The sequence below is a fragment of the Lithobates pipiens genome, unplaced genomic scaffold (assembly GCF_037356315.1).
Source record: "Lithobates pipiens isolate NorthernLeopardFrog02 unplaced genomic scaffold, aLitPip1_a1.2 Scaffold_8, whole genome shotgun sequence".
NCBI classification, from domain to species: Eukaryota; Metazoa; Chordata; class Amphibia; order Anura; family Ranidae; genus Lithobates; species Lithobates pipiens.
In genome coordinates, this window is record NW_027507903.1 from 645,593,607 (window position 1) to 645,665,695 (window position 72,089).

Below are 72,089 nucleotides of genomic sequence, written 5' to 3' on the forward strand. Positions count from 1 at the left end.
GCCTTAACTATGCCTATCAGTGCCCACCAGTGCAGCCTATCAGTGCCCACCAATGCAGCCTATCAGTGCCCACCAATGCAGCCCATCAGTGCCCACCAATGCAGCCTATCAGTGCCCACCAATGCAGCCTATCAGTGCCGCCTAATCAGCGCACTTCAATGTAGGAGAAAAATGACCCGTTTGCAAAATTTTATAACAAACTATTAAAACATGATTTATTTTTTTTATTTTTTTGCATCTTTTTTTGTATGTTTAGCAAAAAATAAAACTCCGAGCTGTAACTAAATACCACCAAAAGAAAGCTCTATTTGTGGGAAAAAAATGATAAAAATTTCATTTGGGTACAGTGTTGTATGCCCGCGCAACTGTCATTCAAAGTGCATCAGCGCTGAAAGCTGAAAATTGGTCTGGGACTGAGGGGGGTTTAAGTGCCCAGTAAGCAAGTGGTTAAAAGGTAATAAGTTACCAGCAGTCAAGATAATGGCCAATGCTAAGACTTGATGCAACATATATGGACTAGGGATGAGCCGAACACCCCCCGGTTCGGTTCGCACCAGAACTTTCGAACGGACCCCAAATTCGAACGAACTTTAGAACCCCATTGAAGTCTATGGGACTCGAACGTTCGAAATTAAAAGTGCTAATTTTAACGGCTAATATGCAAGATACTGTCCTAAAAAGGGTTTGGGGACCTGGCTCCTGCCCCAGGGGACATGGGTCAATGCATAAAATGTTTTTAAAAATGGCCGTTTTGGCGGGAGCACTGATTTTAATGACGATTAAAGTGAAAAAAAAGTGAAATATTCCTTTAAATATGGTGCCTGGGGGGTGTCTGTAGTATGCCTGTGAAGTGCCACGTGTTTCCCGTGTTTAGAACAGTCCCTGCACAAAATGACATTAAACGGAAATAACACCATTTAAAGCTGCTTGCGGTTTTAATGTTATATCTGGTTCCTGCAATATGGTTGAAAATCATTGAGAAAAATGGCATGGGTAGCCCTCCCTGCCCATTACCAGCCTATTTGGGTCTTGTACGCATATTAAGGGGAACCCTGTACCCATATTAAAAAAAGGAAATGCGTGTGGCCCCCAGGCCCTATATACTCAGAACAGCAGTATACAGGCGGTGCAAACAAGACAGGGACTGTGTAGGTTTGTTGTGTTAAGTTGAATCTGTTTGTAATTTTCAACTGGTACATTTTTAAAGTGTAGCTCCAGTCAAAAAAACTATTTTAAAGCTTTTTGGAAAACATAGGGAAGGGTTATCACCCCTGTATAATTTGTTTTGTCGTCCATCTTTTTTCATCTCACTTGCTGTTGTCTCCTTCCATTTGCAAGTAGGAGATGTTTGTAAGTTGGATGTTTGAAAGTAGGGGCCTGCCCTATATGCTCTGCAGAAATGGCGGAACAAGGTGTTGGTTTTGCCACAATACTGTAAGCCCTCAAAGTAACTCTTGGTGGGCGCTGGAGCGCCCTGCTGTGAACGGTTATATCAAGAATTGTAATTACATGCCATTGTTGAACAGTGGTAGAAAAATTGACCTTTGGTGGTTGTGGTGCTGGTGCCACAACACTATAAGACCTCACCGTTACTCTGGGTGGGCACAGGAAGGGGCCCTCCTGTGAAATATTATATCAAGAATTGTAATTACATGTCCATGTTAAATAGGGGTAGAAAAATTGGGCCTTAGGCACTGCTGCTGGTGCCACCACACTGCAACCTCTCCCATATACCCTAGTTTTATTGCAGGAATTAGCCCTGCTGCAAAGCATTGCATCAAAAATTGTACTTAAATGCCCCTGTTAAACAGGGGAAGAAAAATTGGGCCTTAGGCATCACCCAGAACCAGAAATGTTCTTCCAACATATCAGCTGAGGAGGAAGAGGATAGACAATCAACATAACAGGACAGTCACTCAGCATCAGCATAGGCAGTCTTGAAGGGATGTGATATTTCAAAAAAAATTATTCGGTTACATCAGCTTCAGGTGCTTGGTAGCTGTGGGTGATCCAAGACTGATTCATCTTGATGAAGGTCAGTCGATCAACTGATTCGGTGGACAGGCGCACCCTGTGAACGGTAACAAAGCCACCAGCAGCACTGAAGGTGCGTTCCGAAAGAACGCTGGATGCAGGACAGGCCAGTAGCTCAATTGCATACTGTGCAAGCTCTGGCCAGTGATCCATCCTCAAGACCCAGTAAGCCAGAGGATTTTCGGTGGGAAAGGTGTCCAAGTCTGACCTTGCCCCTAGGTATTCCTGCACCATGTAAATCAGACGCTGGCGATGGGTGCTGGAACCGATCATACCTTGGGGCTGCGGACTAAAAAATTGTCTGAAAGCATCAGTCAGACGGCCACCTTCTCCACCGCTCCTTCTGACCGATGCCTCAGCAACACGTTGTCCAGGACCAGGAGTTTGTAACCTCCCAGTCTCTGGGAAAGCGTTGCACAGACCTTTCTGCAAGGCCTCCCGGAGATGTCTCATCCTCTGCTCCCTCTGCGATGGCAAGATAAGGTCGGCAACCTTACCCTTGTACCGTGGATCAAGGAGAGTGGCCAGCCAGTAATGGTCCCTCTCCTTGATCCGAAGAATACGAGGATCCTTCCGCAGGCTTTGCAGGATCAGGGAGGCCATGCAGCGTAGGTTAGCTGAGGCATTCGGTCCAGAGTCCTCTGGGTCACTAAGGACAACATGATCCGCAGCTACCTCCTCCCAGCCACGTACAAGTCCACGTGTTTCTTGGGACTGTAAATCATCCCTACAAGACTGCTGCTGCTGCTGCTGCTGATGCTGAGTGCCAGCCTCCACCTCCATGCTGACACAATCATCCTCCTCCTCCTCTTCCTCCTCCTCATCCTCTTCCTGTGTGATGGGTGGCACAGCAGGAACACTGTCTGGATAAAGGGGGCCTTGAGAGGCAAGGAAGTCCTCCTCTTCCTGCCTCTGTTCTGCCTCAAGTGCCCTGTCCATTATTCCAAGCAGCGTATGCTCCAAGAGGTGGACAAGAGGTACAGTGTCACTGATGCATGCACTGTCACTGCTCACCATCCTTGTGGCCTCCTCAAACGGTGACAGGACAGTGCATGCATCCCTGATCATGCCCCACTGGCGTGGTGAGAAAAAAACGAGCTCCCCTGACCCTGTCCTGGTGCCGTAGTCGCACAGGTACTCATTGATGGCCCTCTGCTGCATGTGCAGCCGCTGCAGCATGGCCAACGTTGAGTTCCACCTGGTGGGCATGTCACATATAAGGCGGTTCTTGGGCAGGTTCAACTCCTTTTGGAGCTCAGCCAGCCGAGCACAGGCATTAAATGATCGGCGGAAATGCACACAGACTTTCCTGGCCTGCTTCAGGACATCCTGTAAGCCGGGGTACCTGCCCAAGAACCGCTGCACCACCAGGTTAAGGACGTGAGCTACACAGGGCACATGGGTCAGTTGTCCCTGTCGGAGGGCGGAGAGGAGGTTGGTGCCATTGTCACAAACCACCATTCCTGGCTTAAGCTGGCGTTGCATCAACCACCTCTCGGCCTGCCCCTGCAGAGCTGACAAAACATCCGCCCCAGTGTGGCTCCTGTCCCCCAAACAAACCAGCGCAAGCACGGCATGGCATCGTTTTGCCTGCGTACTTGCGTAGCCCCTGGAACGCCTACGAAGCACCGCTGGTTCTGAGGACAGAGCACTGGAAGAGGCCACGGAGGAAGAAGAAGAGGAGGGGGTGGAGGAGAGAGGTGTGTCACAACCAATAGTAGCATTTTGGAGGCGTGGTGGTGGAACAACCTCCAACACTACTGCACCTTGTCCTGCATCCTTCCCAGCTGCCAGAAGAGTGACCCAATGGGCTGTGAAAGACAGGTAACGTCCCTGTCCATGCCTGCTGGACCACGAGTCAGCGGTAATATGCAACTTACCGCTGACCGCCCTGTCCAGCGAGGCAAGGACATTGCCTTCCACATGCCGGTAGAGAGCCGGAATCGCCTTCCGTGAGAAAAAGTGGCGTTTGGGGACCTGCCACTGAGGAACCGCACATTGTACAAACTCACGGAAGGGGGCCGAGTCTACCAACTGAACAGGCAGCAGTTGAAGTGCTAGCAATTTAGCCAAGCTAGCATTCAACCGCTGGGCATGTGGATGGCTGGGAGTGAACTTCTTTCGCCGGTCCAGCAGCTGGGGCAGGGACATTTGCCTGCTATAATCGGACGTAGGTGTACCGCTAGCAGAGTTCCCGGAAGCACTTGGCTGTGACACACCTAATTCTACACCTTCATTCCTCTCAGAGCAGGTTTCAGAGAGGACTGAAGGTCTAGTGGGGTTGGAAATGCCAGCTGATGAGGAGCAAGGACAGGTCCGCTTTGTTCTTTGGTGTGGGTCTTTGAGGTACGCTTGCCAACGAGCTGCATGGCAGGTCAACATATGTCTGGTCAAGCATGTGGTGCCCAAGCGGCTGATGTTTTTGCCACGCGAGATATGCTTGAGACATATGTTGCAAATAGCAGCGGTGCGATCTGATGCACTCGTCTCAAAAAAGGCCCACACCAAAGAACTTTTAGAATAACGCGCAGAGGCAGCGCCCGGCACAGGCGGAGCTCTGCGGTGTGATTCAGTCGGTGTGCTGCCCCTAAGCTGGCCCCCGGAGGGCATCCTGCCTCGTTGGACATGTGCCTCCTCCTCCTCCTCCTCCTCCTCCTCTCTCCTTCCAGGCACCCACGTGGAGTCAGTGCCCTCATCATCCCCTCCCTCTTCATCGCTGTAGCAAACCTGGCAGTATGCTGCAGCTTGTGGAACAAGACTGCCAGATTGCTGTCCTTCTTGAGCATCCCCTCTCTCTGCGCTCACGCTACTGCCTTCCTCTAGCTGAGTGTCATCATCAGAGCCCACAAAACACTGGGCATCCTCCTGGAGCATGTACCCAACACTGTGCTCAAAGAGTTCAGGAGACTCCTCAGGAGGACGTGGTGAGTCTAGGGAAGGAGTCACTGATGATGACATTGAGAGGAGGGAAGACGATGCGTTGGCAGCTGCTTTGCTAGTACCCTGAGACTGGGTGAGAGAGGATGAGGAGGATGAAGAGGGCTTGGTCATCCACCCTACCAAGTCGTTGGCATGTTGCGGTTCAACATGTCCAGCTGCCGAAAAGAAGGACAAGCGTGTCCCATGGCCACGTGCTGATGACAATGCACCGCGTCCACGACCAGCACTGTTGTCTCTAGACACAGAGCCTGCTTGCCCTCTTTTATCGGCTCGCGCCTGTCTGCCTCTCCTTGCTGGCCTTCCAGACATGGTAATGGCCTGAAGGGAGTTGGGTAAAACAGCAGTGTAATGGAGTCACACAACACCCACTAAGCCCTGCAGATGGCTCTATTAGAGAACAGCAATAAACGGTAGATACAGGTGTATATTGTGCTGGAGTCACACAACACCCACTAACTCCTGCAGATGCCTTTATTATAGAACACCAGAGATAAAGGGGTATACTGTAATTGAGTCACACAACACCCACTAAGCCCTGCAGATGGCTCTATTAGAGAACAGCAATAAAGGGTAGATACAGGTGTATATTGTGCTGGAGGCACAAAAAACCCCCTAACTCCTGCAGATGCCTTTTTTATAGAACACCAGAGATAAAGGGGTATATACAGATGTATACTGTGCTGTGCTGGAGGCACACACAACTTCCAATAACTCCTGCAGATGGCAAGTGGGCTCAAATAGAGAAGAGCTATGTAGGTGGATATAGCGGTGTGTACTGGGTACAGAGCACGCAGACAGCACGCACAAGCTCCTAACACTACTGACTGCAAACTCTATTATAAAAGATAGATCACTAGCTATATAGGTGAGGTGAATATAGCGGTGTATACTACGGTCAGGGCACACAGACTACACAACAGCAAGATCGAAAATCGGCCGAAAACGGTGTGTACTGTGTTGAAGGTACACAGAACACCCACTAACTGCTTCAGACGCCAACACACTACACTAGGCCGCCGCGCTGGCGGCCTTATATAGTGTGGGGCGTGTACTACACAGCCTGAGCTATGATTGGCCACAGGCATGAAGGTGTAGAATTAGGTGTGTCACAGCCAAGTGCTTCCGGGCACTCTGCTAGCAGTACACCCACGTCCGATTATAGCAGGCAAATGTCCCTGCCCCAGCTGCTGGACCGGCGAAAGAAGTTCACTCCCAGCCATCCACATGCCCAGCGGTTGAATGCTAGCTTGGCTAAATTGCTAGCACTTCAACTGCTGTCTTTTCAGTTGGTAGACTCGGCCCCCTTCTGTGAGTTTGTACAATGTGCGGTTCCTCAGTGGCAGGTCCCCAAACGCCACTTTTTCTCACGGAAGGCGATTCCGGCTCTCTACCGGCATGTGGAAGGCAATGTCCTTGCCTCGCTGGACAGGGCGGTCAGCGGTAAGGTGCATATTACCGCTGACTCATGGTCCAGCAGGCATGGACAGGGACGTTACCTGTCTTTCACAGGCCATTGGGTCACTCTTCTGGCAGCTGGGAAGGATGCAGGACAAGGTGCAGTAGTGTTGGAGGTTGTTCCGCCACCACGCCTCCAAAATGCTACTATTGGTTGTGACACATCTCTCTCCTCCACCCCCTCCTCTTCTTCTTCCTCCGTGGCCTCTTCCAGTGCTCTGTCCTCAGAACCAGCGGTGCTTCGTAGGCGTTCCAGGGGCTACGCAAGTACGCAGGCAAAACGATGCCATGCCGTGCTTGCGCTGGTTTGTTTGGGGGACAGGAGCCACACTGGGGCGGATGTTTTGTCAGCTCTGCAGGAGCAGGCCGAGAGGTGGTTGACGCCACGCCAGCTTAAGCCAGGAATGGTGGTTTGCGACAATGGCACCAACCTCCTCTCCGCCCTCCGACAGGGACAACTGACCCATGTGCCCTGTGTAGCTCACGTCCTTAACCTGGTGGTGCAGCGGTTCTTGGGCAGGTACCTGGGCTTACAGGATGTCCTGAAGCAGGCCAGGAAAGTCTGTGTGCATTTCCGCCGATCATTTAATGCCTGTGCTCGGCTGGCTGAGCTCCAAAAGGAGTTGAACCTGCCCAAGAACCGCCTTATATGTGACATGCCCACCAGGTGGAACTCAACGTTGGCCATGCTGCAGTGGCTGCACACACAGCAGAGGGCCATCAATGAGTATCTGTGCGACTACGGCACCAGGACAGGGTCAGGGGAGCTTGGTTTTTTCTCACCACACCAGTGGGGCATGATCAGGGATGCATGCACTGTCCTGTCACCGTTTGAGAAGGCCACAAGGATGGTGAGCAGTGACAGTGCATGCATTAGTGACACTGTACCTCTTGTCCACCTCTTGGAGCATACGCTGCGTGGAATAATGGACAGGGCACTTGAGGCAGAACAGAGGCAGGAAGAGGAGGACTTCCTTGCCTCTCAAGGCCCCCTTTATCCAGACAGTGTTCCTGCTGTGCCACCCATCACACAGGAAGAGGATGAGGAGGAGGAAGAGGAGGAGGAGGATGATTGTGTCAGCATGGAGGTGGAGGCTGGCACTCAGCATCAGCAGCAGCAGCAGTCTTGTAGGGATGATTTACAGTCCCAAGAAACCCGTGGACTTGTACGCGGCTTGGAGGAGGTAGCTGCGGATCATGTTGTCCTTAGTGACCCAGAGGACTCCGGACCGAATGCCTCAGCTAACCTACGCTGCATGGCCTCCCTGATCCTGCAAAGCCTGCGGAAGGATTCTCGTATTCTTCGGATCAAGGAGAGGGACCATTACTGGCTGGCCACTCTCCTTAATCCACGGTACAAGGGTAAGGTTGCCGACCTTATCTTGCCATCGCAGAGGGAGCAGAGGATGAGACATCTCCGGGAGGCCTTGCAGAAAATCTGTGCAACGCTTTCCCAGAGACTGGGAGGTTACAAACTCCTGGTCCTGGACAACGTGTTGCTGAGGCATCGTTCAAAAGGAGTGGTGGAGAAGGTGGCCCTCTGACTGATGCTTTCAGACAATTTTTTAGTCCGCAGCCCCAAGGTATGATCGGTTCCAGCAACCATCGCCAGCGTCTGATTTACATGGTGCAGGAATACCTAGGGGCAAGGTCAGACTTGGACACCTTTCCCACCGAAAATCCTCTGGCTTACTGGGTCTTGAGGATGGATCACTGGCCAGAGCTTGCACAGTATGCAATTGAGCTACTGGCCTGTCCTGCATCCAGCGTTCTTTCGGAACGCACCTTCAGTGCTGCTGGTGGCTTTGTTACCGATCACAGGGTGCGCCGGTCCACCAAATCAGTTGATCGACTGACCTTCATCAAGATGAATCAGTCTTGGATCACCCACAGCTACCAAGCACCTGAAGCTGATGTAACCGAATAATTTTTTTTGAAATATCACATCCCTTCAGGGCTGCCTATGCTGATGCTGAGTGATTGTCCTGTTATGTTGATTGTCTATCCTCTTCCTCCTCCGCTGATATGTTGGAAGAACATTTCTGGTTCTGGGTGATGCCATCAGCCCAATTTTTCTGCCCCTGTTTAACAGGGGCGTTTAATTACAATTTTTGATGCAATGCTTTGCAGCAGGGCTAATTCCTGCAATAAAACTAGAGTATATGGGAGAGGTTGCAGTGTCGTGGCACCAGCACCAGTGCCTAAGGCCCAATTTTTCTGCCCCTGTTTAACAGGGGCATTTAATTACAATTTTTGATGCAATGCTTTGCAGCAGGGCTAATTCCTGCAATAAAACTAGAGTATATGGGAGAGGTTGCATTGTCCTGGCACCAGCACCAGTGCCTAAGGCCCAATTTTTCTGCCCCTGTTTAACAGGGGCGTTTAATTAAAATTTTTGATGCAATGCTTTGCAGCAGGGCTAATTCCTGCAATAAAACTAGAGTATATGGGAGAGGTTGCAGTGTCGTGGCACCAGCACCAGTGCCTAAGGCCCAATTTTTCTGCCCCTATTTAACAGGGACATGTAATTACAATTCTTGATATAATATTTCACAGGAGGGCCCGTTCCTGTGCCCACCCAGAGTAACTGTGAGGACTTATAGTGTTGTGGCACCAGCACCACAACCACCAAAGGTCAATTTTTCTACCACTGTTCAACAATGGCATGTATTACAATTCTTGATATAATCGTTCACAGCAGGGCGCTCCAGCGCCCACCAAGAGTTACTTTGAGGGCTTACAATGTTGTGGCAAAACCAACACCTTGTTCCACCATTTCTGCAGAGCATATAGGGCAGGCCCCTACTTTCAAACATCCAACTTACAAACATCTCCTACTTGCAAACGAAAGGAGACAACAGCAAGTGAGATGAAAAAAGATGTACGACAAAACAAATTATACAGGAGTGATAGCCCTTCCCTATGTTTTCCAAAAAGCTTAAAAATTGTTTTTTTGACTGGAGCTACACTTTAAAAATGTACCAGTTGAAAATTACAAACAGATTCAACTTAACACAACAAACCTACACAGTCCCTGTCTTGTTTGCACCGCCTGTATACTCCTGTTTTATATAGGGCCTGGGGGCCACACGCATTTCCTTTTTTTAATATGGGTACGGGGTTCCCCTTAATATGCGTACAAGACCCAAAGGGGCTGGTAATGGACAGGGAGGGCTACCCATGCCATTTTTCTCAATGATTTTCAATCATATTGCAGGAACCAGATATAACATTAAAACCGCAAGCAGTTTTAAATGATGTTATTTCCGTTTAATGTCATTTTGTGCAGGGACTGTTCTAAACACGGGAAACACGTGGCACTTCACAGGCATACTACAGACACCCCCCAGGCACGATATTTAAAGGAATATTTCACTTTTTTTTTCACTTTAATCGTCATTAAAATCAGTGCTCCCGCCAAAACGGCCATTTTTAAAAACATTTTAGGCATTGACCCATGTCCCCTGGGGCAGGACAGTATCTTGCATATGGACAGTATCTTGCATATTAGCCGTTAAAATTAGCACTTTTAATTTCGAACGTTCGAGTCCCATAGACTTCAATGGGGTTCTAAAGTTCGTACGAATTTGGGGTCCGTTCGAAAGTTCTGGTGCGAACCGAACCGGGGGGTGTTCAGCTCATCCCTACTCCTGAAGGGGACAGTGTGATTCTGTAACCACAGAAATAGTCCACACTATTCCACTTCTGAAATAATACACGATGACCAATCATTGAGATACACGGCATTCCCACAGTAGGTCAATCAGTCAGTCAGGGAAAGAGGCCACATTAAAAAAAGATTTTTATAAACCAAAAAAGGAAAAAAAAGAGGGCGAGAAAAAAGGTTCTCCTCATGATGATATGATATGTCCTCAGATATACAAACAATCCTGCTGTATTATCTTGATAGCGGCATGTGAATAATTAAACAGTAGCAGACACTGAATTGAGCTGGATGGATGACTAGACACTCCAATCCCAAACCAGTCAGGTATATTACACTAATACGGCTCCCCATATTGCTTTTATGACTATAACGTTTTTGTGATCACTTTTTTTATCTCTTTCATGGCTTTTTGTATGACATTTTATACTTATTAAATCTTTTTGGTTGACCTGCGCCATGTGGAGCTCCCTTCTTTCTTTTTCTCCCTCCATATTCATGTATTGATGGTCCTCCTTCCACTGCTATCCATTGTGTGGATCGATCTTCTTGCCGCCTACCTGGAACCACCCGTTTTGGACGGTCATCCAACCGTGAGTGGATTGGAATTACAGCCGTGACACCGGTGTCACTCCTGGCAACGTTCCATCACTGGGGATAAACGCATTAGACGCACTGCCGTACGGTATGTGCGTCCCTCTGGTGCGGTAAGAGTAACCATCTTCACATTTTGAATATTTTCAAGATATATACTGTTGATCCATCTATATCTTTGATTTATCCACCATTTCTGTATGTCCCTCACTTCAGTTTGAGATCCAAGAGAAAGTTCTCCATTTTAGGACATTTCACTTGTGGACATTTTCTGTTTATTTGGACTATTGTGGTTCACTAGTATTTATTCAATGTACTGTTTTTTGTTATGTTTTTCACATACCTTTTCACTCAACCAGTTAAAGTGATTTGATCGATATTGTAATTTATTATCACAGTTTAGCGCTACATTTATATTCTCTATTACACTAATAAGAACAGTCTCACAGATCCTGTCAGTATAGCCATATGCCAGGGTTCCCACAACATGCAGGTATATCCTGTAGGCAATTTGTAGTGATAGATTTATATAGGGCGCTGTTGCGGTTACTTACTGATAGCTGGTCACATAGAGATCTCTCCAATGCGGGATGAGATTCAATTTGTCCGTCTGTATGCAATAGCCACAGATCTCCAGCTGATGATTTCCAATCTGTGATTCCACATCCAAAGTGGGGTGTCAATGTATATCAAGGTGTTGGTGATCCATGAAATAGTATAGTCCATAGCCGCAGTGTCTGTACTCAGTAGTTAGTTATCCATATAAGTCCATATTGAGGTCCCCTGTGCTGTTAATCTCAAGATTTACATATCGTCAAGTTCATCAGGTTCCAGTTTGGTTTCTGAAGCCCACCGAAAAAAAGTGTTGGCTAAGGTAGGTGAACAAAAACGGGGGTGCCTATCCCAGCAGAAAAAGCTAATAGTTTACATGTTTCATTCCTTGAATAACATCACACTTGTGTTTTCACAAACACTCCTAACACTTCCACTAACCTTCTGCGCATTTCAAGACAATTCTTATTGTGCAGGTCCCCCTTTTCCCCTAGGTTCATACCTGGGGTACATTTGTATCTCTAGCGCTGCACTTTTCCCATTACACATACACAATACATAGAGTTGCCACCTTTTCTTCGAGTCAAACCCGAACACTTTAGCGGCGCACAGCAATTTTTTTTTATTGTATAGACTTTATTAGTTCAGTCCCAGCATAACATAGATTTGTGGCATACGCTGAATAGTGACATACATGTTATTGTTTCATTGGTAATAAAAGGTAAGGACAACAAATAGAAATAGGGGTAGACATAGCTACAACATGAAAAGTGTCATTCCTGTATAGGGGACATATATCTTGTGCTTTTATCGGCCTGATAACTGTAGTAGGCTTAGGGTTCCAGTCCCCCAACTGCATAGTGGCCAACTGGTTATGATGTCTCCCAGCCGGCCTGTTTCTTGCCTTGTGTCTGCCTCAGCTGGTAAGGGGTGTCCGGCCTGACCCCGACACTACCCAACCTGGGCTCCATGGATGGAAGAAGGGGGGAGGTGGTAGGGGGATGTAGAAGGGAGATGGGGAAACAGTAAAAGTAGGGGAAGGGGGGTAAAGAGAGGAAAGACATGATCTCACCTTAAGCACATTAATGTCTTCAGTGTTCGCACTGGACCCCCTAGCCGTCAGGTAGTCGTATCCATCATCAAAACCTAGGCATACAATGTTCGTTTTCAACGTCCCTGTCTAGGGGGGAGTGTACACAGAGACGATCACGGAGACCCAGGGCTGTTTCTGCTGGGCTTCAACAGATCCACGTCTAAACTAGAAGGGACCTGGTTGGGGTCAGAAAAGTGATCTGTCCATTGGGTCCACCTGGCATCACGTTTATCCCTGTTGCCTTTACACGTGGCAACCCATTCCTCCGCCTTCTCTGATCTCATTCACTTTGCGTATCCATTCCTCCTTGCCCGGTACCTGTGCCTTTCTCCAGTAGATAGGAAGTAATCTTTTGGCTGCATTGAGCAGGTGAGGTAGTACTTTTTTTTGTATAGTGGCTTATTGGCATAGGAAGAATGTGCAGGAGGAAATGGACTGGGGAGAGAGGAACTTCTATTCCCAGAACTGTCTTAATCTGTTCCCTAACCTCCTTCCAGAAGGGTTTGATCAGTGGGCAGTCCCACCACAAGTGTAGTAGGGATCCTCGACCTCCACAGCCCAGCAGTATTCAGGGTCAGCAGGGTATATTCGTACCAGGTCAGCAGGAACCCTATACCAGCATGACAGTATTTTATAATTTGTCTCTTGCATTTTAGAATTTGCAGAGCTGGAGTGGGTAAGCTGATATAGATGTGACAGCTAAGGTTCGGTAAATGTCCGACCTAAGTCCCTCTCCCAGGCACGGATAAAGGTGGGCTTGGAGGTCGGGGCCGATGACCCTAGCAGTTGGTAAAGGTCTGAGACCATGTGTGTGGTAGGCTCGTCTGCTATGAATAGGTCCTCAAAGTGTGTAAGTAATGTTATGTCTCTCATGGAGCTGCCGTGTACCTCAAAAAAGTGGTGTAATTGTCTGTACCTCCAGAAATTCATCTGGGGCCCTCCCGGTCAAGCCGCCAGGGATTCAAAAGGTATCATTTTGCCATTCTTCAACAGTTTCCCACAGCTGGCATTCTCATCATCTATGCCAGTTCCAAAGAAATTCTTATGTTCTCCAGGGGGAAGCAATTTTTTTATAGTATAAACCAGGACTCGACAAAACCCGGGCGCCAGGTCGCATTGGCGACTAGAATTAGCGACTGGCGCCTGGGGCAGCACAGCTGGGGGTATCCTGTCTCCGTGGACCCCCCCAGCATGATTGCGTCGGGCCGCGCTGCCGGCGGCCGGTAATTGAGCCCCCGGCTTTGAGGCCTTCTGTGATCCTATTCCTTCTGGAATCTGGCGCCCTCTTGTGGTGGCCGTTGGAATTACAACCATTAATGCATCTCCTTCCATTTACTTAGAACACCTAAACATTATATTACTATATATATTATATATATATATATATATACAGTACATATATACATATATACATACACACACACTTTTTTTTTCTTTTTTATTCTAACACCCTAGAGAGTAAAATGGTGGTCGTTGCAATAATGTCTGTCACACCATATTTGCACAGCGTACTTACAAGCGCACTTTTTTGGGGGAAAAAATAATTTATTTAATAAAAAAAAAATAAGACAACAGTAAAGTTAGCTCAATTTTTTTTTATATTGTGAAAGATAATGTTATGCCGAGTAAATTGATACCCAACATGTCATGCTTCAAAATTGCGTTCGCTCATGGAATGGCGACAAACTTTTACCCTTTAAAATCTCCATAGGCGACGTTTAAAAAATTCTACAGGTTGCACGTTTTGAGTTACAGAGAAGGTCTGGGGCTAGAATTATTGCTCTTACTCTACCGATCCCAGCGATACCTCACATGTGTGGTTTGAACATTGCTTTCATATATGCGTTCGCTTCTGCACGCAAGCTTGGCGGGCAGGGCGCATTAAAAATTTTTTATTTTTTTCTTATTTTAACTTTTATTTTTTATTTTTTTCACTGTTCTTTTAAAAAAAAAAATGTGTGTCACTTTTATTCCTATTACAAGGAATGTAAAAATCCCTTGTAATAGAAAAAAGCATGACAGGTCCTCTTATATATGAGATCTGGGGTCAGAGAGACCTCACATCTCATATTTACACTAAAATGCAATTTAACCACTTGCCGCCCGCCCTATTACAAATTGACGGCGGCAAAGTGGTTTCATAATCCTAACCGGACGTCATATGACATGATTAGGATTATGAGCCGCTGCGCGCCCCCGGGGGCGCGCATCGCGGCGATCGTTGTTGCGGGGTGTCAGTCTGACACCCGGCAACTACGATCTCGGTAAAGAGTCTCCGACGGAGACTCTTTACCATGTGATCAGCCGTGTCCGAAAAAGGCTGATCACAGTGTAAATGGGAAGAGCCGGTGATCGGCTTTCCCTCACTCGCGTCTGTCAGACGCGAGTAGAGGAGAGCCGATCGGCTGCTCCTCTGACAGGGGGGGTTTGTGCTGATCGATTATCAGCACAGCCCCCCCGAGGATGCCCACACTGGACCACCAGGGACACCACCAGGGAAAAGGTAATAAAAATACATAATCCTCCCTAGACCACCAGGGTGCCAGTCAGCACAATGGGTGCCAATCAGTGCCCATAATGGATGCCAATCAGTGGCCACAATGGGCATCACTGATTGGCATGCATTATTGTTTGGCACTGATTGGCATCCATTACTATAACACCGATGCCGCCTATGAGTGCCCACCTGTGCCACCTATGAGTGCCCACCTGTGCCGCCTGAGTGCCCACCTGTGCCGCCTGAGTGCCCACCTGTGCCGCCTATCCGTGCCCACCTGTGCCGCCTATCCATGCCCACCTGTGCTGCCTATCTATGCCCACCTGTGCCGCCTATCCATGCCCACCTGTGCCGCCTATCCATGCCCACCTGTGCCGCCTGAGTGCCCACCTGTGCCGCCTATCCGTGCCCACCTGTGCCGCCTATCCATGCCCACCTGTGCTGCCTATCTATGCCCACCTGTGCCGCCTATCCATGCCCATCCGTGCCGCCCATCCGTGCCAGCTATCTGTGCCAATTTGTGCCACCTATCAGTGTCCGTCCGTGTCGCCCATCCGTGTCGCCCATCCGTGTCGCCCATCCGTGTCGCCCATCCGTGCCGCCTATCAGTGCCACTTCATTGGTGCCACATTGGTGCCCATCAGTGCCACCTTATCAGTGCCCATCAGTGTAGCCCCATCAGTGCCCATCAGTGAAGGAGAAAACATACTTATTTACAAAGTTTTGAAACTGAAACAAAAAAAAACATTTTTTTTTTCAAAATGTTCGGTATTTTTTTATTTGTAGCGCAAAAAATAAAAACCGTAGAGGTGATCAAATACCACCAAAAGAAAGCTCTATTTGTGGGAAAAAATGATAAAAATTTCATTTGGGTACAGTGTAGCATGACCGCGCAATTGTCATTCAAAGTGCGACAGCGCTGAAAGCTCAAAATTGGTCTGGGCAGGAAGGTGTTTAAGTGCCCGGTATTGAAGTGGTTAAAAAAAAATTGTCATTTGAAAAAAATAAAACAAATAAAATGTCCCTCTAAGAGCTATGGGCAATGACTTGGAGACAGGTGAGGGGCTGCGCTATCTTCCCCTCACTCGTCTCCATGTCAGGCCAGGGACAGGTTCAGATCGCCGTCACGGACCTGGCTCCTAACTTTTTTAGCTGGCTCCTAGATTCCAAGCAAATTTGTCAACCCCTGGTATAAACTATACATTTATTTTGCAATTAACCAGTTCCGGACCAGCCTCCGCAGTTATACTGTGGCAGGTTGGCCCGACTGCATTAGATCCCGTAGCTATACGTTCCGCACGTGGATGGCTGGGGGACGTGCACACGCCCCCCCCGGCCGCGACGATCAGATTCGATCAGGAAACGCTCAATCCCTGGGCCCAGGCCAGTGATTTCTGGCCTGGACCTGGTGAACACTCCTGACAAATTATATCTTTCCCCTGTCCGTGTAACTGTAAACACTGACAGGGGAAGTGATGTCATCTCTCCTCATGTCAGACTTTTCATTCCAGACCGAGAGGTGAGAGCATCTAAAAGTGAGTTACACAACACTACACTGACACCAGGTCACATAGGCACATCATTTTACCCCCCATCACCCCCCAGTTAACCCCTTCACCACCTGTCACTGTGTCACCCAGTACAGCAATCAGATTTTTTTTGATCACTGTAGTGGTGTCATTAGTGACACTTAGCAATGTTAGAGTAATTAGTCTTAGGCCCAGATAGGTCTAGGGACCCCCCTAACCCCCCCAGTAAATGTCTAACCCCTTGATTACCCTGTCACTTGTGATCACAGTATAAGTGTCATGGGTGATGCAGTTTAGCTAGTTATGTTTTTATAGCGTCAGGGCACCCGCCGTATTTTACTCAATAAAGGTTTATTCCCCTGATCACCCGGTGGTTGATCAAAGTCAGGTTTTAGCATCATATAGGGTCTGCGTCACGCCAGGCAGCATCAGATTAGTGCCAGTACCACTAACACCCACATACGTACTATACAGGCCTCCCTTAGTAGTATAGTGTCTGAACGGATCGATATCTGATCTGATCAGATCTATACTAGCATTCCCAGCAGTTTAGGGTTCCCAAAAATGCAGTGTTAGCGGGATCAGCCCAGATACCTGCTAGCACCTGTGTTTAGTCCCCCCACCCAGCCTAGCCCAGCCCACCCAAGTGCAGTATCAGTCGATCACTGTCACTTACAAAACACATAACTGCAGCGTTTGCATAGTCAGGCCTGATCCCTGCGAATGCTAACAGGTTTTTTGGTAGCGTTTGAATCAGTCGCTAACAGTCAGGAGCTTTTTTACCTGTGAGTCTCACTACTGTACCAGTAAATTTAGAGACCAAACTGACAAATCGAAGGTACACTATTGAAGAGGCCTACACGTTTCTGAGCATGACAGATAGTGAAGAGGAAGTCCCTCATCTGTCAGATTCAGGCTAAGAATACGAACCTGTAGACAGCAGCGGCACCCTGACAGATAGCTCTGATGATGGAGTTGTGGTCCCTGCCAAGGTCAGGCATACCAGTCCCCGATCTTCTTCTGCTGTCTTTGAGCTGCAAGAACTGCAGGGCTCTCGTATGGAGTAGAGACCCAGTACTAGTGCCGCTTATCCTTCTGGTGAACTGGAAAGCACCAATGGCCTAGTACATCCTGGTCATACATCCAGCACTGCAGTATCACGTGGTGAGTCCCATAAGTGCAGTTCAAGCTGGTGAGGTGGCAAGCATGAGTAGTGCCCCGCTGCCACCAAGAAGACAAACACAGGCCCATAGTGCCCTTCCTGCTGCAATCGCCAATCCTAATTGGCCACTTCTGCAGCACCCGTACTTCCTCCATTTACTGGCCAACCCGGAATTCAGGTGGAAACAGTTGATTTTATGTCACTTGATTTTTATTCGCTGTTTTTCACAGAAGATCTCTGTAGATCTATCGTGGACCAAAGCAATTTGTATGCTGGTCAATTCATCACCGCTAATCCCCAACTGACCCTTGGCAGACAATGGAAACCAATTAAAGTTTCCAAATTGAAGACCTTTCTGGGCCTATCCCTCGACATGACCAGGACATGGTACATGCAGATCTTGTGGTTCATGCACTTCAATGATAATGAACTCTGTCGTCCTCGGGGTGACCCTGGATTTGATCGGCTCTACAAAATTGTCTGCATTGATGAGTATCTTCCCAGCAAGCATGCCAGATACGGGGTCAAGATTTATAAGCTCTGTGACAGGGCCACAGGCTATACATGTAGTTTTATGGTTTACGAGAGAAGAGATAGTCACGTATAGCCGTGACTACTTAGGAAGTGCTGGCAAGATTGTGTGGGACTTGGTGTCACCCTTATTCAGAAAGGAGTATCACTTGTACATGCACAATTATTATACGAGCGTGCCACTTTTTAGTCACTTGTTTGATCATGGCATTAGTGCATGTGGCATCGTGCGATCTAATTGCCGGGGCTTACCCAGCGGCTTGTAGATTCCAGTCTTAGGCTGGGGGAGAGAGCCTGCTAGAAGTGTAATAATTTGCTGGCTGTGAAGTGGAGGGATAATAAGAATGTTTTTGTTCTTTTCTCCCTTCATGCAGACACGACGGTACAAATTCCTACGGCGACTGGTATTGTGGAGAAACCCCATTGTATCCATGAATATAACCTTAACATGGGAGGGGTGGACCTCAACAACCAGTTGTTGTCGCCATACCTAATTGCCCGTAAGGCCAGAGGCTGGTACAAAAAAGTGTCTGTATACTTATTTCAATTGGCTCTGCTGAATGCTTATGTGCTATATAAAGCTTCAGGATGAATTGGATCCTTCCTTAAATTCCAGGAAGAGATCATCACAGCCCTTCTGTTTCCAGATGGTGCTGTGGCCCAATTTGTCTATCCAAATGCAGTGAGCCGGTTGCATGAGAGGCATTCTCCGCATTTCCTCTCTGGTACACCTACCCAAAGAAACCCCCAAAGAAGATGTCATGTCTGTAGAAAGTGCAGATTTAGGCATGACATCCGATTTTATTGTCCCTCCTGTCCTGACCAACCTGGTCTTTGCATTGGTGACTGTTTTGAATGCTACTACACACTAGTGGAGTATTAGCGTAGGGTACAGCATTGCACAGTCCTAGGCATACTAACACAGGGTCACAAAAGATGAGATGGCCATCACATTTTGAGAGACTCTAATCTGGAACGTTTACAGTTTATATAAAAGTGCAAAAAATAAACAAAAAACACTAAAATAATTAAATAAATAAAAAAGCCAAAAATAGTTGTGGTTTTATTGTTCTTCTCTCTATTGTTCTCTCTCTTACATTCACTCTCTATTGTCTGCTCTATTGTTCTCTCTCTTTTGTTACTGTATTTTAGAACTGTAATGTTTTAGTTTTACTATGTTTTATTGTATTTTCTTTGCAGGTATGGTAAGTCTTACTATTACCGTATTTTTCGGACTATAAGGCGCACCGGATTATAAGGCGCACTAGCAACGACCGGCTGATAAAATGGATATTTCCATATATAAGGCGCATCGGACTATAAGGCGCACCGGATTATAAGGCGCACTAGCAACGACCGGATATTTCCATATATATATAAGGCGCACCGGACTATAAGGCGCACGGTCGATTTTGTGAGAAAATTTAGGCTTTTACGTGCGCCTTATAGTCCGAAGGTTTACGTCAAGATGACAGATACTGTTAACAAAGAACTCCAGCGATGTCAACAGGTCATATATAAGGCGCACCGGACTATAAGGCGCACGGTCGTTTTTGGGAGAAAATTTAGGCTTTTACGTGCGCCTTATAGTCCGAAAAATACGGTATACTTTTATTGTTAACCATCATTTGCTTAGGATGTTCGCCATTCAGCTGCAGCACGGGTTTATTGATTCTGACAGCAACAGCGTTTGCCCCGATACATAAAGTCGTGACTCCAGCGCTGTAGGAGGTGATTTCACCACCACAGTTAAAAAAAAAAGAGCATATATGCTGAAGCATGGGGGCAGGGGTGGAGGAGCAATTTGCTCCTAACATTAGGGGTGGATTGCCCCATGATTCGGCGTATTTTTTTTAGGCACAGATTGCGTTAAAAAAAGGTTTATTAAGAGGAGTGAAACAAAAATTTACGCCCTTAGAAAGCCTGAAGGCGGTGATTGGTTTTCGGGGTCCCATACGCGGGTAGGCTCCCAAAAAGTCTATAAACGTGGTGTCCCCGTACTCAGGAGAAGCAGCAGAATGTATTTTGGGGTGTAATTCCACATATAACCATGCCATGTGTGAACTATATGTTATTTAGTGACAACTTTGTGTAATTTATTTTTTTTGTCATTTTTCAATCACTTGTGACAAAAAAATAAAATAATCAACAGGCTCAACATGCCTCTCATCAATTTCCTTGGGGTGTCTACTTTCAAAAATGGGGTAATTTGGGGGGGGTTGTACTGTTCTGCCATTTTAGCACCTCAAGAAATGAGATAGGCAGTCATACACTAAAAGCTGCGTATATTCCAGAAAATGTACTCTAGTTTGTAGACGCTATAACTTTTGCGCAAACCAATAAGTATACACTTATTGAGATTATTTTTTACCAAAGGCATGTGGCTGAATACATTTTGGCCTAAATGTATGACTAAAATTTAGTTTTTTGGATTTTTTTAATAACAAAATTTAGAAAATATTTTTTTTTCGAAATTTTCGGTCTTTTTCCATTTATATTGCAAAAATTAAAAATCGCAGAGGCAATTAAATACCATCAAAAGAAGGCTCTATTTGTGGGGAAAAAAAGGACTCAAATTTCATTTGGGTACAACATTGCATGACCGCGTAATTACCAGTTAAAGCAACGCAGTGCCAAATTGTAAAAAGTGCTCTGGTCATGGAGTAGCCAAATCCTCCGGGGCTGAAGTGGTTAAGGTAACTGCTGAGGAACAGGAAGTATAGATGTGCAACCAAGGAAAGTGTCCCAGCAGAACAGTGATTGCGAGAAAACAGTACCCTTGGATCTTGTAAACAAAAGGACCCTGTAATTCCCTTAAAGGCCACTAGAGGCCGCCATCAGCCATATTAAGAGGCGTAACGGAGCTTGTCAAGCTGCAACTATATGTTTTGAAGGTAGAGAAAATTCCTCATCCCTTTTCCATTGTAAAAGAAGACATCAGCATATTTTCCCATAGGAGGTTGCCAACGGCAACAGGTGGCAACACAGCATATGGAATACAGCAGGATTTTCCACAGTTCAGTGACAGATAAAAGGTTAACTAGAAAAAACACCTGGGTTTACCAGGGGCACAGTTCTTCAGTGGGTTACTTGAGAGGATTTGAGGAACACAGTTGGCACAAAAGGGGCAAAATAACAACTTGGTGGTGCACATAGGCAACGGTTTTAGCCGGTAATGACCCTGCACAGGAAATCAACAGTCCAGAGCAGTCATCCGACCCTCAAAGCCTACAGACTCCTGCAGGGCATTGGGAAAAGGATGTAGAGCTCACCTCTCCATGGTGCGGTGGCCAAGATTCCAGCCAGGAGGATGGATCTCTGGGTGATGTAAAGAACCTGATAGTTTCACCACCTTGGACCCGCAGCCGGGCCAGGAAGCGGACACTGTAGCGAATACCCCGGGTATGCATGGCAGCTTTAACCTGGTCAAAGGATCGCCTCAGCTTCTGTGTCTCCACCAAATAATCTGGGAAGATTCAAAGTTTAGTGTTCTGGTAGTCGAGATCATTCTGTAACCTGGCAGCTCTGAGCACTTCATCCCTGTCTCTAAAGTTGAGGAGTTTCAAGATTAGGGTGCGTGGCGTGTCCCCAGGGGCCCAGGTTTGGGGGGAATACGATGGGCTCTCTCCACAGCATAGAAAGGTGAGAACTGGGCCGCAGGCAGGAGGGTACGCAGCAGCTTCTCCACAAACTCCGTTGGGTGGGGACAATCCACCCCTTCTGCAAGGCCCACTACACGGAGATTGTTCCTCTGGTTGCAATTTTCTGCATCTTCAGCCTTGTATTCCAGGGCATGGATCTTGGTTTGCAGGGAGCAGAAATCATTGGAATGGTCTACAACAGTGTCCTCCACATGCCCCAGCCTTTGCTCAGCAGAGGACAGCCTGGATCTCACTTTGTCCATGTCCTGCCTGAGTAGTCCCACATCCAGCTGCACAACATCCACTTTGGATGTTAGAGTAGAGGTAGAAGCCTGACAGGTGGCTATGGCCTCCAGGACTTCAGCCAGGCCCGGCTGTGTAGAAGAGGTTTGTTCCCCCTGCTCAGTCTGGGACGCCAGGTTGGAAAAGGAGCGTGCAGATCTCTCCACATGGTCACCGCAGGCCGAGAATGATTCCTCCAGTATAGGGGGAAATGGAGGCTCTTACCCTGTCCTTTAGTTGCCCCAGAGGATCGGTGTCACATGTGGGTGTCAGCAGGCGATATTGGAGCCGGATGGCAGGAGATTGGCCCTGCTTAACAGCAGAGCTCCAGCACAGACATCCACTCAGTGTGCCATCTTGGCCATGCCCCCATGGTTGTTGTTTTTGTAATTATTATATTTTTTTGTATTCGAATGGCTGAGATTGTTATGTGTTGTATTGTAACCAGAGATATGTGGGCCCCGTGCACTGTGTTGTTTTAACTCTTGGCCAATGAGGTGCTGACTGGCCCAACTGGTTCTCCTTTCCTGTCGATGTGGGGATGGTGCCTGGACTGGTTTTTACTCCAGCGAGTGTGTGGTCCCTTATGCAGGACACTGTGGACACCTTGCAGTCTATCTGCCGTCCACTAGCTGCCACTGGGTTGACATCATGTGACGACAATATCCTGTATTGCCCAGGGTGGCCAATGGATTGGATGTTGTCAGCTCTCCATGGCAACCCTCATGAAACACTATGCATGTGCTGTTTTCGGCACATGTGCAGTACGGGATCGGGCCCGGTTATGTCACCGGCGGGTGTGCAAGAGACATGGCTATATATAAGGGGATGGGCTCCCCTAAAATTGTCACAGACCCTCTGGCAGTGATATGCGATCTTTTGGACCTGTTGGTAAGATAGAAACTTTGTAATTTTGTTTTAAGGGACTTACCTGAATCGGTTGATCATCTGAATTCACTTATATGTATCTTACCATGGTTGTCCTGTTTTTCAATTATAGCTTTCCCTCAACTTACCCTTATCTCTCAGTCTGTGAAACTATCAGCACATAAATTATAGCCTTACATGTTTTAATGGAATTACACTTATTTGGTGCATGGATGGCTGGAACATTATATGCTTGGGATTATGACATCATTACAAGTGGTATATACATCTAACCTCGGGGCTGCTGTCATGATGTGCCGATTCAGGCTAATTTTTCAGGTGAGCTATGAAGTCCATCTATAGAGCCCGAGATACCCACAATTTTCGATAAGGGTTAATGATTACTAGTGTTGGGTGAACCTTTCAGGCCGAACATGAGTGCGGGCCAAACATTGGCTTTTGCCCCATTCAGGGAATACCTGAATTTGCAGGGTGTTCGTGGGTATTTGCACAATCAGGGTGCAGTAAAAGCTGGTTGTTATGGAGCAGGGCTGGGTAGCCAACTGTGGCGTCCTTAACAACTGATGAGTCATGAGCTGTCAATGAGCTTCCCCGCTGACAGCTGAATAATAAAAAAAAAATTGCTGGTAAAAAAATAAAAAAAAACCCCCAAAGGGCCTGATATTGAGTGGGGGGGGGGGGGGGGGGGCTCCACGCCATTTTTTACATTTTTTTCCCCCATAACCAGGGACCTAGCAATTGCAACCGTGAGTCAATTTAAATGAGATTTGACTCTTTTTGTTTTCTTTAGAAATTTCATTTTTGCTGCAGCAGGTTCTATACATGCTGCAGTTGCACCACTTTAGAGGCAGACTAAGGGGACCCTCCCCAGGAATATATATTTAAAGGAATTTTTCATTTTTTCTGTTGCACTTTAAAAAATGTTTTTGAATTGATACATATCCCCCAGGGCAGGACCCGGCCCCCATATCACTTTTATGGCCAATTACTAGAATATAAGCCTTCAAAATGGGGACTTTTGATTTTTTCCTGTTTGGCTCCCATAGACTTCAATGGAGTTTCACCATTTGGGTTTAATACTTTTCCCCCTTTTTAGGAGTTCTGCTGCGAACTGAACCCAGGAGTGTTTGGCCCATCTCTAATGATTTCTCTCTACTTATCTATATAGGTTTGGTTTTCACCAGCTAGTACTTTTGAAGGATTCCTGTTTCTTTGATCACGCACCGCCAGTGTACAATATTCTAGGATCCTTACATATCCTTGGTGTGTACTTTGTACACTATGTACAACGTCTGGTTGTCTACCCTTACAATGCTATAATATTAAAAAATACGTACAGCAAACAGAGCTTATCAGCCCTCACCTTACCTGGCTTCCACACTGACCGGGGAGACCACCATATGTGATGTTCCCTTCCTGGATGGGTCTGTGTGAATTTTCGGGTGAGTGTTGCTCCCTTTCTCTTGTTTTCATTGGCCATATGAGTTTCTTGTACAGTACATGTGATGATGCATTGCATATAGTGAATGTATTATGTGTGTGTATCTTGTGTGGACATGTGTATGTGTGTTTTATCATAAGTGTATACATACTGTATGTCTATACATGTTTTCTTGGTGTGCTATGATTTATGTCTTGTGCTCTGCAGATTATTACTCTTTTCTAAAACTCCTGAGGAAGCGGTTACCCCACGAAACATGTTGGCAGGAAGGCTGGACTAACTATTCTAGGTTCCTTACATTTGTGGGGGGACTATATGAAGACATCCAGTCTATGAATGGGTTTAGTTCCCTTTACTTTTTTTTTATATTATTACATTTTGTCGCTGGTGTGTGATGTATTTATTAATGATTTTGTATAACTTTTGTAATAAACATAATGATTTTACACTGTATTTAGTGTTGTGAGTTCAATGGTACCATGAAAGTCCTCAGTGCCTCAAAACATCTCTATTTCTAACCTTCAACATATACCAGAAGTGACCCCCAGACTCTGGTGAGTAGAAAAATGGCCAATTACAGCTATTAATTCAAAAAGTGAACCCCCCAATCCCCCAGCCCCCGCTGCTATCACCATTCCTATTTTCTATTGGCTGCAGTTAGTGTCCTCTCCCCTCTGCAGATCTCTGACATCTCTTCTGATCCTCCATGGGCTTTCATCACCCCGTTTCCTCTGATCCCCCCCCCATTTTCACTGATCCCCCTCCCCCCATGTGCGTCAAGGGACATGTATATGTACAGCTGCAGGGTGAGGAATGTCTCCTCCGCTTATGATTGGCTGTCTGTGGTGCACCAACACACATGAGAATCCTTCACACTAGCAGTCGGGGGGTGGTATAAGCCCCTGGTTGAGCCCAAAACTGCTCCCCCTTTAGCTGCAGAGTCAGCAGTCAGGGGTGAACACATGTTGTGGCCACAAAGCAAAGCAGGTACCCCTTTATTGCATTCGGCAGATACCACCACCCACCAAACATGACCCATTCATAGATTTCATAGGATCTGGTTCCCATCACATGATTCTGATTGTAGCTTCCAGGTCGGTCGTGCCCAGAGGAACCATTCCCCCGGACTCTACAGTAGATAGGGACACTCTGCCACCACCCCATATCCATGTGTAATGCACACAGTTGCAGGGTGGTGGCGTTGCTTTAAGGGGTTAAAACGGGTGGTGAGGAGGTGAGATATTGTCAAACACCTCTGAAAAGTGATCTGAGTATGGACCACTTTTCCAAGGAGTGTCAGTCCCTGCCCCTAGTGTGAATGAGCCCTAAAGCTGCCCATACATGGATGGAAATTCAGCCGGTTCAGCGGGGATCGGCTCGATGTCGATCGGTGTGCGGCCGTCCCTGCTCAGCAGAAGTCAATCATTAGAACGATTTCTATAGAAGGGGCGTGTTGTAAAAATTTTCTCAATCCCAAATGGCTGCCGCCATTGGTCAGTGTAAGTCGCCTATTTACAGTTCTGTGTTCCTTCAATTCTCACTGGTTTACAGATAAAAAAAAAAAAAACACAATTTAAAATGTACACATTTGTTATTTATTAGCTCAATACAGGTCCATGTTCTAGAATTAGAAGGAATTTTGTAAGTTATGTTGTATTTGTATCCGCTAATAATGATTTTCCCGTATTTTCAGCAAAAATATTCTTTTGATAAACATTTGCGCAATTATCATGTGACTTAAATCTAAAAATCGAATAAATCGAATAAATCAAAAACCTAAATCTAAAAATCTGTATAAGTGATATAATATAAAATCAGTAGTTATAAAAGTGATCCCATAGAATTCTATTGGTGATCCATTCTATGGGGACACATTATATTAGGATCCATTATAAAAGTGATATAATATATGATATAATAATGTAGATACACTTATCAATCACACATGATGACAGCGATATATGATGGAAAAGAATGACACAATCTTCAAACTTATTATTTTCTTATTTCTACTACATATTGTAATCTTATATTATAGATAGATAGATAGATAGATAGATCTGGTCTTAAAGGGCCAGTACACCTCCATCTGTGCCTCCCATAAGTCATGTTACACTCTGCGCTCTGTCTCAGGTCCAGCACTCTATACAATGTCCCATCTCTCTATACATAATGATCATGTACTGGGAGGAGCCATAGGAAATAATGCCCCGCCCCTTCTGTAAGTAATGCAGCAGCCGTACACCCCCTATAGCAGGGGTCTCAAACTGGCGGCCCTCCAGCTGTTGCGAAACTACAAGTCCCATGAGGCATTGCAAGGCTGACAGTTACAAGCATGACTCTGTCAAGCAGAGGCATCATGGGACTTGTAGTTCTGCAACAGCTGGAGGGCCGTCAGTTTGAGACCCCTATAGACCCCTTTATGCCCTATAGAGTCTCCATGTACATCCACACTCAGAGCCAGAGAAGTGTACACTGTTATATTGCAGTCTATAGAGAGCAGTAAGTACATCTCTCCAGGTAAGTACTGCACACCTAGATCAGTGCACCCCATCACCTCTTACCACTGAACATAGTCATACTGACTGAGGAACCTTTGGTCAGCCCAGAGGCGGGATACAGAGACTCCGCCCACTTTGTCCTTTCAGGGTAAAGTGGGAGGTTCTCTTGAAAATCCTCCAAGCCCCCCTATATATTCTCCTTTGCTGTTCCCCAATATGTTGTTGCTCCATCAAACCCCTTGATAGGTTCCCAATTTCCTGGGTATGAGGGATCATGTGATCTTTTCCCAGCATACAATGTTCAAGGCTAAGAAGCCAATCACCAGGCTTGAATACTGTCACGTGAGGGAGGGGGAGGGGTGACATCATCAATCCTGTGTAAGCTCTGATATATTCCAACATGGAACCTACATGGGGGGAGATGGAGCAGCAGAGGAGAGCAATATTGGGGAATATAAAGAGGTCAGGATGGGCCCTGAGTGGACAAGTGTCAGAGTCCATTTGGGGTCCCAAAACAATGTGATATATTTGGGTCTCCAAAAAAATAAGTAAAGCCTCATATAGGATCCCTAGGTATTGAGACACACTTGGGGCCCCAGACAGACTCCTTTCACACCCAAGGCAAAAAATCAAACTGTCCTCCCCCCCCATGAGCTGTGAACTATAGCATTATAGGTAGCAGATTCTGCCATTTTTGTGCCCCCGTCCCACTGAAGTACCCAAGTTGGCCACCTCTCCTGTAAATCTTTGGCTCGGCCCTGCCACCAGACCCTTGGAAATGTTTGGGGGCCCCAGGCAAAGTTATATTTTTTAGGCTTCTAGAGAATGGGACATATTTGGGCCCCCAGGGACTGGGGCATATTTGGGGAACCCTAGAGAATGTCACATACTTGTGTTCCCAAGCCATATGATATATTTGGAGCCCCTAGGCAATGTGATATTTTTGTGGCCTCCAGACAATGTCATATACAGTATTTGGGCCCCCGGCTTCCCTCGTAGGCTTTCAGAAAGATAAAGTAACAGATCAACCCCGTGTTCTCCTTTTTCCCATAATACATCTCTTCTTATTCAGCACAGTAGTGCAGAGTGTGAGACCCGGAGCAACCAATCAGATGGTGTGACTGTTAGCAGCACTGTGATGTATATTGGTGTTCAGCGTGTTCAGGGCCACAGAGGGGGTAGAACCGGCCCTCCTGTATGGGGTCTGGGCAGCTTTATGGTGCAGGCAGTTCAAAAAGCTGCTGATCACAGGCAAGAGCCCCCACCATCTCCCCCACAGTGCAGATGACTTCTCCTTCTCTCCTTCTCACCAGCTGCTGCAGGGGGAGCCACAGGGGGATCGGTTTCAGAGACCGGCCCCCCACTGCTCTGATCAACCCCCTCCTGTCCCCAATCTCCATTCCCTACAGCCATGATCCCCCTGTGTCCCCCCCCTCCCCCCACAACACTGTCAGCTTCTCCTCCTCAACCTGGCACTGGCTGTAAGCTGCTGCGGACACACAGGGGGACCAGTAAATATGTCATATTTATCAGCCCCTTCTTTTTCTCAGTGAACACAGTGAGTGATTGATAATGATCACTCCTGTGTTTATTTATAACTGAAGCATGATAAACTGTGCTTACTATGCTTCAGTTTGTGAATGAACAGTAAGCCTCTGTACAGAACACCTCCTGTTCATTCATTTCCTACAGCTTCAGCTCCAGAGAAAGAAGTGGGGATTTCTGTCCTCAATCTCTTCTTCTATCTCAAGAGTGTATCATCAGAGGTCTGTATGGACCCCTGATATTTCACAAAAGCCCCCCACACACAGGGCTGTTAAAAAAATGTAAATAAAACAAAAATAAATTGTAAAAAAAAAAAAACATAATTAAGGGTTCATTCCCACAGGTAGTCTGGCTGCATGAATTTGTTCATGCATCTGAAGCCGTGTTCAGGGCCATACACCTGACCCCACACACCCATCCAGGCTGGGGGGTCCCTGTCAGGTAATGTACGGGGCCCCATGATCTCTAACAGCAGCCCTGAGCGTGTTCTCTGGTCTCACCCTCTTTGGCTTCCCGTATATTCTACATATTACCAGCCTGATGTGTGCCGTGTCTCTGTAAGGTATTGTGCTCTCTGGTGGGGAAGATGAGGGTGAGACCGGAGAACATGCTGCACAGCAATATACATCTCAGTGCTGATAACAGTGACACCGACACTATTATATTACTGATATATTCTATTAAAGTCTATGCCAAGCTAAGAACTTTTCTTTATAGTATTGGATGGAGTGAGGGAGGATTAGAACCCCTGTTGTGTTTTTACTGCTATCTGGGGATTCCCCTCACTTCCTGTCCTACTGACAACATTGTACTGGGCAGGAAGTGAGAGGAAAGCAGCAAAGGGGACCCAGACATACATTTTTAGTTGAATAGGGGAAGGCCTAGAGCCCCAGTCAGATTTTATTATAATTGTGGAGAGCTCCCCTCACTTCCTGCTTGGTAAAATCTTGTCACCGGGACAGGAAGTGAAGGGAAAACTCTTTAATGGAGATCTGGATAGCAGTAAAATCCTGACAGGGGTTCTAATTCTCCCCCACTCCATCCAGAACTAAGAAAAGAAAACATTATGGGTGGACATACACTTTAATGATACATCACATTTTATTGTCTTAGCAGTAAATCTCTAGATCCCTTCTTCATATATTTCCTCTGAGATTGTTACATTTCTTTTCATCTCTATTTAGTATAGATTGTATGGAATAGGAGGAGGAAAGGGGACCCCATCCTATCCAATCACAGTGACCGCACTGCACCCCGCACAGAGTGACTGCGCGTGGGGGAGGGGCAACGAGTAGGGGGAGGAGCAGGAGGGGGAGTTTGCTGATGTCACACATTGTGATAACTTTCTGTTTAATGATTACAATGAAAGTAATTGTCATGAGATAGATAGATAGATAGATAGATAGATAGATAGATAGATAGATAGATAGATAGATAGATAGATAGATAGATAGATAGGCCACACCCCTCTTTATTGACAAATAGGAACATGTCATTCACTGTTACTCCAGTAACTGGAGAGATCTCCTACCCAATCACAGGGAGTGACAGAGGGTAAAATCACAAATATAAGAAAAAACTGCAGGGCACTGACTGATAGACATGTGCAGAGTAAAATATTTCGTTTCCGAATTTCGTTTTCGTCCGAAAACTTAATTTATTTAGTTACTCCCGAAATTCGTTTTTATTTATTTAGTTTTTCGTTCAAAAATTGCATTCGTCCGAAAATCCACATGAATTACGGTCGAATCTGTCTTTGAAGGCTTATGGTGTCTGTCGAATGTATAAAGAAGATTCGACTGAGCTAGTATATAGCATACTTTAGAACCCCTGTTAAAGTCTATGGGACTCCAACATTCAAAATCTAAAATGCTAATTTTAAAGACTAATTTGCAAGTTACTGTCCTAAAAAGTGTTTGGGGACCCGGGTCCTGCCCCAGGGGACATGTATCAATGCAAAAAAAAGTTTTAAAAACGGCTGTTTTTTCAGGAGCAGTGATTTTAATAATGATTAAAGTGAAACAATAAAAGTGTAATATTCCTTTAAATTTCGTAGGGGGGGGGGGTTGTCTATAGTATGCCTGTGAAGGGGCTCATGTTTCTGGTGCTTAGAACTGTCCCTGCACAAAGTGTCATTTATGCAGGAAAAAAAGTCCTTTAAAATCACTCGCAGCTATTATGAATTGTCGGCTCCATAATACAGAAAACACTCATTGAAAGTCATTGATAAAAAAAATAAAAATAAAAATAAAAGCGTGGGGGTCCCCCAAATTCAATTACCAGGCCCTTCAGGTCTGGTATGGATATTAAGGGGAACCCCGCGTCAAATTAAAAAAAAAATTGACGTGGGGGTCCCCCTAAAAATCCATACCAGACCCTTTATCCGAGCACGCAACCTGGCAGGCCGCAGGAAAAGAGGGGGGGACGAGAGAGCGGCCCCCCTCCCTCCTGAACCGTACCAGGCCACATGCCCTCAACATTGGGAGGATGCTTTGGGGGTCTGTGACCCCTCAAAGCACCTTGTCCCCATGTTGATGAGGACAAGGGCCTCATCCCCACAACCCTGGCCAGTGGTTGTGAGGGTCTGCGGGCGGGGGGCTTATCAGAATCTGGAAGCCCCCTTTAACCAGGGGACCCCCAGATCCCGGCCCCCCCCTGTTTGAAATGGTAAGGGGGTACAAAAGTATCCCTACCATTTCACAAAGAAAGTGTAAAAAATAGTTAAATAAGACAAACACACTTTTGAAAAATTCCTTTATTAAAAATAAAAAAAATAAAAAAAAAGATTCCAGCGGCCGTAATCCACTCTTGCTATCCAGCGACGGACGGTCATCTCTCCAGCGATGGCTCATCTCATCCAGCGCAGCGAATACATCCTTCTTCTGTCTCCGCAGAGGAGACACTGCAAGGATTCCGGCGGCCTGACGTTTCTTATATACGGAGGGCGGGGCCACCCGTCACCTGACCCCGCCCCCCTCTGACGCAAGGGGAAACCCGGGGTTCCCTGTGACATATGGGTGACCCCGCCCCCCTCTGATGTAATGGAAACCTGCCTGTGTTACATCAGAGGGGTGCGTGGTCACCCATACGTCACAGGGAACCCCGGGTTTCCCCTTGCGTCAGAGGGGGGCGGGGTCAGGTGACGGGTGGCCCCGCCCTCCGTATATAAGAAACGTCAGGCCGCCGGAATCCTTGCAGTGTCTCCTCCGCGGAGACAGAAGAAGGATGGATACGCTGCGCTGGATGAGATGAGCCATCGCTGGAGAGATGACCGTCCATCGCTGGATAGCAAGAGTGGATTACCACCGCTGGAATCTTTTTTTTAATAAAGGAATTTTTAAAAAGTGTGTTTGTGTTATTTAACTATTTTTTACACTTTCTTTGTGAAATGGTAGGGGTAAAAGTACCCCTTTACCATTTCAAACAGGGGGGGGCCGGGATCTGGGGATCCCCTTGTTAAAGGGGGCTTCCAGATTCTGATAAGCCCCCCGCCCGCAGACCTCCACAACCACCGGCCACGGTTGTGGGGATGAGGCCCTTGTCCTCATCAACATGGGGACAAGGTGCTTTGAGGGGTCACAGACCCCCAAAGCATCCTCCCAATGTTGAGGGCATGTGGCCTGGTACGGTTCAGGAGGGAGGGGGGGGCGCTCTCTCGTCCCCCCCTCTTTTCCTGCGGCCTGCCAGGTTGCGTGCTCAGATAAAGGGTCTGGTATGGATTTTTAGGGGGACCCCCACGTCAATTTTTTTTTAAATTTGACGCGGGGTTCCCCTTAATATCCATACCAGACCTGAAGGGTCTGGTTATGGATATTTAGGGGGAACCCCACGTCAAATTTTTTCTTAAATTTGAGGCATGGTTCCCCTTAATATCCATACCAGACCTGAAGGGCCTGGTAATTGAATTTGGGGGACCCCCACGCTTTTTTTTTAATTTATTTATTTATTTTTTTATCAATGACTTTCAATGAGTGTTCTCTGTATTACAGAGCCGACAATTCATAATAGCTGCCAGTGATTTTAAAGGACTTTTTTTCCTGCATAAATTACACTTTGTGCAGGGACAGTTCTAAGCACCAGAAACATGAGCCCCTTCACAGGCATACTATAGACAACCCCCCCTATGAAATTTAAAGGAATATTACACTTTTATTGTTTCACTTTAATCATTATTAAAATCACTGCTCCCGAAAAAACAGCCGTTTTTAAAACTTTTTTGCATTGATCCATGTCCCCTGGGGCAGGACCCGGGTCCCCAAACACTTTTTAGGACAGTAACTTGCAGAATCTTTTCTCTCTGTCAAATCTTTTTTCTCTGTCGAATATTTTCTCTATATAATCTTGGACTAATAGAGGTAAGGTTAGGCACATTCGACCACAGGTTCTATAGACAGATTGTTATTGTCAGAGTCATGTCGAATCTCCTATTCTATATCGAACTGTTGTAACAATGAAAACGAGAATAAAGCATTTATTTATGTCGGATCTTTCGTTTTTCGGATATTGTGCTTTCGTTATCGTTTGTCAAAACGAAAACGAAAATAGCTGAAATTCGGACGAAAATGCATTCGGACGAAAACGAATGCACATGTCTACTGACTGACGTCCCACCCACTGCTTTATCCTATTGGCTGAATATTCTACCAATCCCACTACCCATCCTTGTGACATCACCAGTCTCTGGGTGGAGTTCTCACTATTATTATTATTCCCTATTTCCCCCCACATATCTTTATACAACCTCCCCCTACACGTTTTCCAGCATGGAGGGGCTTAGTGAAGGTGGCGGTGAAGGTGTGGAGATGTCGGATCGGGTCACACAGATCATAAAAGGAGATCCGTCCGACCTCATAATCCAAATCTATCCTGACTCTGTTACTGGAGATATTGGAGGGTAAGAGGATCCTATTACTGTCATGTATCCCCCCATACTGATCACCATCCCTGTACAAACCCCAGGACTTCTTATTATATCCAATCCCTGACTGCCTTCCTCCTCTCCTCTCTATACTGGGGTAACACATCCCGAATCTCCAGTAATCTGATCCCCCGACATCCACTTCCCAGTAATGTCTCCCTGAGGAGAAACTCTGACTGCTCAACACCTGATACCAATCCTGAAATCTCTCTGGTGTTTCTGGACGATTCTGTTTTCTATCTGACAAGGATACAGTTTTCCTGTCATCTGATATATGGAGATTATTATGAGCTGTATTTACATCCAGTAATATGTCTGCAGCTCCCTGTATATAGAAGGATACATTTACCCCTCTTATTATATCAGATAATGTGTGTAATGTGTGTGATATCCCATCCACATCCAGACCCCCTCCATCATGGAGGAGCTCCTCATGTCTCTCTCTGTCCTCATTATCTCCATCCTCAGTATCACACAAGTCACCTGTGTCTGATTCCTGTAAGACAGTCAGTGGATCCGTCACGTTACACAGCTCCTCAATGTGACGCAACTTCCTGGACAGCTCCTCCTTCTTTATTTCCAGATCCCGGATGGAGATGGAGATCCGCTCTGCCCTCCCGGAGATTTCCCTCAGGACTCTCTTCTCCAGGTCTTCCAGACGTCTCCTGAGATTTCTAAACAGGACAGTGACTCTCTTGGTGTCACCAGCTGCTTTTTCTTCTACTTTCCTCCTGTGTTCCTGCAGACTCTGGACTCTTTCCTCCGTCTCCTCTCTCTTTGTCAGACGTTTCTGCAGAACATTCATCAGTGTCTCCTTCTTCTTCTCAGAAGCCTCATCCAGCATCTCCACCTGGTGTCCTCGATGTTCTCCAGCCAAACTACAAGACACACAGATACAGGTCTCATCCTCAGTGCAGTAATACTCCAGGATCTTCTTATGGACGGAGCATTTCCTGCTCTCCATGGACAAGGTGGGGTCACATAAGACGTGTTTTGGGGACTTTTTGTGGACTCTCAGGTGTTTATCACACAGAGAAACCTCACAGTGCAGACAGGATCTAACAGCAGGTACAGGAGAGTCCACACAGTAAGTACAGAAGACCCCGAACTCCTCCTGATGTGGCTGAGCAGACAGGAAATTCCCCACTATGTTACGTAGTGTTATGTTCCTCTGCAGTGCAGGACGAGCCGGAAACTTCTCTCTACATTCAGGACAGGAATATCTTCCAGACCCCCCCTGTGTATCCAGCACACGATCAATACAGACCCGGCAGAAGTTGTGTCCACATCTCAGGTTTACAGGATCTGTATAAATGTTCAGACAGATGGAACATTCCAACTCAGCTCTCAGGTTAGCAGACGCCATCGCTGACAGTAGAAGAGAGAAATGACAGTGAAAATCTCGGACACCGGAGAAGAATGCAGTTGGGAGGGTCACTTCCTCCTACACAGGGCGAGGCTGATCCAGATCAGTATTATTAAAGGACTGAAAAGGACATTTTTTCCCACAGTAGTAAAGATAATCAAACCTCCCAACTTTGAGAGATTTCCAACTGCCCCTGAACTCATCCAATGTTATCTTATGTGTACATGTACACAGGTTTGTTTAATGTCATTTTTAGGCAGTTGCATTTATAGGCTTTTCTGTGAAGGCAAAAAAATGAGTTCAGACATCGAAGTTTCTGATGTTTCAGACACCAAGCATGGCTAAACGCTGTAACTCACGTTTAGCCGCATTTCGTTTACCAGCATTTTTCATTTTTGGCTATTTTGAAAAAAATTTTTTTTTTTAAACGTGGCAAAACTGACATTTTAAATGTGGATTTCTATCTGTCAAGTGAAATCATTCAGGAGAGGTTGTAAATATGTCCCGTGTACATTAAGCCTTAGGCCTCATGTACACGGCTGCTGGTAGACGGACGTTTAGCAGTTGGCAGTTTTTTTCAACTGCCCCTGAACTCTCCTCTATGTTATCTTATCTGTCCATGTACACGGGGTCGTTTATAGTCCTTTCTAGGAAGTGGAGATTAGAGGCATTTTTTGGATGCATTCAGAAGCTGAGTTTACAGGCATTTCAAGTGCTTCTAAACACGGTAACTTGCATTTAGCCACATTTAGTTTAGAGGCATTTTTCATTTTTGGCTATTTTTTTAAGCGCTTCTAAACACAAATGCAGGAAAACGCCACTATACATGGCATATAAATGTGGCAAAACAGATGTTTTAAAAGTGGGTTACTATCTGTCAACTTAAATCATTCAGGAGAGGTTAAAAACGTCCCTTGTACATAAAGCCTAAGGCCCCTTGTACACCAGACGTTTAGTCCAAGTGTGTCCAATTCTGGGATATTAGTGTCCCCAGGAGCCACAGGTGCAGCATCTAGGCCTGCTTCCTGCAGCCTGGCTAAAGGCTGACATACACGGCAGCTGGATGGGGCTGAACACTTTACTGCCTTTGGAAGAAAGAAGGCCCAGGGACTAAAGACCACCATTTCTTTGTGAAGAACAAGGAAGGGTTCCTTACTGGATAAGATTGATAATTCTGAAATCTGTCTCATTGACATAATACACTGATAAAACCCACCATATAAGTAAGGTCAGCCAAGGGAATATCCTGAATGAGCTCAAGGAGAGGCTTCTGTAGAGCCAACATGACCAAATTGAGATCCCGTTGTGACACAGGTGAATGAAAGTGGAAGCAATGTGAGCCACCCCTTAAATCAGGCATGTCCAAAGTCTGGCCTGCGGGCCAATTGCGGCCCGCGGCCCGGTTTTGAATGGCCGCCTGGTTATTTGGACATACATATCTTTTGTGGTCCCCGATGATCTCCCAGCGCTGGGGCCACAAAAGATGTATATGCTTCAGAAGGGACAGGGAAAAGGCGGGACAATCGCTGACAATGGTGCTGCATTCCTGACAATGGTGCTGCGTTCCTGACAATGGTGCTGCGTTCCTGGCAATGGTGAGGCATTCCTGGCTATGGTTGTGCATTCCTGGCTATGATGGTGCATTCTTGGTGCATTCCTGGCTATGGTGGTGCATTCCTTGCTATGGTGGGGGCATTCCTGGCTATGGTGGTGCATTCCTGGCTATGGTGAGTGCATTCCTGGCAATGGTGGGGGCATTCCTGGCAATGGTGGGGGCATTCCTGGCTGTGGTGAGTGCGTTCCTGGCTGTGGTAAATGCGTTCCTGGCTATGGTGCTGTGTTCATGGCAATGGTGGGTCTGCAGATGGGCACTGATTAGGCTTCATTGATGGGCACTGACCATTATTTTGCTTCACAGATCTTTAATTAAAATTAAAAAAAAATTCCTGAAACTTCCCTCTTAAAGTGAAGGTGCGTGTTATACGCCAATTAATACGGTATATCCAAATAATACGGCCAAGCTTATCTCTTCCCACACACAGCCACAAAGGCAAGAGAATTCTTGTTGGGCAGTGTATTAGAGCTCGAACGAACACACTTAGACCGAATCTTAACAGTTCAAAGAATGCCAAGCAAAATGGTCGGCCCTCACGCATGTTCACTTCATCAAATCTGGCCCTCTTTGAAAAAAGTTTTGACACCCCTGCCTTAAACAAAGGCCTTTAAAAGGTAATAAGTTACCAGCAGTCAAGAGAATGGCCAATGCTAAGACTTGATGCAACATATATGGACAAATGGGAATCCTGCCTTACGGGGGGTGTAATCAAAAAATACTAACTAAAGGCAGTAAAAATAATAAATAAAAATGATGTAAACACACACCCTAAAAAGTTAAACTACATATATTTTATTCGCTATAAAAGAGCAAAATACAAAAGGCACCAATAACAATGTAGCCGCCATAACCCGTTGCCTTGACTTTATGGGCTTACCTTCTCTTGGCCGGCTCTTCCACTTCTAGGGATTCCCAGGATTGATACCCAACGACTTGAACACTGACACAGATGAAGTCCTCTTTAAAAGTTTTATTTTGCAGTAAAAACTCTCAATTAACAGAGTCTCTTAGGGAACAGAGGGCACGGGTGAAGAACTCAGGCACCTTGAACTGCAGGTATAGCAAAGTCTCTATTTCCACCCAGAGAGTAGCCACTCACAGCTGGTCACTTCAAGGCTGAACAGATCTCTAGCCAGAGATCATGGCAGTCAGCACGTTGACCAAACTTGAACAATCAACTAAGGGTGAATAGAAATCTTTTTCCTCCGTACCTGGAACGTTTACCGTCTCCTCAATGGTACTGGAAAAGTGTGAATTTGTCAATGTCCTTCTCAACTCAGTAACCAGGCACTTCTCAGGATGCCACTTGCTGGCCCTCCTCCGAAGAGTTCTCCCCTGGTCACTTCCATGAGCTGCGGTGTCCCTCCAAGCCGAGAACACACCTGGACACTTTGAATCCTCCCTCAGTTACTGCGCCTCGGACCAGCCGGTTCCGAGACTCGGGAACGGACGGATCCCTACCCCAGACCAGGCAGGTCTATCAGGGGCCACTAACAGGAACATGTTGCGGAGTGTCGAACACCCTGTGACCGGGACCCCTCATGGGGCTACCCCAGTCTTGGAACCAGACCAGACCACACGGGTCTAACGAACAACTCCGGAACCCCGAACACGTGACCCACATCCCCTTAAGTACCCCTTCCCAGACTCCTCAGCGGGCCCCGACACTCCCACTGATTGGCTCAGAGAAGGCCGATAGCTAAACATCCAACCAGACTTGGTTATAACCTGTCATGTGCACCTCACCGTTCACATAACCAGGCAGAACTTCCAAACACAGCCTGGCCAGACTGGTGTTAAGGCCAACCTACGCAATTAACCCTCAGAACCCCTACTGTTCTGAGGCAAAAACTAAATTTACATGCATATGACATTTGGTCCCAAATGTGATCCGCTACAACAATATCCCTTAATCCCCTATAAAAGACCAAAAGGAGGGTCCCTAGTACAGGGAATGATTCTCCGATGGTCAAACAACTCCCCAAAAGCTATATGACAAGCCACCTAGGGCGAGATCTGAACTGGATAACTCCTGAAGGGGACAGTGTGATTCTGTCACCACAGAAATAGTCCACACTATTCCACTTCTGAAATAATACACGATGACCAATCATTGAGATACACGTCATTCCCACAGTAGGTCAATCAGTCAGTCAGGGAAAGAGGCCACATTAAAAAAAAGATTTTTATAAACCAAAAAAGGAAAAAAAGAGGGCGAGAAAAAAGGTTCTCCTCATAATGATATGATATGTCCTCAGATATACAAACAATCCTGCTGTATTATCTTGATAGCGGCATGTGAATAATTAAACAGTAGGAGACACTGAATTGAGCTGGATGGATGACTAGACACTCCAATCCCAAACCAGTCAGGTATATTACACTAAGGCCGCGTACACACGGGCGGACTGTTCGCCCAACTTTGTTCGTCCAACAGTTTCGGCAAACAGTCCGCTCAAAATTAGCATGGACGGACATGGCCACACACGACGAACGAACAGTTTGCTGAAACCGTGCGCGATGACGTGAACGGCACGTACGACGGGACGAAAAATACGACGTCCTATACACTGCATTATAACTTTCGGCGTGTTAAGCCTTTCTGAGCATGCGCGCAACTTTGTTTGTCGAACAAGCCTACACACGAGCGGACTGTTCGCTCAAACAAGGTTTCAGCGGACAGTTTTTCGGAATTTCCGAAAAACCTTGTCCGTCCAACTGTCCGCTGAAACTGTCCGCTGAAAGCCCACACACAAGCGGACTGTCCGCCCAAACACTGTTCAGCGGACAAGGTTGGGCGAACAGTCCGCCTGTGTGTACGCGGCCTTATACGGCTCCCCATATTGCTTTTATGACTATAACGTTTATGTCGTCACTATTTTATCTCTTTCATGGCTTTTTGTATGACATTTTATACTTATTAAATCTTTTTGGTTGACCTGCGCCATGTGGAGCTCCCTTCTTTCTTTTTTCCCTCCATATTCATGTATTGATGGTCCTCCTTCCACTGCTATCCATTGTGTGGATCGATCTTCTTGCCGCCTACCTGGAACCACCCGTTTTGGATGGTCATCCAACCGTGAGTGGATTGGAATTACAGCCGTGACACCGGTATCACTCCTGGCAACCTTCCATCACTGGGGATCCAGTACGTTAAGCGCATTAGACGCACTGCCGTACGGTATGTGCGTTCCTCTGGTGCGGTAAGAGTAACCATCTTCACATTTTGAATGTTTTCAAGATATATACTGTTGATCCATCTATATCTTTGATTTATCCACCATTTATGTCCCTCACTTCAGTTTGAGATCCAAGAGAAAGTTCTCAATTTTAGGACATTTCACTTGTGGGGATTTTCTGTTTATTTGGACTATTGTGGTTCACTAGTATTTATTCAATGTACTGTTTTGTTATGTTTTTCACATACCTTTTCACTCAACCAGTTGAAGTGATTTGATCGATATTGTAATTTATTATCACAGTTTAGCGCTACATTTATATTCTCTATTACACTAATAAGAACAGTCTCACAGATCCTGTCAGTATAGCCATATGCCAGGGTTCCCACAACATGCAGGTATATCCTGTAGGCAATTTGCAGTGATAGATTTATAGAGGGCGCTGTTGCGGTTACTTACTGATAGCTGGTCACACAGAGATCTCTCCAATACGGGATGAGATTCAATTTGTCCGTCTTTATGCAATAGCCACAGATCTCCAGCTGATGATTTCCAATCTGTGATTCCACATCCAAAGTGGGGTGTCAATGTATATCAAGGTGTTGGTGATCCATGAAATAGTATAGTCCATAGCCGCAGTGTCTGTACTCAGTAGTTAGTTATCCATATAAGTCCATATTGAGGTCCCCTGTGCTGTTATTCTCAAGATTTACATATCGTCAAGTTCATCAGGTTCCAATTTGGTTTCTGAAGCCCACAGAAAAAAAGTGTTGGCTAAGGTAGGTGAACAAAAACGGGGGTGCCTATCCCAGCACAAAAAGCTAATAGCTTACATGTTTCATTCCTTGAATAAGCGGAACTTCGTCAGAGCTGACAAAGTCCCGCTATTCAAGGAATAAAACATGTATATACCTGCATGTTGTGGGAACCCTGGCATACGGCTATACTGACGGTATCTGTGAGAATGTTCTTATTACGCCCTGTACACACGATCGGACTTTCCAACAACAAGATCCCATGGTTTTTTTCTGACGGATGTTGGCTCAAACTTGTCTTGCATACACACAGTCACACAAAGTTGGTCGGAAATTCCGAACATCGAGAACACGGTGATGTACAACACGTACGACGAGCCGAGAAAAATTAAGTTCAGTGGCCAGTGCTTCTCTTCTGCTTGATTCCGAGCATGCGTGGAACTTTGTGCGTTGGAATTGTGTCCACACGATCGAATTTCCGACAACGGATTTTGTGTGACAGAAATTCCTACGGAAAATGTGTGATGGAGCCTACACAAAAGTTTATATATATATATATATTTATTTATTTATTTTAAGGTGTCACCTGATCACATGGAGCTACCCGACCTTTGATAGCATTGATTGCACCTGATTCATTATCATCGCACATCACACTTGTGTTTTCACAAACACTCCTAACACTTCCACTAACCTTCTGCGCATTTCAAGACAATTCTTATTGTGCAGGTCCCCCTTTTTCCCTAGGTTCATACCTGGGGTACATTTGTATCTCTAGCGCTGCACTTTTCCCATTACACATACACAATACATAGGGTTGCCACCTTTTCTTAAAGTCAAACCCGAACACTTTAGCGGCGCACAGCAATTTTTTTTATTGAATAGACTTTATTAGTTCAGTCCCAGCATAACATAGATTTGTGGCATACGCTGAATAGTGACATACATGTTATTGTTTCATTGGTAATAAAAGGTAAGGACAACAAATAGAAATAGGGGTAGACATAGCTACAACATGAAAAGTGTCATTCCTGTATAGGGGACATATATCTTGTGCTTTTATTGGCCTGATAACTGTAGTAGGCTCAGGCCGCGTACACACGCGGGGACTGTTCGCTCAACTTTGTCCGCTGAACAGTGTTTCAGCGGACAGTCCGCTCGTGTGTGGGCTTCAGCGGACAGTTTCAGCGGACAGTTTGACGAACAAAGTTTTTCGGAAATCCGGAAAAACTGTCCGCTGAAACTTGGTTTGAGCGGACAGTCCCCGCGTGTGTAGGCTTGTTCGTCAAACTAAGTTCCGCGCATGCTCAGAAAGAATTTATACGCCGAAGGTTGCATTGCAGTGTATAGGACGTCGTTTTCTAGTCCCGTCGTACGTGCCGTTCACGTCATCGCGCAGGGTTTCAGCGGACTGTTCGTTCGTCGTGTGTGGCCAAGTCCGTCCATGCTAATTTTGAGTGGACTGTCTGCTGAAACTGTTTGACGAACAAAGTTGAGCGAACAGTCCCCGCGTGTGTACGCGGCCTTAGGGTTCCAGTCCCCCAACTGCATAGTGGCCAACTGGTTATGATGTCTCCCAGCTGGTCTGTTTCTTGCCTTGTGTCTGCCTCAGCTGGTAAGGGGTGTCCGGCCTGACCCCAACACTACCCAACCTGGGCTCCATGGATGGAAGAAGGGGGGAGGTGGTAGGGGGATGTAGAAGGAGATGGGGAAACAGTAAAAGTAGGGGAAGGGGGGTAAAGGGAGGAAAGACATGATCTCACCTTAAGCCCATTAATGTCTTCAGTGTTCGCACTGGACCCCCTAGCCGATAGGCAGTCATATCCATCATCAAAACCTAGGCATACCATGTTCGTTTTCAACGTCCCTGTCTAGGGGGGAGTGTACACAGCTACTGTCGAGGACGATCACGTAGACCCAGGGCTGTTTCTGCTGGGCTTCAACAGATCCACGTCTAAACTAGAAGGGACCTGGTTGGGGTCAGAAAAGTCCATTGGGTCCACTTGGGGTCACGTTTATCCCTTTTGCCTTTACACGTAGCAACCCAATTATCTGCCTTCTCTGATCTCATCCACTTTGCGTATCCATTCCTCCTTGCCTGGTACCTGTGTCTCTTTCCAGTAGATAGGAAGTAATCTTTTGGCTGCATTCAGCAGGTGAGGTAGTACTTTTTTTTTTATAGTGGCTTATTGGCATAAGAGGAATGTGCAGGAGGAAATGGACTGGGGAGAGAGGAACTTCTATCCCAGAACTGTCTTAATCTGTTCCCTAACCTCCTTCCAGAAGGGTTCGATCAGTCAGCAGTCCCACCACAAGTGTAGTAGGGATCCTCGACCTCCACAGCCCAGCAGTATTCAGAGTCAGCAGGGTATATCCATACTAGGGTGCCCACATGTCCCGGATTGCCCGGGATTGTCCCTGATTTGTCCCGGGCACCTTCATTCCGGGACAATAGAGTGTCCCGGAATGAAAAAAAACACAGTGACCACCAGATCAGTCCGCTCTGCGACTTTGCCTGTCTGCCGCTGCGGTGCCGCCACAGTCACGCTCACTTCACTAACTTGCATCTCACGGTCACAGCACAGGAGGATGACTCATCATAGGCTGGCAGTCTGGTTGCTAGGCTAGGGGCCGCCCCGCGTCTAGCAACCAGTGACGTCAGCTGAGGCCTGAGGGGCGGGCTGACAGGAACTGGTCTGGCACTGGCAGTCAGTGTGGGTAGTGCACCCCACCCCCCCCCCCCGCAGGCCGCCCGCACAGTACATACGTACCCCAGCCAGAATGACGCCACTGACGACACAGGGACAGAGCGCCACACTTAAATATGTCTCCTGAGCAGCCAGCCAGCTTGAGTTTCCTTGTCTCAGAGTCCTCCTCCAGAGTCCAGGCTCCTCCCACCCACGAGGTCCCCAAGTTTGCCTGCAGTGATTTAACAGAGATTGACAAACGTCCAGGAGTCCAGGTTAGTGTACTATTCTGCTGCTGTCCCCCTCCATTCTGCTGCTGACTGTCCCCCTTCATTCTTTCTGCTGCTGCCCCCTCCGTTCTTCCTCCGTGTCCCCCTCCGTTCTACCTCCGTGTCCCCCTCCGTTCTTCCTCTGTGTCCCCCTCCGTTCTTCCTCCGTGTCCCCCTCTGTTCTTTCTCCGTGTCCCCCTCCGTTCTTCCTCCGTGTCCCCCTCTGTTCTGCTGCTGCCCCCCTCTGTTCTTTCTCTGTGTCCCCCTCTGTTCTTCCTCCCTGTCCCCCTCTGTTCTTCCTCCCTGTCCCCCTCTGTTCTTCCTCCCTGTCCCCCTCCATTCTTCCTCCGTGTCCCCCTCCAATCTTCCTCTGTGTCCCCCTCTGTTCTGCTGCTGTCCCCCTCCGTTCTTCCTCCGTGCCCCCCTCTGTTCTTCCTCCGTGCCCCCCTCTGTTCTGCTGCTGTCCCCCTCCATTCTTCCTCCGTGTCCCCCTCCGTTCTTCTGCTGTCCCCCTCCGTTCTTCCTCCGTGTCCCCCTCTGTTCTTCCTCCATGTCCCCTTCCGTTCTGCTGCTGTCCTCCTCCGTTCTTCCTCCGTGTCCCCCTATGTTCTTCCTCCGTGTTCCCCTCCGTTCTGCTGCTGTCTCCCTCCGTTCTTCCTCCGTGTCCCCCTCTGTTCTTCCTCCGTGTCCCCCTCCGTTCTTCCTCCGTGCCCCCCCTGTTCTGCTGCTGTCCCCCTCCATTCTTCCTCCGTGTCCCCCCCGTTCTGCTGCTGTCCCCCTCCGTTCTTCCTCCGTGTCCCCCTCTGTTCTTCCTGCATGTCCCCCTCTATTCTGCTGCTGTCCCCCTCTGTTCTTCCTCCGTGTCCCCCTCGGTTCTTCCTCCGTGTCCCCCTCCATTCTTCCTCCGCGCCCCCCTCCGTTCTGCTGCTGTCCCCCTCCGTTCTTCCTCCGCGTCCCCCTCTGTTCTGCTGCTGTCCCCCTCCATTCTTCCTCCGCGTCCCCCTCTGTTCTGCTGCTGTCCCCCTCCGTTCTTCCTCCGTGCCCCCTCCATTCTGCTGCTGTCCCCCTCCGTTCTTCCTCCGTGTCCCCCTCTGTTCTTCCTCTATGTCCCCCTCTGTTCTGCTGCTGTTCCCCTCTGTTCTTCCTCCGTGTCCCCTCTGTTCTTCCTCCGTGTCCCCCTCTGTTCTGCTGTCCCCCTCCGTTCTGCTGCTGTCCTCCTCTGTTCTGCTGTCCCCCTCTGTTCCCCCTCTGTTCTGCTGCTTTCCCCCTCCAGTTTTTCTCCGTGTCCCCCTCTGTTTTGCTGTCCCCCTCTGTTCTTCCTCTGTTTCCCCCTCTGTTCTTCTCCGTGTCCCCCTCCATTCTGCTGCTGTCCCCCTCTGTTCTGCTGTCCCACTCTGTTCTTCCTTCGTGTCCCCCTTTGTTCTGCTGTCCCCCTCTGCTCTTCCTCTGTGTCCCCCTCCGTTCTGCTGCTGTCCCCCTCTGTTCTGCTGTACCCCTCTGTTCCCCCTCCATTCTGCTGCTGTCCCCCTCTGTTCTGCTGCTGTCCCCCTCCAGTTTTTCTCCGTGTCCCCCTCTGTTTTGCTGTCCCCCTCTGTTCTTCTTCCGTGTCCCCTTCCGTTCTGCTGTCCCCCTCCGTTCTTTCTCTGTGTCCCCCACTTCCCCTCTGTTCTGCTGCTGTCCCCCTCCGTTCTTCCTCCGTGTCCCCCCTCTGTTCTTCCTCCATGTCCCCCTCTGTTCTGCTGCTGTCCCCCTCCATTCTTCCTCTGTGTCCCCCTCTGTTCTTCCTCTGTGTCCCCCTCTGTTCTGCTGTCCCCCTCCGTTCTTCCTCCATGTCCCCCTCCATTCTGCTGTCCTTCTCCATTCTTCCTCCGTGTCCCCCTCTGTTCTTCCTCCGTGTCCCTCTCTGTTCTTCCTCCGTGTCCCCCCCCGTTCTTCCTCCGTGTCCCCCTCCGTTCTTCCTCCGTGTCCCCCTCCGTTCTTCCTCCGTGTCCCCCTCTGTTCTGCTGCTGTTCCCCTCTGTTCTGCTGCTGTCCCCCTCTGTTCTTCCTCCATGTCCCCCTCCGTTCTGCTGCTGTCCCCCTCTGTTCCCCCTCCATTCTGCTTCTGTCCCCCTCTGTTCTACTGCTGTCCCCCTCTGTTCTACTGCTGTTCCCCTCTGTTCTTCTGCTGTCCCCCTCCGTTCCTTCTCCGTATCCCCCTCTGTTCTTCCTCCGTGTCCCCCTCTGTTCTTCCTCCGTGTCCCCCTCTGTTCTGCTGTCTCCCTCCATGTTCTCCTCCATTCTGCTGTCCCCCTCCGTTCTGTTGCTGTCCCCCTCCATTCTTCCTCCGTGTCCCCCTCCATTCTGCTGCTGTCCCCCTCTGTTCTGCTGTCCCCCTCTGTTCCCCCTCTGTTCTGCTGCTGTCCCCCTCCAGTTTGTCTTCGTGTCCCACTCTGTTTTGCTGTACCCCTCTGTTCTTCCTCCGTGTCCCCCTCTGTTCTGCTATCCCCCTCTGTTCTTCCTCTGTGTCCCCCTCCATTCTGCTGCTGTCCCCTTCCATTCTTCTTCCGTTATGCTGCCCCCCTCCATTCTGCTGTCCCCCTCCATTCTTCCTCCACTTTCAGTGTCACTTACAGCTCCTCCTCCACTCCTCTTTCTGTTGAGGTACCCCAAGGCTCCGTCCTTGGGCCCCTTCTATTCTCGCTCTATACCTCTTCACTGGGCCAGTTGATAACCTCATATGGCTTCCAATACCTCCTCTATGCCGACGACACCCAGATCCATCTCTCCACTCCTCAACTAACCTCCTCGATCTGCTCATGGATCTTAAACTTACTGAATGACATATCGGTATGGATGTCACAGTCACACCACTTCCTCAAACTCAGTCTTTCTAAAATGGAGCTTGTTATGATTCCTCTTTCCCGGTCACCCCCCCCCCCCCCCCCCCCCCATGATTTTACCATTAAGATCAACAGCACAACCATTAGTCCCTCCACACATGCCAGGGTGCTGGGTGTAATCCTTGACTCTGACCTCTCCTTCAGCCGCCCCACATCAGTGTTGCCAACCGTCAGTATTTTTAGTGGCAGCCAGTAAAAAACAGGCAATTTTCTCCTGCCAGTAAATGTAAAAAAATGCCAGTAAAAAATATGGCTGTGACGCTCGGCTTGATCCAGAGCCGGCTGAGACCATCAGAGTGCCTTCTACAGTGTGATCGGTCGGCTCTGGCGGTGACGGTGCAATGGGGCCAAGCAGAGCGGCCAGAGCCTTGTGTGCGGGTCTGCGGTATGGAAGCAAGACAGGCTGGGACCATCAGTGCTGTTTAGACTGGAGTGGACTGAAGGGACCACTTAGCTTGGAGAGAGACTGTCACTGTGACTCAGGAGGGGACGTATTGTGTCAGCGAGGTCACATCCTCATCTGTGCCTCTGCACACTGCTGTCCATGTCAGCAGTCCATTTATGTGTGCCGCCCATTCTAATTTCCTGCCCTCCTGAGTCCTGTCCCTGAGCTACTTACTTACTATATCGAAAATAAAATAATAAATATGTTGTTTGCCTTACTATCTACCTTAAATCATATTGCTAATTGCATATTTTATATGTTTGTAGCCTAAATACTCTAATTTGCACTTAAAAATTTTATTTTGTAACTTTTGGAAACGCCAGTAAAAACTTGGCTGTGCCAGTAAATTTTGGGTGTTGTGTCAGTAAATTTCAACCTAGTAGGTTGGCAACATTGCCCCACATCCAATCACTGGCTAAATCTTGCCACCTTCACCTTCGCAACATCTCCAGAATTCGACCCTTCCTGTCTAATGACACCACAAAGCAACTTCTTCAGTCCTTGATTATTTCCCACCTTGACTACTGCAACTCTCTCCTTAATGGCCCACCCTTACGCAGGCTATCCCCCCCCTCCCTTCAGTCTATTATGAATGCTTCTGCTAGACTAATACACCTCACTAACTGATCCGTGACTGCGGCCCCTCTCTGGCAATCCCTTCACTGGCTTGCCCTACAACACCGTATAAAATTCAAAATGCTAACCATAACATACAAGGCCATCCACAACAGTGCCCCCATCTACATCACCAACCTCATCTGCAGATATCGCCCAAATCGTCCCCTCCGCTCCTCCCAGGACCTCCTGCTCTCTAGCTCCCTTGTTACCTCCTCTCATGCTCGCCTTCAGGACTGCTCCAGAGCCTCTCCTATCCTCTGGAACTCCCTGCCCCGGTATATCTGATCGGTCCCTACCCTGTCCACCTTTAGGAGATCCCTGAAAACTCACTTATTACAAGCAGAATGTATTTTGGGGTGTAGCTGCAAGTATGCATATGCTGTGTTAGAGAAATAACCTATGAATATGACAATTTTGTAAAAACTAAAAATCTTGATTTTGCAAAGAATTGTGGTAAAATATGACAACTTGAAAAAACTCACCATGCCTCTTACTAAATACCTTGGAATGTCTACTTTGCAAAAAGTGATAATTTGGGGGGGTATTTGTACAGTCCTGGTTTGTTAAGCCCTGTACACACTATGAGAAATTTGGACAAACAATCAGCCATTTTTCCTCAATGTTTCGCATCAAGTCGGAACCGAGAATAGAAATAATACACAAAAATTCACTTGCGCTGATCATGCGCAGTCTTTCGTATCTGCTATTTCTCGTACGAAAATCATACGAAAATGGGCCATTCTGTTCCCAAAAAAGAAAAATGTTGGTATTTTTCCCTTCGGAAATTTGTGTTCATAATTGGCTGTCAAAAGTTGTGCACAAACTTTTAGAAAATTTTATGATTTTTCCTTGGACAAAAATATTCGCCCGATTTTCTTTGTTTCAAATAGTTTATTGAAATAATGCAAACATCAACATAACAAGTACAGAGTGTAGTACAGTCACAAAGTACAGTAATATAAGTACAAAGAGTATCGGAAAATGACTCGGTAAATGATCAATGTTTACAGTAGTACCTTATGAAAGAAAAGCTGTTGTGTGCATACATACATATTTAAGGTCTGAGTTAAATCTAAGCCTTCGAGTTATAGCAACCATCTGTTGACATATGGGGTGCGGTAATGCAGGTGTCGTTCTCTCTGACTATAACTAAAAGGGTTAGTGGGGGAATGTCATGAATAAGCTGTTTTTATAGTGATTTATTGTTGTGGAGGCTATGGGACTCTAAGCCCCCATACACACGGTCGGACATTCTGCCAACCAAATCCGTTGGATTTTGTCCGTCAGATTTTGTCCGTCGGATTGTGTCCGAAACTGTTGCATACACACGGTCGGACAAAGTTGTCGAAAAATCAGATCTTTCAGAACGTGATGACGTAATTTCGTTATGATGGGACTACGTTCAGGCTAGTAGCCAATAGCTTTGGTCTAGGAATTTAATCTGAGCATGCGTGGCACTTTGTTCGATCGGAATTCTCTACACATGATCGGAGTATGTCCTATCGGACCAGTTTATCGGAACATATTTCCAACAAGTTGGAAAATTTGGTCCAACGGATATTCCGACGGAAACAGTCCGATGCATACCACACACAGTCGGATTATCCGACAACACGGTCCGATAGGACACATTCCAACAGATTCTCCGACCGTGTGTACGGGGGCTTAGAATTGAGCGGTTCCTGGCTAATACGAGCTTGGAGAAATCTATAGAGAATGTTGTATATATTCCGACTCAAACATCCATCTACTGCATAGATTCTCTGGTGGTCATTTCCGGACCATTCACCCCCAATGGGAACTAGCTGTGAATGGAGGAAATGCCCTGCATATCCAGAGAGTGGAGAGCGCAGTCAATGGGTATGAGAAGCACCTCAGTTGTAAGTTGTTTTGTTGGTTATGGCTCATATAACAGAGGTAACGTAAAAATATTGTGAAATTTAGCATATCCGGAATGGAAATGAATTTAGGGGGGGGAGATGTAAGCGGGATATGAGGTTTGTAGAGTGAGGTGGCCGGAGAAGGGATATAAGAAGTCTCAGGGAGGTCACCTCCAAACATTGTATCCAGGAAGGGAATGGTATATACGATACATGGGAAATTGGGAGGGTGAAAATGGACCTGGATAGTAGGGGGGATGGCTTTTTAATACCTTTGAGGTCTAAGTGTTATGTTTGTGAGGGTGGTAAAGTGGGATTATTAGATTGTGTGGATGACCTGAAATGGATCCAACATGCCCAAAGGTTGTTGAATTTAGTGTGTCTATCTTGAGCTTGGTGGATAAATTTCTCCATGTCTGCAATCTTGTCAACTTGACGGTACCATTCCTCTAGTGTGGGTGAGGTGGGTGTCTTCCAGTGTCTGGGAATGCATAATGTGGCTGAGTTTATCAGGTGCAGGGGTAGGGATTTCCGATAACTTCTTTGTGATAATGATGTGTGTAACAACTACTGGGCCGGAGAATAGTCCAGTTGGTATGTTGTTATCTGAATTATTTTGTCATGTACCTCTTTCCAAAATGGTTGAAGCAAGGGACATTCCCATCAGATATGTAAAAAGGAACCTAGGCCGGAGCCACATCTCCAGCATGTGGATGGGATATCAGGGAACAATCTCTGTATTTTATCAGGGGTACGGTACCATCGTGAGCAGATTTTGTATCTATTTTCTTGTACCGAAACGTTTATGGTGCCTTTATGTGTGTGTTCGTATATCCTCGGCCAGTCATCTTCAGTCAAATTGGTTAGGAGTTCAGTGTCCCACCGTTGTAAGGTGGGTTTGTGTACCCTTGCATCCGAGTTTAGCAATGAGACGATGGTAGATATCAGATGTTTTTGTGGTTCGTTACTATTGCACAGGGTTTCAAACTGGGTGAAGTGTCTATACCAACCTAATTGCGGATTATACGAGTTGAAAAAATGCCGAAGTTGTAAAAATTTGAAAAATGGTAGTCGGAGTTCGGGAAATTTCGCAACCATTGCAGGATGCGACAGTAGATTCCCTCGTTCAAAGAATTGATGTGCTTGGTATGTGGTATATAGTTGTTGGAAATCATATCTGGTAACGTCAGGGGGGAAATCTGGATTGAGTGATAAAGGGGTCATAGGTCCTTGTGGCGTTGTAAGGTTAAGAGTGTAGCGTGTCCGCTGCAGTGCCTGCAAAGAGGAGTTTATCAGGGGGTGGGTCCGGCAAGTGGGGGGAATAGCTTGGTTAGATATCCACGGGAGGTTTGCTAAGGGTATGTGGGCCATGTCTTGTTCTAATTAGATCCAAGCTTTATCTTTATGGTGGATGTGCCAATCTACAATTCTGGTAAGCAATGTGGCGTTATGATACGTGTGGATATCGGGCATACCAAGGCCTCCCTTATTCTTAGGAAAACAAGTTTATCCCAGCTCAATCTTGGTGTTCGGTGGGATTATACAAAGGTCCTGCACATGGTTTTGTAAGTTTGGAAGAAGGTTTTAGGGAGAGCGATGGGGATAGCCATAGTAAGTATAGCACTTTAGGGAGGACGGTGATTTTTAGGATTGCCACTCTTCCAAAACATGAGAACGAGTTCCTGTGCCAATTTAGCAGGTCGCCTTGGATTTTCAGAAGTGTCAGGCTGAAGTTATGTTCGTATAACCTCGATAGGTCGTTGGGGATGTTTATACCCAGGTATGATAGGGCGTGGCGTTCCCAACTAAAGGGGTAATTGAGTTTGCATTGGGTTACTATATGTTTGGGTATAGTTACATTCAAGGCCCAAGATTTCTCGAAATTTATTTTCAGGTTAGAAATAGTTCGGAAGGAGTTCAAGTCACGTAATAAGTTGGGAATGGTGGTAATTGGGTCCGATAAGAAGAGTAAGATATCATCCGCGTAAGCGGCCAGTTTGTATGGCCTATCTTTGATCTCTATTCCTTTAATGTTGGAGTTTTCTCGTAACATTTGAAGGAGGGGTTCTAACGTCAAAACAAAGATAATTGGGGAGAGACGGCATCCTTGACGGGTACCATTAGTGATGGGGAAGGCGTTCGACAGGTGTCCATTTACTCTTATTTTTGCGGTAGGGGTCGAGTATAAGAGCATTATCATCTGAATCAAGGATGGGGGGATTCCGATGTGGGTTAAGGTAGCTACCATATAATCCCCTGCCACCTTGTCGAACTCCTTCTCCGCATCCAATGAGAGAAAAAAGCTGTCCGTTTTGGCTGTGGTGAATGTTTATTGCTTTTATGGTGTTGTCCCTGGCTTCTCGGCCAGGGGCAAAACCAACTTGATCGGTGGAAATTAGTTTTGGGAGCAAGGGTGATAAACGGTTCGCTAAGATCTTGGCGTATAGCTTAAGGTCTACATTTAATAAAGAAATAGGGCGGTAATTGGGGATCATTGAGGCGTCTTTACCAGGTTTGGGTATAAGTGTGACATGGGCTTCTAGGAGATCTATGTTAGATCTGTTAGATGTAGGGAGAGCGTTAAAAGTTTCAATGAAATGAGGTATGAGTACATCTGGGAAAGCCTTGTAATAAGCAGCCGACAGGCCATCTGGGCCTGGGCTTTTACCCGCTTTGAGTTGTTGAAGGGCTGTCGTGGTTTCTATTGATGTGATGGGGCGTCCAATAAGGATCTTTCAGTGGAATCTAAAGGTGTTGGAGAGTATTTGGTGAGGAATTCCTGTATGAGCGTTTGTCTGGTCTGATTGGCAGCCGCCAGAGAATGCTGTGGCAAATTATAGAGTGAGTGGAAATAATAAGCAAAATGTTGTGCAATAGCGTCAGAGTCAATAATAGAGTCTCCAGCAGGTGTTGAGATTTTGTGGATGGTGTGTTGCATTCTCTTTTTCTGGAGGGCTCTCGCTAACATTTTGCCAGCCTTATTGCCATGCTCATAGAATAGCTTTTGTGTTAGTATGAATTTGTGCTTTAAGGTTTTCTGGAGCTCTTCTAGTAGCTCTTTTCTGGCTTGAATGAGCTTGGGGATATGCTCTTCAGCGAGTGTGCGTTTATGAGCCTTTTCCAGAAAATGAACTTGTTTATATAGGGAATCCATATGGGCTTTCCTCAGTTTTTTTGCGTTTGGCTTTTAAGGAGATAAATAACCCCCGTATGACATTTATGTGCGGCCCATATGGATTCCTTGGATGATTTTGCATTCGCATTGTCTTTAAAATAAAGTTGAAGGCATTCTGTAATGGCTGCTTTGTTTCCCAGGAGTACAAGTAGTAAGGAGTCATCTAGTCTCCAGATGGAGGATCGTGTAGGTGCATGTGTTAAAATGAAGAAGATAGTGATCGGGTTATGATCGGATAGCAGTGAGGGTTCAATCATAGCTTTCTGTAAGCTGTGAATGTCTTCCTGTGTGAGAAAAAAGTGGTCGATCCTAGAGTATTTCTTGTGGGGGGGGCGAGTAGTATGTGAAATCTTTATCAGTCGGATGTAATGTGCGCCAGGTGTCATGGAGGGATAGCCATTGTAACTGCGATCTGATGTCTTTTAGCGCTCTGTAGGTGAGGCAGGAGGAGCCATTGGATGTATCCATCAAGGGTGACAATGGGACATTGAAGTCTCCACCAAGGACAAGAATACCTTGGTGGAAGGCTGTAAGGTGGGAAATGGTGTCTCTGAAAAATGTTACCTGTTGGGAGTTTGGGGCATATATATTGGGTATAGTAATTGGTCGGTTGTGGATATAGCCTTTAAGGAACAAAAAACGGCCCTTTGGGTCTTTTTGGACTTCTGAAATTGTAATGGGGCAGTATTTCAAGATAAGGATTGATACTCCGTTAGATTTCGCTTCATCATTAGTTGCGTGGTATACGATGGGGTAGTGGGAATTTTGTAATTTTGGAATGGTGTTTGTACGGAAATGCGTTTCTTGTATCAGGGCGATGTGGGCTTTGGATTTGTGTATATTATGTAACAGTAGGGATCTCTTTTCGGGTGTGTTTAGGCCACAAGCTTAATTGAATAGAATTTAGTGGTATTAAGCAAGCTTGTGGGGGGCTGGGAGTCATGAATGAGAGGGCTATGGTTTGCTATATTTTATAGCGGATGAAAGAGTGTGCACTATTTCGCTACCGTTAAATGTTGCCTTGGGGGAGATGGAAGGGGAGGTCAAAGCACGTTCCCTAGTGGTGTGATAAGACGTGTGGTGCAGGGTGGGTCGAGGGGATCCCTTACCCGGAAGGCAGGTAATCCCTGTATACCACCCTGCAGTGGGGTTGGCGAGGACGAAACCCAAGGAGGGGGTGAAATAGGGCGATAGAGATAATCAACAAGTGGGTGAGTGTGCGGCCACTCGGGACTGTTCGGACGTGCATGGACCCTGAAAGGTGCATTCCCAAATTAGGCAGTTATAGTGTGATGCGGGAAAGAGGAGTTATAGCGATAAAAAGGTGAAAAATAGCTAACTCTTAATTAAATAATAGAGGGATATTTAGGCACATAACAAAAACATAAAACCTGTAATAACATCAAGTGAGAATTGCCAGCGATCATCTAACAGTAGAGATGTGGCAATCCGTTTCAGTTCAGAATGAAGATATCTCACTCTTAGCATCGTCTACATCTCTTAGCATATAAAAGAACGGTCAGTAATCTAGTTAGGCACATTAGTATGTGACAAATTCTATATACAGCATACTTATCCCGTTGGGCCTAAAGTCGTGGAGGACTAAGTAGGCTCACTGATCGATTTGTTCCGGACGGTAACAATGTATCAGAAATCGCCAGGTAATTTGTTGCTGTTGGATCGGAGCCGTGTGGTAGAGTCAGCGAGGATGTGGTACCCTCGTGCTTGATCGAGGCAGAGCAACCGTCTTTGAGCAGGAGGTGGGTGTTTCAGCTGTATTAGATGTGAGTTAGGCAAGATCACCTTCAGTGTTTGCGTTGTGTTCCGTACAGCTGTCCATTCAAAGGGGTGTTGGTAATCAAGGTGAGTCAACATAATATGCTAAACAGCCAAAGATTACCATATGAAGGTGTCCTAGTAGTTGTGAGGTCGGGGACACCTGCAGCACTGTTCCAGGTGACACAGGCGGTCACAGTGGGTGGTGGGGTAGTTTATCAACGGGTGAAGCCTCTATGGATTGGCGCGACAATCCATCACCACAGCGGGGCGAGTATGCATCAGAGACAGTTTCATCCAAGAGGGGTGGCCTGTGGCAATGTAAGGAGGAATGTAATCCATCTGGTAGAATAGGGCAGGACCCATTCTGCTACGGCAGCTTCCTTGCCCGTGGTGTTATGGGAAATGTAGTACAGTCAATTTGCATGTATTGTAGCAAAATGGAACCAAGCGAACAGCAGTGAGGTTGGGGAGGACAAGTCAGCTCCATGAAGTAACTAAGTCTTAACAAAAATGAGCAATCATGGATCATGCCATTGAAGAAAACACTTCATGAGAAATGGACTATAAAAGGGGAACGCAGCAGGAAAAGCGAACAGAGAACAGAAAAGGTGGAGGAGGGCGCAGGAGGATGTGCATAAAGGATGAACTGACCTCTATGTAATGTTGGAATGTGGGAGGCATCAGTAGTCTCTCCTCGCCCTCCGTGAGCGTGGGGAAGCTGATGGGCTATAATCCCCACTAATGCTATTCGAAGGGCGTTGTCCCCTGGACCCAGAGGGGGATCTCCGTCTGCGGTAGTTGATGTCATGAGTGTCCATGGGTTCCAAGTGGTAGGCGGCCGGTTTATAAGCCAATGGGCGGAAATTAGCATACCAGTTGGGGACTTCCAGCAAAGGGATGTTTAACGTGGCACAAAAAGTAGGAAGGTCTTCTGGAACTTTGAGGTATGCCGTGCGGCCTTGATGGGAGGCAGTCAGGCAGAAGGGGAACTTCCACTTTATATATATATATATATATATATATATACTGCGTGTCTTCAGTGCTTCTAGAAATGGGCGTAAGTCTCTGCGGTGTTGTAGGGTGATACCAGAGAGGTCTTGAAATATTTGTATGGACGCAGATTCATAGGATATTTGAGGTCGGGCCCTGGCAGCTTTCAGTATATCCTCTTTGAGGTGGTAGTTGGCCAGGCAACAGATTACATCCCTCGGGGGGTCTGTGTCACGTCCTTTAGGGCGGAGAGCGCGGTGTATTCTTTCCAGTTCGATAGTGGTATGTGGAAGTCTGTCCAACACTGTGTTAAAGATAGACGTGATCGCTGTGGTGACATGTTCACCTTCAATGGATTCCGGGAGGCCTCTAACTCTCAGGTTGTGCCTTCTGCCTCTGTTGTCCAAATCTTCCATATGTCTCTGCATGTCCCTGAGCTGTAAAGTGTGGCCGTCAATGTTTCTGGTAGTCTTGCGGAGTGTGGCATCATGATGTTCAGTTGCCCTTTCCACAGTTTGTATGCAGTCTGTTAGTGCTCTGATATCCACACAGAGCTCTGCAGTGGCCGCTGACAGGGTGTCTTTAATGTCTGTGGCTTTCGTTTTGAGGTCCAGCATGCTAATATTCTGCTGAGAGGTTGGTGTACCCTGCGTGTGGTGACTGTTACCTCCACTGCCTGGGGGGTTCACTTCAGGGATAGTATCCGTCAGTACGATATCAGTGCGGGGTGAGGATCTGGCATCTGCGGCCTGTGAGGAGCTATGGCGGGAAGACGCCATATTCCCTCGTTGTTAACGGAACATCTCCAGGATGTTGCCGTGCGTTTGTCCGGCAGTGTATTCCCTTGGGGAGCGGGATCGGGATGCCGAGGACGTGCGGGAAGCTGTGCCCATCTCGTGGGGTGGTGTCAGGGCGGTTGTACCTGCAGATTTCAGTGCTGTTTGTCCCGAGGTGCCGGAGCTCACCAATTAAGCGTCCGCCATCGAGCTCAGTCAAGCCACGCCCCTCGTCCCAATTTTCTTTATGGGCCAATAGTGTCTCAAGAAATGAGAGAGGCCATGAGTACATTGGGTGTGATAATTTTTCAATGAAACACTAGCTTGTGGATGCTGAGTTTTATTGCTGTGGAGCTCTGTGGCGTGTTGGTAAATACTTTGTATTACAAGTTGACTTTCCCATTTCATACTACAGTCAATGTGTTTGGATCATCACTATAGGATCATTAACACATCGTGCAACTGGTACTAAGATGGATAGCAGTGGGCATGAACAGGGGCCATCGACCTCTAAATCAAAGAAGATAAAGCGATTGTGCCGTTTTCAAGACTTATGGAAAACAACTTATACCGTATATACTCGAGTATAGGCCGACCCGAGTATAAGCCGAGGCCCCCAATTTACCCCCAAAAAACTGGAAAACTTATTGACTCGTGTATAAGCCGAGGGTGAGACATGGCTGTCCATCCCTGTGTGTCCGTCCATCCCTGTGTGTGTGTCCGTCCATCCATCCCTGTGTGTGTGTCCATCCATCCATCCATCCCTGTGTGTGTATCCATCCATCCATCCATCCCTGTGTGTGTGTGTGTGTGTGTGTGTATCCATCCATCCATCCATCCATCCCTGTGTGTGTGTGTGTGTGTGTGTGTGTATCCATCCATCCATCCATCCATCCCTGTGTGTGTGTGTGTGTGTGTGTGTATCCATCCATCCATCCATCCATCCCTGTGTGTGTGTGTGTGTGTGTGTGTGTGTGTGTGTGTGTGTGTGTGTGTGTGTGTGTGTCCGTGCAGCCTTGTGTGTGTGTCCAGCCTACCTGTGTCCCAAGCCTCCGTCCCGAGCCGCCGTCGTCCCGAGCCTCCTCCGTCCCGTGCCGTGCCTCCTCCGTCCCGTGCCGTGCCTCCCCCGTGCCGTGCCTCCTCCGTCCCGTGTCTCCTCCGTCCCGTGCCGTGCCGTGCCTCCTCCGTCCCGTGCCGATGGATCGCCGCTCTTCTCGGCGGCCATTCTACAATTCAAAATTCCGCCTCCGCCTGTGATAGGCGGAACACTCAATTTCCCAGCAGCCTGTGTTCCGCCTATCACAGACATCCTCTCATACTCATCCGTAGTATGAGAATGAGCGGATGTCCGTGATAGGCGGAACACTGACTGCTGGGAAATTCAGTGTTCCGCCTATCACAGGCGGAGGCGGAGAAGGAGGCGCGGCTTTTGAAAATTAATGTCCGCCGTCTGTCTGCTCGATACGCTGATCGAGCAGTCAGACAGCGGCGACTCGAGTATAAGCCGAGGGGGCACTTTCAGCCTCAAAAAAGAGGCTGAAAATCTCGGCTTATACTCGAGTATATACGGTACATGTATTACAGCAGTGACTGGTAATTATCATAGAGCATATTGTACTCTGTGTAGGCGCGAGTTTGGAATTGGTCATGGTGGTGAAGGTGATATCAAAATCCACATATCTAGTGAAAGTCACAAAAATGCTGATCGGGCTGCAAAACAAAGTGGGATGCTTTCCAAATTCATGATGCCCTCTAAGGATATAGCAATGCAAGATTAAATTATTGCAGCTGAAATATCAATGGTTTACCATTCCGTGTGCCACAGTCATTCATATAGATCTTTGGACTGCACCATGAAACTACTTATTGTTATATTTCAGGATTCTGCTAAAGCCACTAGGATGTCATGTGGTCGTACCAAAGCTGAAGCCATTGTAACAAACGTGCTGGCTCCTTACAGTGTGGAAATGGTAGTCAAAGATTTTAAAAACAGCTATGCTTATTTTAGTGTTGGATCGGATGTATCTAACCATGGGCACACCAAACTTTTCCCCTTAGTTCTGCGTTACTTTAAACCCTCCAAAGGAGTGGTAACAAGCTTATTGGATTTTTATGAAGGTGAGGAAAGTGCTGCTGCAATTTCAGAGCAAATTTTAAATGTGATTACAACAAATGGCCTATCTGTGGATATGATGTCTGCATATTCTGCTGACAATGCAAGTGTGAACTTTGGTAAGCATAGTGGTGTGTACCAGAAGCTTCATGCTGTAAATAATCGGATATTGCCAGCTGGCTGCCCAGCTCATATACTTCACAATACAGCTAAAAAGGCTTCAGATGTCTTAAATTGTGACGTGGAAAGTCTAATTTTGAAATTATATACAGTGGTGTTAAAAAGTGTTTGCCCCCTTCCTCATTTCCTGTTCCTTTGCATGTTTGTCACACTTAAGTGTTTCAGAACATCAAACCAATTTAAACAATAGTCAAGGACAACACAAGTAAACACAAAATGCAATTTGTAAATGAAGGTGTTTATTATTAAAGGTGAAAAAAAATCCAAACCATCATGGCCCTGTGTGAAAAAGTGATTGCCCCCTTGTTAAAACATACTATAACTGTGGTTGTCCACACCTGAGTTCAATTTCTCTAGCCACACCCAGGCCTGATTATTGCCACACCTGTTCACAATCAAGGCATCACTTAAATAGGAGCTGCTTGACACAGTAAAGCCCCATACACACTATCAGATTATCTGCTGAGTTTTTCCTTCAGATTTACCAAAACCATATAATATGAGGACAAACCTTAGGAGTTTCACAGTGTATGCAATCAGGCAGGCCCTTCTACTACATGGTTTTGGTAAATCTGAAGGAAAATCTCAGCAGATAATCTGATAGTGTGTATGGGGCTTTAGGTCCACCAGAAGATCCTTAAAAGCTACACATCATGCCGAGACCCAAAGAAATTCAGGAACAATTGAAAAAGAAAGTCATTGAGATCTATCAGTCTGGAAAGGGTTATAAAGCCATTTCCAAAGCTTTGGGAATCCAGCGAACCACAGTGAGAGCCATTATCCACAAATGGCGAAGACATGGAACAGTGGTGAACCTTCCCAGGAGTGGCCGGCCGCCCAAAATTACCCCAAGAGCGCAGCGACGACTCATCCAAGAGGTCACAAAAGACCCCACAACAACGTCCAAGGAACTGCAGGCCTCACTTGCCTCAGTTAAGGTCAGTGTTCATGCCTCCACCATCAGGAAAAGACTGGGCAAAAATGGCCTGCATGGCAGAGTTCCAAGGAGAAAACCACTGCTGAGCAAAAAGAACATCAAAGCTCGTCTCAATTTCTCCACAACACATCTTGATGATCCCCAAGACTTTTGGGACAACATTCTGTGGACCGATGAGACAAAAGTGGAACTCTTTGGAAGGTGTGTGTCCAAGTATATCTGGCGTAGAAGGAACACTGCATTTCATAAAAAGAACATTATACCAACAGTAAAATATGGTGGTGGTAGTGTGATGGTCTGGGGCTGTTTTGCTGCTTCAGGACCTGGAAGACTTGCCGTGATAAAAGGAACTATGAATTCTGCTGTCTACCAAGAGATCCTGAAGGAGAATGTCCGACCATCTGTTCGTGTACTCAAGCTGAAACGAACTTGGGTTCTGCAGCAGGACAATGATCCTAAACACACCAGCAAGTCCACCACCGAATGGCTGAAGAAAAACAAAATGAAGACTTTGGAGTGGCCTAGCCAAAGTCCTGACCTGAATCCTATTGAGATGTTGTGGTATGACCTTAAAAAGGCCGTTCATGCTCGAAAACCCTCTAATGTAACTGAATTAGGACAATTCTGCAAAGATGAGTGGGCCAAAATTCCTCCAGGACGCTGTAAAAGCCTCATTGCACGTTATCGCAAACGCTTGGTTGCAGTTGTTGCTGCTAAGGGTGGCCCAACCAGTTATTAGGTTTAGGGGGCAATCACTTTTTCACACAGGGCCATGATGGTTTGGATTTTTTTTCACCTTTAATAATAAACACCTTCATTTACAAATTGCATTTTGTGTTTACTTGTGTTGTCCTTGACTATTGTTTAAATTGGTTTGATGTTCTGAAACACTTAAGTGTGACAAACATGCAAAGGAACAGGAAATGAGGAAGGGGGCAAACACTTTTTAACACCACTGTATATAATTTCAAAATTAGACTTTCCACATCACAATTTAAGACATCTGAAGCCTTTTTAGCTGTATTGTGAAGTATATGAGCTGGGCAGCCAGCTGGCAATATCCGATTATTTACAGCATGAAGCTTCTGGTACACACCACTATGCTTACCAAAGTTCACACTTGCATTGTCAGCAGAATATGCAGACATCATATCCACAGATAGGCCATTTGTTGTAATCACATTTAAAATTTGCTCTGAAATTGCAGCAGCACTTTCCTCACCTTCATAAAAATCCAATAAGCTTGTTACCACTCCTTTGGAGGGTTTAAAGTAACGCAGAACTAAGGGGAAAAGTTTGGTGTGCCCATGGTTAGATACATCCGATCCAACACTAAAATAAGCATAGCTGTTTTTAAAATCTTTGACTACCATTTCCACACTGTAAGGAGCCAGCACGTTTGTTACAATGGCTTCAGCTTTGGTACGACCACATGACATCCTAGTGGCTTTAGCAGAATCCTGAAATATAACAAGAAGTAGTTTCATGGTGCAGTCCAAAGATCTATATGAATGACTGTGGCACACGGAATGGTAAACCATTGATATTTCAGCTGCAATAATTTCATCTTGCATTGCTATATCCTTAGAGGGCATCATGAATTTGGATTGTTTAAATTGGTTTGATGTTCCGAAACACTTAAGTGTGACAAACATGCAAAGGAACAGGAAATGAGGAAGGGGGCAAACACTTTTTCACACCACTGTAATTATTTTTCAATATCAGCCAAGAGAGTTGCCACACTAAAAGAAATGTTTGACTTTGTTGACCTTGAGTGGTCAGAACTTCTTCGCCATGTACCAACAAGATGACTGTCTCTTTATCCAGCAATCAAGAGAGTTTTAAAAAATTGGCCAGCTGTAAAAATGGGATTTTTATATACAGCTTACCTGTAAAATCCTTTTCTTGAGAGTACATCACGGGACACAGGAGCTTCATTACATAGTGGGTTATATAGGCACCTCTGGTGATTGGACACTGGTTGACCTCAATTAAGGAGAATTCCTCCCCTATATAACCCCTCCCATCTGGGAGGCACCTCAGTTTTGTAGCAATGCAATAAAAAACCATGTAAAAACCCAAGAGGGGCGGGAGCTCTGTGTCCCGTGATGTACTCTCAAGAAAAGGATTTTACAGGTAAGCTGTATATAAAAATCCCATTTTCTTGATCATACATCACGGGACACAGGAGCTTCATTACATAGTGGGATGTCCCATAGCAATGCTAAGATTGAGGGGAGGGAGACACAGATCATAAATATAGACCGCCAGGGACCGGAGGACCTAAACTGCAGCCTGCAGTACACTGCGCCCGAAGGCCTTGCCCTCTGACATCCACCTGATAGAATCTGGTGAATGTGTGGACTGATGACCAAGTCGCAGCCTTACAGATCTGAGCCAGGGAGGCCTGGTGATGCACTGCCCAAGAAGCACTAACAGCCCTAGTAGAGTGCGCTTTCACCCGAAAAGGAGGAATCTTCCCCTTTAAACCATAGGCCTGAGAAATAACTTGTCTGATCCACCTTGAGAGAGTGGATTTTGACGCCACCTGGCCCTTTCTAGGGCCTTCCGGCAGAAAAAATAAACAATGTTTTCCTTATCTGAGAAGTTGCTTGAAGATAAATACTGATTGCTCTAACCACATCCAAAGTGTGTTAAGATTCTTCTTCTGTGGACTGAGGGTCCGGAAAAAAGGATGGTAGGATTACATCCTGATTCAAATGGAAACCCGAAACCACCTAGGTAGAAAGGACCTGTTGGGACGCATGACCACCCGGTCCTTATGGATAATTAAATACGGCTCTTTACTGGAAAGAGCTGCCAACTCTGATACTCTTCTAGCCGTAGATATGGCTACTAAGAAGACCAGCTTTTTAGTCAGGAGAACTAAAGAAGCCAGATGCAAAGGTTCAAATGGTTGCCCCTGTAAGGCCGAGAGAACCAAATTCAAATCCCATGGGCATACCGGAGGTTTAACTGGCGGTTTTGTCCCCATAGCCCCCTGGATAAAAGCCCGTACTAGGGAATGTGATGCAAGCGGCTTTTGAAAAAAATACTGACAGGGCCGAAATCTGCACTTTGATAGTGCTTATGGCCAAATTCATTTCTAGGCCTGACTGGAGAAAGGCCAAGATTCTGTTAATGACATACTTTCTAGGATGCCATTTCCTGAGTTCACACCAGGAAACATATGTCCTCCAGATCTTGTAATAAATAAGCCTGGAGGCCGGCTTTCTGGCATTGACCAGAGTAGAAAGGACTGGCCCCGAAAGGCCACGGTCTCTCAGAATGTGGGTCTCAGCAGCCAAATTCAGACTGCATAAAGCAGGATGGTAGATTGGACCCTGTGAGAGCAGATCTGGCCGGAGAGGGAGGGTCCATGGCCTGCCTACTGCCAACTTCATGATTTCTGCGTACCATGGTCGCCTGGGCCAAGCCGAGGCCACCAAAAGGACCGACTTCGTCTCCCTCTTGACTCTTCCCAGGAACCGCGACAGAAGCGGGCTCGGGGGGGAAGGCATAGATCAGGTTGTACTGATCCCAGGGAACTGTCAGAGCATCTGACCCCTGAGCAAGTGCATCTCTTGTCCTTGATACAAACTTGTCCAGCTTCCTGTTGAACCTGGATGCAAACAGATCTACGTCTGGAGTACCCCACTTGTGACATATGTTCTGAAACACGTCGGGGTTCAGAGCCCATTCTCCTGGGCACAACTGCTGGCGGCTGAGAAAATCCGCCTGTCAATTCTCCACTCCTGGGATGAAGGCTGCAGAAAGACACGGAACATGCTTTTCTTCCCAGACAAGTATGCGATTCACCTCTTTTTGGGCCACCAGACTTCTGGTACCGCCCTGGTGATTGATATAAGCCACTGTGGTGGCATTGTCGGACTGAACCCGAAGCGGGAAACCTCGCAGTCTGTAAGACCACTCTATGAGTGCCATGTAAACTGCCCGGATCTCCAAGATATTTATGGGCAGTAGACTCTCGGTCGCAGACCATTTCCCCTGCAAGCATGTTTTCTCCAATACAGCTCCCCAGCCTGTCAGGCTGGCATCTGTTGTGATAATCTTCCATGGGAGAGGAAGAAAAGTTTTGCCCTTCAGCAAATTCTTGGTTTGTAACCACCAGACAAGACTCTTGCGTGTCCCTGGGGATAGACGCATAGGAAGATCCAGAGATTGGGGCTTCCTGTTCCAAGCCGCAAGAATGCATCCTTGCAGAGGCCTTGAGTGGAACTGGGCGAATGGGACGGCCTCGAAAGAGGCGACCATCTTCCCTAACAGTCTCATGCACAACCGAATGGAGGAAGATCTTCTGCCCAGAATCAGGCGCACCAGATCCCCAATGGCCAAGGCTTTAGCCTTGGAAGAAAACACCCTGCCCTGAGCGGTGTCAATGATCATACCTAGGTATACCAACCTGGTAGTCGGTTGTAGGGACGACTTTTCTAGGTTTATGATCCAACCTAGGCGTTCTAGGTGTTCTAGCGTTTTGGTGACACTTTGACTTAGGAACGCTGCAGTTTTCTCCATGAGAAGCAGGTCGTCTAGATAAGCCATGACGGCTATGCCCTGAGCTCTTAAGATTGCTAAGAGAGGGTTCAGAATCTTCGTGAAGACTCGAGGGGCTGTAGCAAGCCCGAACGGCAAGGCCACAAATTGAAAATGGCGCCGCTCTACCGCGAACCTTAGAAATTTTTGGTGTGCGGGAAAAATTGACACATGGAGATATGCATCCTTGATATCTATTGATGCCATGAATTCTCCCCCTTGCGGGGAGGAGACCACAGTGCGGATTGACTGCATTCGGAAGGACCGGATGTGTAAAAACCGGTTCAGATCCTTCAGATCCAGGATAGGTCTGACACTTCCATTTGGTTTTGGAAGGGTAAAGAGATTTGAGTAAAACCCCGAACCCTGATCCTTCGGGTTTACTTCTACTATCACACCCTGGGATAGTAACTGATCTAAGGCCAGAAATAGCAGTTTTTGCTTTACTGGATCCCTGGGGATCCTTGACCTTAGGAAACGAGAAGGTGGAATCTCCTGAAACAGAGATATTGAAGAGATCACCCACTTGTCCTGGATCTCTTCCCGCCAGGCGCCTGCAAACTGCAGGAGCCTTCCCCCCATTCTGCCGAGCGGGGGCGCCCCTTCACAAGGAAGTTTTTGGGCTTTGCTTGGCAGGCTTTCGCCCCCAAGTCTTTTCCTGCCCCTGGGCTCGGCCTTGAGCCTTTCTAGTAGAAGAGGGCTGAGAAGGCCGTCGCCACTGCTTAGAGCTTGATGCTTCGGGAGAGAGAGCACGCCTGAATGACGGACGTTGGCTCTTTTTGATTGGAAGGAGAGTAGATTTTACCCCCTGAAATATTTTGGACGAATTTATCCAATTTTTCTCCAAACAAACTTTCCCCTTTAAACGGGAACCCAATCAAATGCTTTTTGCATGACAGCTCAGCTGCCCAATTCTTTAGCCATAGGGCCCTTCGCATGTGTACCAACATGAGGGACAAACGTGATGCTTGTTGGACAGAATCCAAAATCGCATCAATCATAAAGCACAGAATATGAGGCAGTTCTGCATAATCTTCTACTTCCTCACTGGGAAGGATCCCAAGCATCTGCTTAATCTGTTCCTTGAGGAACTGACACAACCCCACGGCTGCGACTGTAGGTTGCACCACAGTGCCAGTCATGGAAAAGGAGGCTTTTTAATAAGGTTTCCAGCTTCTTATCAGTTGGATCCTTTAAATACCTGCGCAATATCCAAAGGACAAGTCAGGTTTCATTCACGCAAGAAACAGCCGCATCAACAGATGGGACCCCCCACTTCTTGGTGAAACTTTCCTCCAGAGGATAATGCAAAGAAAACCTTTTTAGGAGGAGAAAACAGTTTATTGGGATGTCCCCAATCCTTATACAACAATTCATCCATTAAGGGATGAATTGGGAAGGAATAGGCAGTCTGTGGGGCTTTCCTGACTCCCAGGGAAGAAACAGAGGACGTAGCGACTTCAGCAGCAGGCATTCTGAATGTGGTACGCACCAATTCAGTATAATATTGCACCTGTTTTCTGAGTGCCTGGGAGGAGGGGACTATCTCCTCTTCCTCTGATTCATCCGACTGCTCATGATCCCCATCCTAAGATAGGGATCTCTCCTCATTTTCAGAAAAATCATCTGAGAGAGGAATTTCAGCAGAGGGAGGGGATCTACCCCTTTTCTTGCTATATTTCAGGGAAACAGAAATAAAATTCATTATTTTCTCTTCAAAAACCCTCCAATGTAGCCCTAAGGGAGTACCTCAGTGACATAAACCGGAGCTGACACATCAGGAGAGGCTGCAAACCTGACAGGTGCACTGACTCATCTTGAGAGGCTGGCTCCAGTCTTGCAGGGGGGGATGGTAACTTACAGGCACTCTTTTAGAATCCCTGGACCTAGGCGGTGATTTTCCAGTGCCTTTGCTACCTCCCCCTGAAACCCTCATAAGAGGAGACATAGTCCTAAGCTATAAAGCAGAGGTACTAGTACAAGTGCAATCACTGTTGTGCTTAAAGTCTCACAATAATATATATATGCTTAAACTGCACAACCTGATGCTGAGTAGGTGTCTAAGGTTTGCCTGGATCCAATTCCACGGATGCTTACTGCCCACAGCTCCTGTGTCTCCAATTACAGCCCCCTGACGCTCTGGACTTTTTACAAACTGCCGCCTGGCGCCTGCGCAGTACAGCGCCGCGCACACTGACGTGCACGGCTCGCAACCACACCCCCCCTCCTCCATTAGGCCGGGAACACGCCCGGTGCACGTGCACACGCCCGCGCGCGTGCACAAGGACTGCAGGATCCAGGGGGGAAGGAGAACCCCAAACGGGGCTGCGTGGGACCCCCAAACTACGTGGGACCTCTGTTTACCTTGATGTGGCAGGGACTGCAATGGAGACGTGAGTCAGCTGGAGAACCAGGCTTCACTGAGCGTGTGTATTGAAAGGCATGTAAGTATGCATCAGGCTGCTCTTACTCCCTCTAGTGGTGGAAACCAGGTAAGACATACAACTACTCACAATGAAGAAATCCATTCATATATTTAAATATACAGGATGACTTCCCTTACCTGTCCTCGCCGCAGGAATTGCTGGACCAGACAAATTCCAGCCTTCACCCATCACGGCGGGTATTGTTAGCCAACCTTCAGGTTTATTTGGGGCTCCTTCTCGGAAGAACCTCCCACCTGGGCCATGTAGAAAGCTCTGCCAGAAACTTTCGTGCGCTCTATATAAACAGTACACCAAGTCTGGTTCTCCCAGAGCCCAGTCTTCCAATGGAGAGGACTTACAGGCAAAACCTCGCTTCTTCGGCTGACGAGGCCCTGGTACCATACCATCTTGGGAGTCAAATATCGGCCCGAGGTATGGATCCGGTTTGTTGTAGCCCTTCGGCCCTCGCAGGGACCTGCATAGAGCTAAAGTTTTTACGTGACCATGACCATAGACACTGGCGAAAAAACTGAGGTGCCTCCCAGATGGGAGGGGTTATATAGGGGAGGAATTCTCCTTAATTGAGGTCAACCAGTGTCCAATCACCAGAGGTGCCTATATAACCCACTATGTAATGAAGCTCCTGTGTCCCGTGATGTATGATCAAGAAAGCTTACTTCCAAACTATTGGTGAGGACGAAACACCTAAAGTAATATGGCAATTTATTGTGGATGAAGATAGTGAGACCACAGAACAGGACCTGCCATCAGTTCCTGAGTTATATCTCCAGTTCTTACACAACTGCTTGCCTATTTTTCAGACAGCCATATTAAAACTGGAGCGAAATGACTTGATTGCAGTTGATGTATATGAGATCATGACGTCAGTCAAAGGCAAACTAATACAAAGACAGACAGACCATTTTTTTGGATATCTAGTTGGGAAAGCTTTGAAAAAATTACCTCACCTGCAAGCTAAAAAAAATTGAATCAGAATTCCTAAAATTTTATCAAAAAGCTGTTCAGTATTTAGAACAGTGGTTTGATTTTTCAGACAAAAACTATTTGTCAAAAATTCAATGTCTAAATTTGAAGGAGAACCTTACGTTTGATAACCTGGTGGCATCAGTTGAAGCTCTGAATTTAGACTCTGTTTCAATAGATGACCTTTATGAAGAATTTGCTTGCGTTTGTCCACACTTTCAAACGGTTTCTGCCAGTACTGAAGCGGATGATGATCTCAACACCGATGTTAAATGTTCAACAATATTCACGAAGGCTGGACCTGACAAACTGCCAAACCTCTTGAAAGTGGTGTCATTTGTTGTTAGCATTCCATGCTCAAATGCAGCAGTTGGAAGGGTCTTCAGCATGATGGGAATGTGCTGGTCTGACACAAGAAATAGATGCAGCATCGATCTAATAAAATCTGAACTTCAGGTGAAAATCAATTTGGACATGGGCTGTCAATCTTTTTATAGTTTCGTAAAACAAAATAAAAAACTCTTGCAATGTGCAAGAAGTGACAAGAAATACACTTTTAGACATCAGTGTTGAAAACAAAAGATACTCAGCTGGTGTCATGTGGTCTGAAGGATTTGATATATATATATATATATATATAATATGGTCATATTGCCATGTGAGCTGAATTAGACACAGCATTAATATTTCAGCAACATTATATTTGCAATTGACTGTATTGTACGTTTTATATTTTCAATAATATATTTATAGTAATATATCTCTGTTATTTAAGAAAAAAGTGGATTTGTTTGTGGTTTATTATATATGGTTGGTTACTAGTTTATACCTAGTTTCTAAAAGTTCTTGCTCATTGAGAAAACAATAAAAATAATCTGTTAATTTATTGCAACTTGTTCTGTTTGTTTTTTTCTGTTTCTTAAGAGATGTCTAACACATTTAAAAGTATGACCTGTGATTGTGTGCAGGGCAATTACTGAACAATGCACAGGCAGATATGTTTATAGCAACCTCAAGCATAACTTTGATGCAGTGAAACTTGCCAGAGTAAGTGATTTACAAAGTACGCTGTTGTCACTAAGTGACTTAGTTAAAGCAGGTACACATTGCATACCACCTGTCTAAACTGGTTACCGCTGTTTGCTTTTTTTCCCCAAAAATTGGCAAATAAAAGTATCAAAAAACACCTTTTTTGGGCAGGTGCGTGGGGGGGGGGGGGTGTCCCTTAATGGCCATTTGGAATTGTGGTCACCCTAATCCGTACCAGGTCAGCAGGAACCCTATACCAGCATGACAGTATTTTATAATTTTAGAATCTGCAGAGCTGGAGTGGGTAAGCTGATATAGGTGTGCCAGCTAAGGTTCGGTAAATGTCCGATGACCCTAGCAGTTGGTAAAGGTCTGAGACCGTGTGTGTGGTAGGCTCGTCTGCTATGAATAGGCCCTCAAAGTGTGTAAGTAATGTTATGTCTCTTATGGAGTTGCCGTGTACCTCAAAAAAGTGGTGTAATTGTCTGTACCTCCAGAAATTCATCTGGGGCCCTCCCGGTCAAGCCGTCAGGGATTCAAAAGGTATCATTTTGCCATTCGTCAACAGTTTCCCACAGCTGGCATTCCCATCATCTATCCAAGTTCCAAAGAAATTCTTATGTTCTCCAAGGGGAAGCAATTTTTTTATAGTATAAACTATACATTTATTTGGCAATTAACCAGTTCCGGACCAGCCGCCGCAGTTATACTGCGGCAGGTTAGCCTGGCTGCGTGAAATCCCGTAGCTATACGTTCCGCATAGATGGCTGGGGGGCGTTCACTCGCCCCCCAGCCGCAAGGATCGGATTCAATCAGGAACCACTCAATCCCTAGGCCCAGGCCAGTGATTTCTGGCCTGGACCTGGTGATCACTGCTGACGAATTATATCTTTCCCCTGTTTGTGTATCTGTAAACACTGACAGGGGAAGTGATGTCATCTCTCCTCATGTCAGTCTTTTCATTCCAGGCCGAGAGGAGAGAGCATCTAAAAGTGAGTTACACAACAGTACACTGACAACAGGTCACGTAGGCACATAATTTCACCCCCGATCACCCCCCAGTTAACCCCTTCACCACCTGTCACTGTGTCACCCAGTACAGCAATCCGATTTTTTTTGATCACTGTAGTGGTGTCATTAGTGACACTTATCAGTGTTAGGGTAATTAGTCTTAGGCCCAGATAGGTCTAGGGACCCCCTAACCCCCCCACTAAAGGTTTAACCCCTTGATTACCCTGTCACTTGTGATCACAGTATAAGTGTCATGGGTGACGTAGTTTAGCTAGTTATGTTTTTCAGGGCACCTGCCGTATTTTACCCAATAAAGGTTTATACCCAATAAAGGTTTATTCCCCAGATCACCTGGCGGTTGATCAAAGTCAGGTTTTAGCATCAGATAGGGTCTGTGTCACGCCAGGCAGCGTTTGATTAGTGCCAGTACCAATAACACCCACGCACGTACTATACAGGCCTCCCTTAGTAGTATAGTGTCTGAACGGATCGATATGTGATCTGATCAGATCTATACTAGGATTCCCAGCAGTTTAGGATTCCCAAAAATGCAGTGTTAGCGGGATCAGCCCAGATACCTGCTAGCACCTGCGCTTAGTCCCTCCACCCAGCCTAGCCCAGCTCACCCAAGTGCAGTATCAGTCAATTGTGTCCATGAATATAACCTTAACATGGGAGGGGTGGACCTCAACGACCAGTTGTTGTCGCCATTAGTGATGGCCGAACGGTTCGCCCGGCGGTCGTTTCGCGGCGAATTTCCGACTTTCGCCGTCCGCGGGTTCGAACGCCTTTTTCCGTCGTTCGCCCCGGCGGACTTACGTGTTTAATGTATACAAGAACTTTAACCTTTCGTGACACGTTTATCATGTGTTACAGGACAACCAATTGAGACATGACAGCTCATGGACACTTGGACATTCCCCCTAACCTATAAATACACCCGATCCGGTGGCCATTTTACATTCTTTCTTCTGTCACTGTAGGGAAAGGATCCTGTGTGGAGTAGGGACAGAGAAAACGCTAGCTATTTGGTACACAAAAGTTCTTTTCAGGACTGGTATAGGTGTTAGGTCAGCAGCCTGAGTTTCTTTTGTCAGTTTAGATAAAGGGACAGAGCGCTGTATGCTGCTATTTTAGGGACAGCTCAGCCAGATTAGTCTTTCTTCATCATCATCATCATCATCATCATTAGCTGTTACTATCAGGTCCACAAAAGAGCTGTTCCAGCTAATCGTTCCAGCCTACTCTTTTTTGCCAATTTGTATAGGGACAGGCAGGAAGCAGTGTGTCAGGCAGTGAGGATAATTTTAAAGACTTGCTGTTACTATTAGTTCCACAAAGGTTCTTTTCAGGACTGGTATCAGTGGTACGGTAATAGGCTTGTACACGTATAATATTCTTTCTTCCAAATATAGAAAGAATATTATACTTGACTGCTGCCCTTCTGCTGCAGTCTGCTAATCATTCACAACTCACTTGTTCCACAAAGCTCTTTATCAGGACTGGTAACTTGGTCTGTCTAGGGTGCTACGGTACATAGGCTTGGGTGCGGTACAGTCTGCTGTTCTGTAAGGACCGCTATCGGTCCACAATAGATAGGGTTGCCGTGCACTACTGCTGACCGCTGCCCTATACTGCAGCAGTCCTTCAGCGGTATAGGGACTGACGCACAGTCTGCTAAACACTAATACACAACCTGCTTGGTCCACAAAAGTTCTTATAAGGACTGGTAACTTGGTATAGGGTGCTACGGTACATAGGCCTGAGTGCGTTACAGTCTGCTGTTCTGTAAGGACCGCTATCGGTCCACAATACATAGGGTTGACGTGCACTACTGCTGACCGCTGCCCTATACTGCAGCAGTCCTTCAGCGGTATAGGGACTGACGCACAGTCTGCTAAACACTAATACACAACCTGCTTGGTCCACAAAAGTTCTTATAAGGACTGGTAACTTGGTATAGGGTGCTACGGTACATAGGCCTGAGTGCGTTACAGTCTGCTGTTCTGTAAGGACCGCTATCGGTCCACAATACATAGGGTTGACGTGCACTACTGCTGACCGCTGCCCTATACTGCAGCAGTCCTTCAGCGGTATAGGGACTGACGCACAGTCTGCTAAACACTAACACACAACCTGCTTGGTCCACAAAAGTTCTTATAAGGACTGGTAACTTGGTATAGGGTGCTACGGTACATAGGCCTGAGTGCAGTACAGTCTGCTGTTCTGTAAGGACTGCTATCGGTCCACAATACATAGGGTTGCCGTGCACTACTGCTGACCGCTGCCCTATACTGCAGCAGTCCTTCAGCGGTATAGGGACTGACGCACAGTCTGCTAAACACTAATACACAACCTGCTTGGTCCACAAAAGTTCTTATAAGGACTGGTAACTTGGTATAGGGTGCTACGGTACATAGGCCTGAGTGCAGTACAGTCTGCTGTTCTGTAAGGACCGCTATCGGTCCACAATACATAGGGTTGCCGTGCACTACTGCTGACCGCTGCCCTATACTGCAGCAGTCCTTCATTGGTATAGGGACTGACGTACAGTCTGCTAATCACTAACACACAACCTGCTTGGTCCACAAAAGTTCTTATAAGGACTGGTAACTTGGTATAGGGTGCTACGGTACATAGGCCTGAGTGCGTTACAGTCTGCTGTTCTGTAAGGACCGCTATCGGTCCACAATACATAGGGTTGCCGTGCACTACTGCTGACCGCTGCCCTATACTGCAGCAGTCCTTCAGCGGTATAGGGACTGACGCACAGTCTGCTAAACACTAACACACAACCTGCTTGGTCCACAAAAGTTTTTATAAGGACTGGTAACTTGGTATAGGGTGCTACGGTACATAGGCCTGAGTGCAGTACAGTCTGCTGTTCTGTAAGGACCGCTATCGGTCCACAATACATAGGGTTGCCGTGCACTACTGCTGACCGCTGCCCTATACTGCAGCAGTCCTTCATTGGTATAGGGACTGACGTACAGTCTGCTAATCACTAACACACAACCTGCTTGGTCCACAAAAGTTCTTATAAGGACTGGTAACTTGGTATAGGGTGCTACGGTACATAGGCCTGAGTGCAGTACAGTCTGCTGTTCTGTAAGGACCGCTATCGGTCCACAATACATAGGGTTGCCGTGCACTACTGCTGACCGCTGCCCTAT

At 46.7% G+C, this 72,089-nt stretch overlaps 1 protein-coding gene across 1 annotated transcript; it reads right to left on the reverse strand.

The window, feature by feature from the left end:
* Positions 1 to 32,673: 32,673 nt before the first annotated feature.
* On the reverse strand, positions 32,674 to 34,655 carry LOC143961657 (E3 ubiquitin-protein ligase TRIM39-like). The gene has a single exon (XM_077470978.1). The coding sequence runs from the start codon at positions 34,631 to 34,633 to the stop codon at positions 33,062 to 33,064; it is 1,572 nt and encodes a 523-aa protein (XP_077327104.1). The 5' UTR covers positions 34,634 to 34,655; the 3' UTR covers positions 32,674 to 33,061.
* Between the last annotated feature and the right edge of the window lie 37,434 nt (positions 34,656 to 72,089).

Excerpts from the sequence above, each read along its gene's own strand:
- LOC143961657 (XM_077470978.1), bottom strand. The coding sequence starts at position 34,633 with ATGGCGTCTGCTAACCTGAGAGCTGAGTTGGAATGTTCCATCTGTCTG.